Source organism: Diuraphis noxia, unplaced genomic scaffold (assembly GCF_037042655.1).
Source record: "Diuraphis noxia isolate RWA-SAM2 unplaced genomic scaffold, SU_Dnox_SAM2 contig0002, whole genome shotgun sequence".
In the NCBI taxonomy this organism is placed as follows: Eukaryota; Metazoa; Arthropoda; class Insecta; order Hemiptera; family Aphididae; genus Diuraphis; species Diuraphis noxia.
Genome location: NW_028301712.1, coordinates 141,276 through 213,364, shown reverse-complemented (window position 1 = coordinate 213,364; position 72,089 = coordinate 141,276). Strand labels below are relative to the sequence as shown.

The window sequence follows — 72,089 nt, the reverse complement described above, 5'->3', positions numbered from 1 at the left end:
TGAGCTTTATTCGGGCCGGCTCAACACCGACACCGGCCCGATCGTGAACTTTTTAGGTAAACAAACAGTTTTGCGTAACAGGCGGAAAAGTACAGTAAGGAAGGGAAATCACGATAACTCTGCAATAACTCAACCGATATCCGCGCGGTTTAGATACGTTGATACAGGAAGACGTAACGCATCGACTCGCACTCGCAGCGTAAAAAACGGCTTGGTGTTTTCGTTGAACAACGACAATTGCCCGGGAGCGACGCAGAAACACGACCACACGCCACAACAGCCACCGCTGAACTAACCTAACCTAACCTAACCTTACGGCTGGAAAGCCGCTACCGCCAAATCTGTGCAAGTACTGTGGAGGGCCTCACTGTAACAGTGACTGCTCCGGGTACACACCGGCTTCGGGAAACGGATACTGAGTCGGCGGACATTTGTCCGCTCCGCAGTCTCACATGCACATATACACACAACCACGCCACCAACGTTCGGCATTACGGAAGGGGATATAACTGTCAAACAGGCATCGACAAGCTCGGCGTCATCAGATATATCACCCACCCACACACACAAAATTTCATTAAGTAGTAGGTCGTGTCGTATACGCCACGCAAAGGCTTGATGTATATAACAGGTATATTATTACGGTTTCCGATTCCCAAACCGTCAAACGAGTAAATTATTGATACCTGCTGTATGAGCTAATGTAAGTTCTCCATTTGGTGACCACGATAACGAGTACTGCACAAAAAGATAATTAGACTAGGCCCAACAGGATTTATACTATACAACTCTAAGGTTACTTTACTCTCGAACAATTGACCACGATAACGAGTACTAGATGTTTTCGAGAGTGAGATCTCTTTAACCTAGACCAAAGTCTTACTCTTTCTCGACTGACCACGATGACGAGTACTGGACGAGAAAATGAAGTATTACAGTGTCTTGCTACCTGATCCTGATCGACAAGTGTCTTTCACCACAAAAGTCTACGCACGATAGTAAAATATTCTAAAATAGAATTAAAGAATAATAATAAACACTTGGTTAAAAATCAAACTGTTATAATAAAATATATCAAAAACAATAAAAATAAACACGTAATAATATTCGTAACTGCGAACGAAACCTTACTCGAAAAAATGCCCCGCTCCCGTCCCAGAGGTCGCCTTATGTAGTGTGTTTGGTGGTGTAATTCTGCTGACTTGACTCGATGGAATTCTGCATCGACCGATTTAATTTTATAATTTTTTCTATGTATATATACAACAGTCGTCACCACCACACACACACACACAGACCACTACTATGAAATTCACACGTGCACTGTTGGAACATACAGGTAGCACAGAGGCAACCGAAACGGACGCTCTGATAATGGCGGAGCAAACCTCTCACCAGAGCACCGGTAACGCGGTTCAGAACCAGTTGCCCCTCTACAGTAAACAAACAACGCTGAGTAACGAAAAACGAACATGCCCCGACAAAATTTTGACCCCTGCGATCGAGCTCGAATTTAGGTCAGGCTTCGTAACAGCGCTACTCGACTCACAAGCACAAAAATCATATGTAAGCCCGAACATTGCACACTCATTTGGCACACCACGCCACGGACAACCCACCCACGTACGAATAGCGGACGGACACAACACAAGGTTAGGTTAGGCACAAACAAGTGGTACCGCCACATTCAAAGCCAGGATAGGAGACTTGACGGTCACTTTCACCGTAGCCATTCTGGAAAACTTATACTGCGACATGCTCTTAAAGAACCAAACTCCGATAGCGCTCAAACCATATCCCTAACCGCAGGCAAAACAGACCATAATCGATACCATGGTACAGGATATGGAACAACAGGGACTTGTGGAGCAAAGCACATCACCATGGGCCGCACCCGTTGTCTTAGCAAAAAAGAAAGAAGGCTCGCCCCGACTGTGCATCGACTACAGACGACTCAATGACGTCACTGAGTCCGACGCTTACCCAATGCCGGATCTTAATACGTTGATAGGTCAAATGCGAGGTGCAAATATGTTCAGCATTTTGGACCTTAAGTCGGGATACTGCAAGTACTACTTAAACAAAACGCTCGAAAATACACGGCAGTAGTATAGATGTACCATTCCTGGCACAGTCCTTAAATCCATCAGTAAAAGATCACAAAGAAAACAATGTGCAAAAAGATCAGACAATTGAAATGCAATAATTATTAAAATATTTTTCGCAAAACTTATGATATTAATAATTGAAAATTTAAATGCAACATTTCAATATTAGAAAATATTGAAATGTGATATAAATAATAGAAATGGAAAATATTTTAATATATTATATTTTCAATCTTTTTTATTTTGATTTTTAATTAATGTATTGAGATGGCTTACAAAATCATTTCTATCTATATTTGTTTTATAATGTCCCCAAGCTAATGTATCAATACTATTTTCCAAAATAAATCTTTTATCATCATAAGCACTTAAAGCTTTTTTGTTTTGTTCTACAGTAAAAATATCATGCAGCTTAGTTCTGAATAAATTTTGTTTAACATATTTTGATTTTTTTGTTAGTAAACAATTTTCAAAATCATTAAAACATATTTTATTTTCCACAACATTTTTTTCATATGGATTGCAGCTAAATTCTCTGTAAAAATTGTTCTTTTATCAAAATTTGGTCTCGCAATTAATTTGTCTAGTTTTGAAACATTAGAACATAATTTTATATCATCATGATTTCTCACATTCATCATAGTACGTCCATAAACACTATTGTTCATTAATTTGAAATATTCTTTTTCAAACTCATTCTTAGCTTTTGATCTAAGGTTAGTATTGAAATCAATATACACTTTTAACCAAGGAGATTGACTAAATTCTAATACTCTATGCATTTTCTCTATCTTTAAACCTAGTTTAATATATAATTTTAGTGTGTCATAATGTATTATATATTTTTTCTTATCATACAAAGTTGTTAATAATTTCGGGAGTTGTTTGTCATCAAAATGTCTTTCTGGTGCTAAAGGGAAATCTGAATGTAGATCATGAAGTTCTTTAGGGTAAGATAAATCGACTTCTAAAATATAACCTTTACATGATTTATCAGAAATATTCATTACATAAAAATCATTCAGATTATCAACCCATTTGAAATCTCCAGTAGGTAAATATTTACTCATTGCCCAACCATAAAGATTATTTGCATCCAAGTATTGTAAAAATATTGATTCATTATTTTCTTTAAATTTATCTCCCATATATTTATTATTTGCTTTTGAATATCTTTGACTACATTGAGATAAGCCCCCTTTTATTCCGGATTCAAACATCAATATTTGATCGATATCTGTTAATAAATCTAGCTTTACTTTTGTCATTCTTAACATGCTATCCCACGCAAATCCTGGTGTAGTGTAATACCGCAGAGGATCTAATTTATAATTTTTTAAAGAAATGTCTCTAAAATTTTCCACTATATCTGTTAATAGTAAAACATCAATCTTATTATATAAACTGGTGAATTCACGAAGATTTTGTATATTAAATACTTTCCAAATTTTTTGTGAGTTTTCATATTCCTCTTTGGTTATATTTTTATCAGTGAGAGAACTATAGAATTTTTCTATAGGTGGTAAACATGTTTCATTAAATTTATCTTCAGAATCCATATACTCATAAGGATAAGCTAACTTTCTAGTAACTAAATCTAAATATTCTTCAGGAAAATATTTACTAAGTTCTTTAAATTGATGTTTTTCAAGATTATTTGCTAGTTTATCTAAAGAACTTGGTAAAAATTTAAATGAATCAATAAATCTTAATTCTGTTGTTAATATTGTTTCTTCATCTTTGATCACTTTTGTACGTTTTATAATTTTTGAAAACGAAATATATTTTTCCTCATTATTTGGAATTAATTTTATATCATTGTCATCATTCCCAAATTCTTTTATAAATAGATGAGCATCATAACCTGATAGATTATGACAAACGATTGGAATAAATTTAGGGTTTTGATAAGTAAGATTACATATAGCCCCTCTATATTTACCAGTCAAATGATCATGATCGCAAACTTTTCTCATATTAATGTTTTTATTTTTTATTTCTTTTTTCCTTAGATATTGATATTTTTTAATATTTTCATAATCATTATATTGTTTATAATATTCAATAGCATTATGAAAGATTTTTAATTTTTTCTCTAACCTTGGAGGTAATTCACTTAATAATCTTTCACATATATGACATTTGATAGAATTATTAAAATTATTTTTTTGGTCTGCAGTCATCAATTCCATTGGAACTATTTTATCATATATTTCTGAAATAGCTATTTCTTCATCATACATACATCTTAAAAATTCTTGAGCTACATTTGGACCAGAATATACTACAGGAGGTTTATAATCACCATTACTATATTTAATATAGTAACAAAAATTATTAGGTATATGTTTCTGATAACATTTTGTAAAAGACTCTTTATCATTTGGTTGACAAGTGTATATTGGTACGAGTGTACATTCATAGTCAAAAATAATCTCAAAAGGGATTCTTAAAGAATGATTATACTTCTCAAATTCTAAAGTTTTATTAAAAGGTTCTGGTAGAATCATTTTAGCAGCTTTATTATTACCACAATAATGTTTATGTTCATTTAACTTATTTTCTGTATCAAAACTATTTAAACACATTTTACATAAAAATCTTTTATGACCATCTTTTGTCATTTGACTTCCTACTAATTTCCATAAATCCTTAATCCAACAATAATGACCTTTATTCTCATTATCCTCTCTTAAATACAACAAATCTATATGATTAGTTTTTTCAATTTTAGTTATTTCTAGTGGTAAAATTATATGTGTATATTGTCCTTGTTCTTCTAGATAGTAAATATTAATAGAAATATCCTCTGTTTTTTTAACAAATTTTGGAACGTCTGTGATTTTTACTGGAAAATTAATACCTTTTAATTCTTCATCAAATTCATTTTCCCATTTTTATATTTTGTAACTCTTTGTGCATCTTTTTTAACATCTTTACTATGTAAAGTAGAGAGTATTGACCAAAGAAAACATTTATCATCTTCATTTTGAACATTTATAACAGCGTGTTTATTTTGAATATCTTCAGGTAATGGAATATATGAAGAACCTTTAAAAGGAACATATTTATTTATATTTATTCCCAAACTTAAAATTTGATCAAGTCTCCATTGAGATTCTTTCATTACAAAATCTTCTATTTCATTTACAATTTTAATTTTTACATTTGTATAAATTTCATTTAAGTTAGAATTTTTTGTTAAAATTTCATTTTGTGTTTTAAAATTACATTCTTTATATATCATATCTTCTTCAGATTTACCTTTCTTATATATAGCTAACATCATAATATTTACTTTTAAATCTTTCTTTTTTAATTCATGTTTAATGCTTCCTATTACTGGGTTATCTAAACGATTTAAAAACACTTGTGGATCTTTAATACCCATGTTATTTTTAATAACATAAGTTTGTAATCTACTTTTAAATGCAGTTTCTTCAATTTTTAGAATAGGTCGATTATCTTTCTTTTCAAACATTTTTACACTAAAATTAAAAACCTTATGTGGTTTTGGTATTCTTTCTTTTTTTAATCTTATTTGTTGTTGTGGTTTTGGTATTCTTTCTTTTTTTGTTCTTATTGGTTTTGTTGGAATTTTACTGTACATTTTATTAAATTTAGGTTTAATTGTTTGATCTACATCATTTGTTTGATGACGAATAGATTTCAAATGTCTAGACCAATTTTTGTAAGTAACTGTTAAGTTACATTTATCACAAGTTTTGTTAGGATATGTTTTTTTGTTATCCATTTTATTAATATTAATATTTCCTTTAACTAAGGAATCAATTTTATTTAAAGTTTCCATTATTTATTATAGAGGATATTATTTTTTTTTTACATTCAAATTTTTAATAGAAATTATTCTATTAAAAATATACTTTTAAAAACAGATTAAATCCCCTTCCTCGGAATTCCGAGGTCGGAGATTTAATTCATTAAATAATAATTTAGTTCTTTTTAATTCAAACCAATGACTATATTGTATTATAGATATCACTTCCTTTAACTCATGTCATTTAAAAACAATGTGAAACATATAGTCGATTTATTTAATTTAATATTATTTTAATATTAAGATCCCATAAAAAATTTACACATTTTAAGATTTCCTAAATCTTGAACAACCTTAACATCTTCTAGAAAACGATGTCTATAACTACCTATTGTAATTATCATATCATTGGCTATTCTACAAAGTTCTAACCAACTTGGTGAATGTAATAGTTTAGAAATATAAGGATTTCTAGTATTATCATCTTCTTGGTCAATAATGAAAATATTTCCATAAATTGGAATTTTATGTAGATTATATTTAATTATTTCAGTATTATCATGATATTCAAAAGCACAAAATTCAACATATAAATTATCTTTTTTTGAAAATTTTTTCATATATTTTTTTATATCATTTTTCATTAATTTCAAATAATTATATTTGTTTTGTTTTTCTTGATTAATTGGTAATCCTTTGTAAGTTTTATTATATCTAAAAGGTACAATTGTTTGATCTATATCATTTGATTGATGACGAATAGTTTTCAAATGAGCAGCCCAATTTTTGCTATCAACTGTTAAGTTACATTTATCACAAATTTTGGGGGGATATGTTTTTTTGTTATTCATTTTATTATTATTATCAATTTCTTTAACTAAGGGTTCAGTAATATTTAATATATTCATTTTATTATTGTTATTAATTTCTTTAACTAAGGGTTCAGTAATATTTAATATATTCATTATTTATTATAAAAAATATTATTATTTTTTAGATTCAATTTTTTAATAGAATAATTTCGATTAAAAATAACAATTCATAATATCTGGAGACAATAATATAGAAAATTTATTAGAATTTATGGAATTTTATAAAGATAAAAACATTGATCCTCTACGGGTTAATGTTAATAAATTACATAATTTTATAGAATTTTTAAATAACAATTAAAATTTTGTTTTTTGCATCTCTTCGTTATAAAAACTCCCTTCAACCTCTTCATTATTTAAATCTATAATTTTATAGGTTATAGGATTTGTGTTTAAAATTTTATTAACTATAAATATTTCTGTTGTCCAATTATTACTATATTTATTAGCAAATGTTTTTTTATATGCTTTTATTCTGACTCTATTACCCACGCTAAATTTTATTTTTAATTTAGGTTTGTTTTTTGTATAAAATAATTTGCGTAGAACAAGGTCTTCGTTAGATTTATTTACTTCACAAGGTTTCATACCAATAGATCTATGTATATCATCAAAATTATATTCATCTATTAAAGATTGTAAAATGTTAAACCATTTTTTAGATTTTTGCATTTCAAATTTTATTCTCATTTTTTTGTTTAATGTTCTATTAAATCGCTCAATAATTGCAGATTTTTCTTCGTTTTGAGTATGATACATATGAATATTATATTTTTCCAAAGTTTGTTTAAAATGTTTATTTACAAACTCCAAGCCTTTATCAACATGTAGTAATTTTGGTGGTTGATGTTTTTGTGATTTAGCTTGTTTTATTATTTTTTCAAATGTTTTTGAAACACTAATACCATCTTTATTTTTGAGTGGTAATGCCCATACAAATTTTGAAAAAGTATCTATAACAGTAATTATATAACAATAACCTTTATTTTCATTTGAATAATTTCTCATTATAACTAAATCAGCAGCCCATAGATCATCAATACCTTTAGTGATAATCCTTCTTTTAGGAAATCTTAATCTGACTGGTTTATGAAGTTCTTTAGCTAATAAAAATTTGTCTGTATTATTTGAAATATTTTGATTTATAGATTTATTGGTGACGGGTTGTTCAATTTCAGATGATGTTGTAAATTTACTTTTATTTGTTTTACAATCCAAACATTTTGTCGAAATTCTCCATCGACCATTAACTGTTTGCATTTTAATAGGATTTAAATTTTTTGTTCTTTTTTTACATTTAAGACAATGTATAGTTTGTAATAATTCATCGCGTTTATGAAGTTCTTTAGCTAATAAAAATTTGTCTGTATTATTTGAAATATTTTGATTTATAGATTTATTGGTGACGGGTTGTTCAATTTCAGATGATGTTGTAAATTTACTTTTATTTGTTTTACAATCCAAACATTTTGTCGAAATTCTCCATCGACCATTAACTGTTTGCATTTTAATAGGATTTAAATTTTTTGTTCTTTTTTTACATTTAAGACAATGTATAGTTTGTAATAATTCATCGCTCATTTTATATTGCAAAAATTTTTATTTGATTTTTCCAAAAATCTTTGGAAATAATTTTAGACTATCAGACTATGAGGGGGACTTAAAGAGAATTAAAATTAAAAATGTTTAAAGCAAAAATGAACTTTCTAACATAAATATTACCGGAGTTATACTTAAATCAAAAATATGAAGTGAGGGGTAAACTTTTAGTATATAGTGTAGATAAGTATATAAATAATATCTGTGCTGTTCCGACTTGATAATATCAATTATTAAATGAATTATCAGACTTTAAAATATTTAATAATAATAATAATAATAATAATAACAAATATTTTCAATTGAAAAAAAAAATCTGAAAAAAAATGCAAAAAATCGGTAAAATCATTCCCAGCTTTACAGATACCCGTTATGAAAAAAGGAGGCCGGAACTCTTTTACAGATATCTGTAAAGCTATCGTGGGAGGGAGAAATTATCCAAGTGTTGTTGATCGTCAACTACAGTTTTTCAGTAGAACTAGATAGGTGGGCGCCTACACCTATCCAATTTACTGTAAACGTCTTCAAAGCATGATTAAATTAGCAGGAGAATATGCGGCGCCACACATTCCCCACTAATTACGATCTTACTAAGAACACATTTAAAACAAACGCATTAACTGACCAGGCTACAACACTTGGACATGTATAAATGATATTTAAACACTATTTAAATAATTCGATAAATAAAAACCTCATAATATATATATATATATATGATAAGATATTCAATACCGGATGTTAAAAAAAAATAATCAGTCTAGCTACACAAACGTTGATATATTATATATTATTATTATTATACGTAAATATTATTATACGTAATTATTCATCTTATACTTATACAGTTACACGTAATTATTCAACGTAGTTATGTTGTTTTTTCATTACCTACTAATTTGATCATCGAATGTAAACATGAAAATAAACAATGTCTACGTGAAAATGGTAAATATGATAGTGATAGTGATTATAATGAATATAATATATTTAACCTGGTATTATCTCAAATCGAACTACGTAAAAAACAGTGTGAAGAATATGAACATGAAATCAAGAAACTTAAGAAACTTAAGAATATGCTTTATTTCCGCAATGTGACAATAAAGATAATAGAACAACGTGAACATGAACGTGAACGTGTACGTGAACGTGAACGTGAACGTGAACGTGAACGTGAAAATCAACAACGACAACGTGAACATAATTAATTGATTTACATAGTTATGTTGTTATGCTTAAATGTATGTTTTAATGTTTCGATGTTTAAAAATTTTTATTTTTATTATAATAAATAATAGAAATGGAAAATTTTAAAGCATCTTTAAATAAATGCGACAACACTCAATATGATTTTGTAAAATTAGATACATTAGAACAAGGAAAAAAATATGAGGTGACTTTTTTCGAATATTTTGATACAGAGCATGGTAAAACAATAACTGTTGTATTAGATAATAAAATTAGAGTATTTTTACCAAATAGATATTTAGATAATTATGAAATGACAGATGAAAATATATCGTTATATAAAAATTCGAAAACAAAATTTAATCTTATTTATAAAGGAATGAAAAAATTAAACAAAGGAAAATCAATGCATTTGATTGATTTTGAATAAATTAGAAAAAAAAATATATAAACTTTTATAAATGGTATTTATAAAAGTAAAAAAAAATGGTTATATTCATTTACCACAACCAGAATTCAATGATAATAATAAATTCAAAATAGGTCTCGAATCAATGTATTTAAAAAGTTTAAATTTGATTAATATTGAATCAGATTGTAAAATAGAAATTGAACATAGAGAAATATATATAAAAAAAGGTATATATAGCATTTCATATTTAAATAAATTAATTGAACCGGTATTCTTATCTTATAATAATAAAAAAATTCAAATTGAATCTCCTTGTTATTATAAATTAGATGAAAAATTTAAAAAAAATTTAGGATTTGAAAATACAGAATTTGATTTTTCATTAGTTGGTAATACTTTAATGTATTGTCCTACTTCTGAAGAAAAATATATAAATATAGATCAAGAATGTATAATTAGATTAGGTAGAAATGGTGAAATACCGAAGATTGAAATTCCAATAGGAATATACACAATAAATGAAATTGAAAATTTAATGAATTGTTATGATTTTCCTAAAATAAGTCTTGAATTAATTGATGATTTTTTAAATATTACAGCCTCAATCGGTCTAAGTTTTGATGAATATTTATCAAATTGTTTAGGTTTTGATTATATGGGATATTTAATCCCTATAAATAGGGTATGGCCTGATTCATGGAAACTAGGTCCTGATATTGAATATACAATAACAGGATCAAACAAACCAATTTTTTATACACAATGTTTTTTAAAAAATATAAACGGTGTTATATTTAGCCAAACAAAAAAATCTGATAAAATATATAAAACTAAAATTGAAGGTAACTATTCAATTGATCAATTGAATAGTATATTACCTTCAAATATCAAATTACTAAATGATAATAATTTTATTAAATTAACTTCAAAAAATACTTGTTTGATAGACGAAAATTTAAAATTAAGTTTAGGGATTGATAATAATTTTTTATATAAACATGTAGGAGATTCTGAAAAATTAGATAGTAATATAAATAAACAATTGTTAGAAGTACATTGCAACATAATTGAAAAGTCTGTTTCATCTATTGATGAAAAAGTTATCGAAGAGGAACTTTTGTTTGTTTTTTATTATGATTCAAATAATCCTTTTATAAGATGTAATCCAATAATGTACAGACAAGTAAATGTAAGAACAATTCAAATGATAAAAATATATATTCTTGATCAAAATGGTGATATTGTTAATTTTGGTGATGATTTTATTGTTTATCTTGATCTAATTGAAGAAAAACAAAATAAATATTAAAATTATTTTTCAATAGAAATATTTCTATTGAAAACACAAAAATTTATTCCAGAAAGAGGTGGAGTACTATTATTGTTGTCAGAAAGACATGAAAATAATTCTCTTAAAAGAAGTGTAAATCTATTATCTAATTTAATTAGTAAAAGATTCTTCAATTGTTCCTTTTTCAATATCAAATAAAAATTCATCATTTCTGATGAAAAATACATAACAAATTGTACTTTTAGGTAAATCTTCATTGAAATCCACATGTAAAATAATATTTTGTTTAGTTGCAGAAATATTTGTTGGTTGTCTAGTCATGTTTACAAGATATATTGTTCTAAATGTTTTAAAATCGTTTGGATCATTATACATCAAAGGAAGTTCTTGATGAGTTTTATGAAAAGTTTTTTTATAATCCATTAAACTATCATAAGCTTCACAATATTTTTCATTCTTAAAATCTAAATCTTGAGTTTCTTCAGGATAACGTCTTCCATTTATTTCAAACCTAAAATTTTTCACATTACAATGATCAAATTCACAAGGATCATGTTCTTGAGTATTTAACTTGTTTGTTTGAAATACCACACCCGCAAACAAAGGACTATTAAGACTTCGATATTGAGTTGTTAAATCGAGTTTTATGGTTTTTCCTGATATATTTCTTTCTTCAATACATTGCCATGATTTAAAATTAAAAATATATTTTTTTTCTTGAGAAATTGTTTTTAAATCATTTAACAATAAAACTTTATACATAGGATTGAATTCTAAAATTGGAATTTTAATTGTAAATTCATCAATAATAATTTTTCCATCTTCTGTACCTGTAACAACTTTTTTTATTAACGCATCATCATCTGTATTTCTCGTAAAACTTATTTCCATATCACCTTGGAAAACAGGATATATTTGGTCTTTAAACCATCCTAATCCGAATTGTGATAACTTACCCATTACATTAAAACGACCTCCACCTTTATATTTACTTGAAAATCCTGAGTTTATAATTGGTCCGTTTGGATCCACAGAAAAATCTAACACACCTTTAATTGTACTAGCAACTCCTGGATTTTCGATTTCATCCAAGACTTTACCATGTTTTTTAACTTCAATTCTAGTAAATAAAAATGCAGGAAAATTATCAATTAGTTGTATTTTTGAATCTTTAGGATAATCTTTTCCATCTTTTTGCAAATATCTACCATAAATATAAAACTTTGCATCTTTAATGCTCAGAAAATCATCCATATTATCTATTCTAAAAATTGTAGTTTTATTAGGTGTATTAAGTTGTGAATTTTTCAAAGGTAAAAAAGTTTTATATTGAGATCTTTCAATATATTGATCGTATTTTTTAAAAATATTATACATTATTATTTATAATAGCAAATATATATTTTTTTTTTTATATAAATGGATAAATTAATGGTAAAAAAATATATTGAAGATGATAGTAAAGAAAAATCTTTATTTGAAATACCTTCACGAGTTTTAGTGGTAGGAGCATCTGGCTGTGGTAAAACAACTTTGTTGTATAATATGATTATAAGTTATTGGATTCCATATAAAAATCTATATATTTTTACAAAAAATATTGATCAGCCAGTTTATAAAAAATTAAAAAAAATATTTGATGGAATATCTTCTATAAACATTCATTTTTCTGATGGTGATATAATATCTGTTGATGATTGTGAACCTAATAGTGTAGTGGTTATTGATGATTATCTTTTAGAAGATCAAAAGTTGATAATGGAATATTTTATAAGATCGAGATCAAAGAATATTAGTGTTATTTATTTAACACAAAGTTATACTTCAGTAGATATAAAAACAATAAGAAATAATTTAACTGTATTAATTGTTTTTAATCAATCAAATTATTATATTAAAAAAATATGGTCCGATTTTATTAGTAAAATTATACCATTAGACAAATTTAAAGACATTTTTAGAACTTATTGTAAAACATATGATACAAAAAATAAAATAAAAACATATGGTTTCATAACAATAGACATAATAAAAAATGTTATCTATGACAATAAAGGTAATGATATTTTAAGTATTGATGAACGATAAAAATTATTTTTTATTTAATAAATGGATATCAAACAAATTCAAAATGAATTTAAAAAAAAAAATTAAAAAAAATGTAACATTTGAAGATCAAAACAATTCCAAGGTAGGAAATAACTTAGAAAACGAAACAGACAAAATGAAACAATTAATTCATCTTAGACAAAATTTACAAAAAACTTTTAAAAAATCAGATTTAGAACAATCCGAAAAAAATTTAAATTTTATAAAAAAAGATGAAGATGAAGATGAAGGTGACAACAATAACGCGTCCCCTATTCTCGGGCACGTTGAATATACACCAAAAAATATCCAAAAAATAATTAATCTTAAAAAAAATTTACAAAATAACTATAGAAAAACAGTTTTAAACGATAAATATACATCAGAAGAAAAAGTAAAACATTATGAACCAATATTAAAAGCCTTATCAAATGTTGAATCATCTGTTAATGATGTTAAAGAGGTTGCTATTAAAACCGATAATGATATTCAAAAGATGATAATACCTACTCCTTATAAACCTCGTAATCCAGAATTATTACGATTAACAGAAGATCAAGATAATATGAAAACACCTAAAAGTTCTCCACTAATAACAACAAATAAATCTCCTATGCCTAAAAATATAATAATATTAGGTGAAAATGCGCAAAAATATTTACCAACTTTACCAAATGAAGCTAAAGGTGTTAATCCATTTGGAATATATTATATAAGTAAAACTGATGAATTCATGATCGGAAAATACCCTATAATATTTGACTTTGATGATATAATTTTAAATGGAAAAAAACATTACTAACCCCAGGTATGTGGAGATTATTAACTCATACAGATGTTACAAAATCAGAATTTTATACAAAAGAAGATTTTGAAAATTATGAAAAAATATTAATTGAAACAGATTCAATATACCAAAATAATGATATTAACACAGGAAAACCTAAATCAAGTGGAAGTGCTAAATATAATGAAATGATTAAACCTATTTGGGAAAAAATTAAACTAACATCAACAAAAACTAAAGAAAGTAAACCAAAAACATCAAAAAAAGATAAATCACCAACACTGAAAGAATCACAAAGTTTACCCAAAGGAGAAGGTTTAATAAAATATACAAATAATCCTATTGAATTTATTTATATCGATAATATAATAAAAATAATTGACAGACTATATTTTATATTAGCAGAAGAAATAGCGGGAAATTATGGTTTTCATAATGAAAAACTTGGTATTGTTCATTTGTTTAAACGAAACATGGAAACACTGATTGATACTCCCAAAAAAGGTGTTGAATATTTACTACAATCTTTGTTAAATTTACCAAAAGAAACAACAAATAAGTTAGAATATAATATTAAACAATTAATTGACAGACTACATGTTATATAATCTGCAGAAAGATCGGGAAAAAACACTTATCATGATGAAAAACTTGAAATTCTTAATTTTTGTATTAAAAAAATAGAAAAGATAATTGATATTCCCGTTAAAGGTGTAGAATACTTAATGTCGTATATTTCACATTTACCAAAGGATATTATAAAAGGTTCAGGGTTTTTTAATGATTTTTTAAATTGTTCAAAATTACCTCCGATACATTGGCCTGGATATAATTATCTAGGACCATTTACAAATTTAGATAAAAATATTCCCCCGATTAACAAGTTAGACGAATATGCAAGAGAACATGATTATTTTTATAAAGATCATAAAGATACTAAAACAAGACATATCGCTGATAAAAATTTACAACAAAAAGCAATGGAAAGATTTTATGCTTCTGATAGTTCTTTGAATGAAAAAATTGCTGCTTTGACAACTGCAAATGTAATGAAAACAAAAAGATATTTAGGAATGAATTTAATATTTGAATAAAATTTAATATTTTGTATAATAAAATGCATTTTAAATTAACTGAAAACCATAAAAAAAAATTGGCTGAAGCTCATAAAAAAAATTCTAATGCAACAATTCATATTGCTTGTGATAAAATATATAAAGGAGAAAATAAATATTATTTAGATCAAAATCAAATAGATAAATTAAAAAATGCCAAGAAAAAAAATTCTGGAGTAAGGTTGGAGATTACACCGAAGCAAATTAAAGGTGAATTTTTACCATTAATTTTACCTTTTCTAGAAGCTGCAGCAGTAGCTACTCCAGCTTTAATTGCATTGTATGATAGTTATAAAGATACTAAACATAAGAAAAAAATAGAAGAGGAAATAATTCGTCACAATAAAGAAATGGAAAAAAATAAAGGTTCTGGATTGAAGACAAATAAAAAAAAAAAATCGAAAAAATGATTAATTTCGATATATCAACATTTAGAAAAAACATTAAAAATTATCCAGGTTGTTATACAACTTTTTGGAGTAAAGTTAAAAATATAAATATCGAACCGTTAAGTAATTTTGATATAATAAAATTTGGAAATAATATAAAAAATTTTAGAGGTTGTTTCATGATAAATGAATTACCTGAAAAACCTTGGTTAAATGAATGTGGGATATTTAATTTAAATAATTCTACTCAAAATGGTTCTCATTGGGTTGCATGGAAAAAAATAAAAAATTATAAAATATATTTTGATTCATTTTCGAGTACTCCTCCTCCTGAAATTTTAAATTATTTAGGTGATGATAATCTGTGGTATAACAATGACAAGTTTCAAAACTATGATGATCCACCTATATGTGGACATTTATGTTTAGAATTTATTGACAATTATAAAAAATTTATTTAAATATAATTTATTAAGATATTTTTAATAGAAATATTTCTATTAAAAAATGATGATTATTTAGTTATATTCTAAGCAATTTGTGATCGGAATCTGTACCTCCCATGCCAAGACAACAAATTTTAATATTTCCTAAATCTTGAAAAACACAAATATCATGAAGATATTTGAATAAAAAAGTACCTGTTGTAATTATCATATCGTTGGCTATCTTACAAATTTCGAGCCAAGTTGGTGATTCTAGTATTTTAGAAGCATAAGGCTTTCCATTTCCAGAAATATTGTGTCCATTATCGACGATTATAATATTTCCTTTAATAGGGATTGCATTTAGATTATATTTCATGATTTTAATATTTTTATTATTAGTAATATAGTATTCATATTTACAAAACTTAACTAATATTTTATTATTTAATATTGATTTTTCTATTTCATTTTGCATTTCATTTTCTTGTAATTTATTAAAATCTTTGATAGTTGTATCCATTGTTTTATTATACATTTCAATTCCTTTAACTAAGGTATTCAATTTCTTTTTAATAATTATTATATTTCAATTTTAATTATTAATATCATAAGTTTTGTAAAAAAAAAAAAATATTTTAATAATTATTGCAATTCAATTTTTAATTATTAATTTCATATTTTTTGTGAAAAATATTTTTGGGGAAATATTGCATTTAAATTTTCAATTATTAATATCATAAGTTCTATGAAAAATATTTTAATAATTATTGCATTTCAATTTTCAATTATTAATATCATAAGTTCTATGAAAAATATTTTAATAATTATTGCATTTAAATTTTCAATTATTAATATCATAAGTTCTATGAAAAATATTTTAATAATTATTGCATTTCAATTGTCTGATCTTTTTACACATTGTTTTCTTTGTGATCTTTTACTGATAAAAATAAAAGTGCGCCAGGAATGGTACATCTATACTACTTACGACACTTTATATTATTTCGTAAATTCCATTTAATAATATTGTTTGAAAATAATATCATATGTTTCACCGAGTAACATACAATTCTTGATATGGCAGCCTCTATTCTTCTAAGGTTTCACCCAACAACCATTGTATACTTTAGATGCGTTATATATTTCAAATCACATGAATTTAATAACCGCTCGTGATATAATATAACGTCAACCATACGTATAGTGTTATTGAGAGATTAGTTTTACTATAGTATTTTACTAGAAAATTAAAAATGTGTCGTATTCATGAAAATAATCGTCTACCAACACAATATTATATAATCATGCAGCTAGTGTATGGTCTTCGAAGAATTGCGGTTACAGACTCTGAGCGCACCAGGGAAAACATGACGATAGATTGGACGTTGAATGCGTTAACGATATTAACATACATAGATTTTGATACAACTAGATTTATATTGTAAAGAATAAGAAACTTGGCTTAATATATATATATATATATATATTGTGTATAGTAATAATAAACTTTTCTTTATAACCATACGATAGTTTATATTATTTCAGAAATCCCATGTAGGTATTTATCAACACCCATGTCAATTTTTTATATATTACATTTAAAAATAATATACTAATAAATTTAAAAATATACTATTTTTTAGAGAATAAAATGAATTTTAGGGGGTATGGATGGAAGCTATATAAGTGCAAATATTTCAGGTTAGGTTAAAATATAGACATATTTCCATACCCCTAAAATTCATTTTATTTTTTAAATACCACTAAAATAATTTTTATATTAAATCACAATGCGTTCAACAGTCCTCATAAGTACATCTAATTTTTAATTAATTTTTATACTACATAATATTACTTAAAATCTTTTCACGTTTATTAATTTAAAAAACGAAGACAACGAGTCAATTATGGATACTGAATCATGTAAGAATATTTTTATATTATTTTATGTTAAGTTACATTGTTATTTTTTTATTCAGTTAACGAAGTATTAAACATTATTTTGAAAAAATCGTTCGAGGAAAGATTTGTAGCTTCGTGTGGTGTGGATTGATCGATTTCAATTTTATGCAATGATTGTCGAATAAAAAAAGGGGAGTTTTGTAAAAATTATCATTTAGTTAATAATTCAACTTGGTTTTCTATTGTAAGTAGGAAATTTTATAAAACTAAATTAGTATGGTTAATAGACGAGCTTGCGACATTTTCAGGATATGATTTCGAGGTATTGTTACGCGAGCTATTTGAAAGCGTATATCAGATAAAATGCGATAGAGGACATGACTTTTGGAAAAAAAAATTAGCCGAAAAAGTATCACTCGACGAACAAATCCGGTTAGCCCTAATTATTGGTGTAATTTAATTTTTAAGATATTAGAGTTAAAATGTAAAGACGTCGATTTAAATTTTATTATAAGTAAAAATAATATAATTATAAGCAATGAAATTAAAAACAAATGTAAAAAAAAAATTTTTTAGACTCTTTAGATATTATATACGATCATAAAAATATTTCTTCTGTTGAAGATTCACGTAATGCGTATTTCGGATCAAGTACATATGAAATTTGGTAGTACGCTTCATCAGTAATTATTATTTTAATACTAACGTATCTACTTATTGTATTTTAGTTAAATAATATCTCCTTTCAATAAATATATCTGTATAACCAAACAAGTTCTATAATTCTTTGAGTAGCATAATATCAATAATAGCGATTCTCAAAGCGGTATATGTCGGTATTATTATAGCAACTATTTTTAAGAAACTTCATAAGTTATATCTAAATAATATATTAAAAAATTATGATAATATTTGGATTTTATTGAAATAATATTATACAGCTAGCATAACGATACGTAGGATATTTACAGGTGTGTAAAAGAACATTTTTCTGCTGAAAAATTCAAACGATTGGTACATGAGAAATCCTGACGCCGTACACTATTGTTTGTATATTTTACTAGGTACTCGGTCAACCTAACGCACAAAGTATCGATTGCGGGAAGGTTATTGTAGACAATATAATATTATATATTTTTAGAGATCATCTCAAATCCTATTCATTACCCAACCCCAAGTCCCCAATCATAAAATATCGGGATTTCTGCCCAGTAACTCTGTCGTCTGCCGAGACACAGTCAGTCTGTCTGTTCTAGACACCCATATTTTTACGTACTCTCTGCGCTCCGTGTTTTCTCAGTCTTTACGCATTTATTAACTTTCTGTTTTATTTTTTCTCAAAATGATTTCAATAATGGAATTTTTATCTTTATTCGTATTTGCGTTACCTACATCGAGAGGTGGACGAAGAGTATTGAACCCGCTACTAAATACGAATGATTTAATAAATATATATGGTATAGAACTGTAAGTATGATCTTTATATTATTTTTAAAATGTATATTATTTAATCATTCGTAATATAGTGTTAGAACGCGTGCAGTAGAAGACTATGAAAATGCGGTTGAAGATTTAGAAAATGATAACATGAGTGAAGACGAGTCTGAGATCACCGGCAACGATGAAAATGACGCGCGCTCGGAGACATTTTCGCCCACTCTTACAACCAGTAATTATGAATTAGGGGAGACGTATAATTTTTTAAATACTATATTAGACGGATTCCTATGGGAATACGTGAATTATTATGATGATTGAAAGCTATGGTCAGGATTAATTAACAACAGTGGTTATTACATACACTTAGCACTTTATTATTTTAAAAGATAGAGACGTATAGGTTAACATAAGTATAACATGAATTATCGGCAGTCGTCGGCGACCGTACGTCGGTGGCATGCGTCGCGCACCGTGGGTCCCGTGTAACTGTTTAATGTTTAGCGCGGTCGAGTCGTGTGTCGGCACTCTCCAGTGTTGCCACTGGAGGGAGCTAACAACCGACCGTCCTGACCGCTGGACCATCCTCGGGCCAGCTACATCGTCATGTGGTGAAATCGTCGAGATACTTGGGAGCCCGTCTGGCTCCGGCGCCACGTTTTTGACCTGGATCGTCCCGGCTTGATTGAGTGGTCCCAGTTGGCTCGGTACTTCCTTCTACGTGGTTGTTTTCTCTAAGTTGGTCTTCTTCTCCATCCTCCGTTTCACTACCGTCTTCGTCTGGATCATCGTTCCCAGCTCTCAGAACCGACCATGACTTAAGTTGCGAAACGTGAGCTGTTGTCGCGTAAATCTCGTGCCCGTCCGTGTCGAGTTCGGCGACGCGGTATGTGTCGCTTGGCAAGACCTCCATCACCTGCAGCGGCTTAGTGCGATATTTCGGCTGTAATTTCTTCGACAAGTGTGGAGTCGATTGTTTCATCATCACCACAATTTCGCCTACTTCGTATCTTATTGCCCGGTGTCTTTTCTGGTCGTAAGCAATTTTCATTTTGTTTTGTGCGTTGACAATGTTTTCGCGCACCTCGGCTTGTACATCACACGGGTCACGCCAGTTGTCTCTAGTAAGACTGAGAGTAGGTAGAAGGCCTTTTTGGAAGCGGAGAAGGTACCCGTGTAGCGTTTCGTATGGCGTTTTCGTTGTCGATTTATTAGGTGCAGTGTTTAGCGCGTTTTCTACTTGCCGTAGTTGCGTGTCCCAGCTGGTGTGATCGTCTGCAGTGACACTTAGTAAGGCGATGACCGTACGGTTTGTCCTCTCCACCTGCCCATTGGCTTGTGGGTGCCGTGTGGAATTTAAGGTGTGTCGAATCCCTCGTTCATTGCAAAACGTCTCGAATGCGCGGGACGTAAAACACGTACCGCGGTCGGAAACAATTCGTTCGGAATGCCGCGTTCCGTACAAAATTTATTTAGAGCGCGTAGGACAGCGGCAGTGTTGGTTATTTTGCACGGAAATAGTAGCGTGTATTTGGTAAAATTATCAATCAGAACAAGTAAATATTTGTTTTTTGCTGCTGTCGTTTCAAATGGTCCGAGGTGATCAATATGGATCACCTGAAACGGCCGTCTTCCTGGCGGTATCGGATGCAAATATCCAGGTTTTGATCCAGCGGGCTTCTTGTTAACGAGACAATCTACACACATGGCAATGTGCTGCTTGACGTACCGTCTCATTCCGGAGAACCAATAGTCGGAGAGTATGCGCGCGACGGTGCGATCGACGGAAAAGTGCCCGGCGTAGTCGTGAGCCGCGATCACAATCCCTTTTCGCATAGCCTTAGGTATAACTAACAACGGGCGGTCTTGATAAATTTTGTAGAGCACACCCTCGACTACTTGATATCCATTTACATCTTCGATCACTCCGTCGGTTCGATCGCGAGTTCCGGTATACGTTTCTACCATGTTACGGATGTTTTCGTCCGTAGCTTGCATTAAACGTACTGCCTCGAATTTAGACATCGCTACGAATACGTTGACTCGGTCTGACAGTTCCGCCTCCACTGACCTGACAGTGTCTTCTTCGTCGTACGGCGCTCGACTAAGCGCGTCTACGTGAGGCATACGTACTCCTGGCCGATATTTGATCTCCAAGTCAAACTCTTGGAAAACCTCATACCAGCGGGCGATTTGAGGTTTAGTGGTCTTGTGTATGTTCAGGTATACAAGAGCTTGGCAATCAGTCACAACCGTAAATCGCATACCTAGTAGATATTGTCGTAGCCTATTCAAGGTCCAGATAATCGCAAAGAGCTCTAATCGACTGGAGTGGTACTTCGCCTCCGCCGACGTGGTTCGTTTACTTACAGCGTAGACCATTTTTAATTGAGCTGATGTCTGACCTTGTAATAATATTCCGGAAAGTGCCTTCGAGCTCGCGTCAGTGTGTACCTCGGTGATGTTGGCATCGGGATTATACATAGCAACGACCGGCTCCGAACACAACGCGTGTTTTAATTTTTTGAAAGCTAATTGCTGCTCTTCCTGCCACTTGTATGGTTCGTCCTTCGCGGTAAGTAGTGTGAGCGGCTCTGCTAGTTCGGCGTATTTTACAATGAAGCGCCGGAAGTATCCGGCAAGCCCTAAGAACCTCCGGACTTCATGCGCGTCGCGGGGTTGCGGAAAGTTGACGAGCGCCTCGACCTTGCGTCCCGGACGTATTACGCCCTCCGCGATCCGGAAACCCAAGTAGTCCAGAGTGCTCATTCCGAATGAACACTTGGAGGGTTTTAACGTAAGATTTGCTCTTACGAGGGCTCTCAATACTGCCTCCAGTACATCCAACATGTCTTCCACGGACTTAGATGGTATAATGATATCGTCAAGGTAGGTATGTACCTTGCCAGCCTCGCTCAGGTCCTTAAAGACGACAGCCATTAACCTCTGGAAGGTTGCGGGAGCACCCTTAAGGCCGAAAGGCATTCTTTCGAACCTTGCCGTGGTTTCTTCTGTCACAAAAGCTGTTTTCTCCTTAGCATCCTCCGACAAGGGAATTTGCAAGAATCCATTAGATAAATCTAAAGTCGTGAATATGCGTCCGTCCGCTAGCTTACTTAACTGGGAATCAACGTCAGGCATTGGGAATGGCTGCGTCACCGTCTGCTGATTCAGTCTCCGGTAGTCGACACATAGTCTTTTCTCGCCGTTCGCTTTGTTTACCAATAACACCGGACTTGCATAAGCGGAAGTAGAGTCTGCAATAATGCCAGCTTGTTTCCAGTCTTGTAGTATTTTTGATATGATCCGTCGATCGGTCGGTGAGGTCTTGTACGGCTTCATCCTAACAGGTGTTGAATTTTCGATCTCGGTAATGTTCATCGTAAGAACATTAGTACACCCTAGCTCACCAATCGATTTAGCAAACGCGTCGCGATAACGGTTGATGAGCGTCATCAGAGACCTACGGCTTGTCGGGTCCAACTCTGGGCCTAAGGTCACCTCGTCGTCGGTAATCGGTTCATTCGGGGTCAATCTCGCATTGCACTCAACCGTTAATACTTGAGGACCCTCGTTACTCACATCGTCAGTCAGTACTCTGCCTTCGAGATGACAGTTCGTTTCAAAAACAATTTCATTTTCCTGTTTATAATAATTGACGTGCGGGAGCTCCAGCCAGGTGCGTCCCACTAACACATCGACAGGAATAAGATCGTCGTTCACTATCTTTACATCATGACAGTCTGCAACAACACCATCGATCGTCACATTTGCGATCGCCTTCCCCACGGCGTTAGCGCTCGGTCGATCGACACTACCAACGGTGTAGAGCGGACACACCTGCGGTTCGACGTTAAGACGACATATCGTCGCAGCGGATTGACGTACCAATACTGAGGAGCATCCAGTGTCGATGAGACCTGTGAACGGTACTTGATTCAATAGTACCTCCTTTACGAACGGATTCGGTCTTTGGGCACTCGACAGCGTGTCGACTCGCAACGCCTGCTCGGGTTTAGTGTTCTCGGCCCGCGTAATCGTCGACGTAGGGCAATTATTCCGACGATGTTGATTCGACCCACATCCGGTACATTTCATCGGTTTCTGAGGTAGCGGGCAGTCCCGAGAAATGTGACCTCGCCCACGGCAGTTATAACAATTGATCTCCAAGGGGCGAGACCAGGTCGGTGTATCGATCCTCTTGAGTGGTCTGTCCAACGTAGGATTACTGATCGATTCACTCTTTGGCTTGACGAAATGTTTAGATGTCGACGCGACGTCGGCCCTTTGAGACAATGTAGTTGCGTTTGACTGTCTGGTTGCATACACCGAAGGTTTGTTTTGATTAGGTATCGTTGATGGAAACAATTGCTCCCTCTTCGAGCGCAAGCGTTCCCAGTCGCGTATGTAACCTAACCTAACCTAACCTAACCTAACCAACAATTCATCGCAGTCTGACTGCCTACGGCCCGAAACCCAATCCGACTGTTGTTGGGACCTCAGTCCTTCAAGAACGTAATCTCGCGTCTCGGCGAATGTCAAAGCGAGCGAACGACACAAACCAACCTTAGCGTAGAAATAGTCTATCGACGGCTCATTAGACATTTGGATGCGTGCCTCGAGATCTCGCCACAGGTCTGCCTTTCTGGGCGTGCGCACAAACGTCGTACGGAACCTCTGGACGAAAGTGTCCCAATCTGCAAACTGCTCGAGAAGAAACCAGCTGCGTGCTGCTTCAGTTACATGCGAACGTACATACAACAGGCGATATCGCAGTGGCCACTGGTTGATATTGGCTAACCCGTCCACTGAACTGATCCAATCCTCCGCCTGATAAGTTGTTTCATGTCCGGTAAAGGACCAAATCGACGTGCCTACATCCGGTAATATCCGATAGTCTACGGATGTGGTAGGGTTCGGCATTGTTGTTGGACTCTGCGTGACCGTCGAAGTCTCCAACAATCGTAACTTTTCCCGCATTTCGGTTACGGCTTCAAACAATTCGTTGTACGAAGGGGCACTAATTGAGCGTCCTGTGGTCTTTTCGTCAGCCATAACGATATTCGGTTTAACTATTTGGAATTTTCAGATTCGAATTATTCGTAATCATTAACGTCGATTGACGAACCGAGATAACGTATCAGCGTCGCGTATACGTACTGATAACTTCACGAGCACGGTATCGGTAATACCACAGAACAATAATAATGGTAATACGATTGTTAATCCACTGATAAACGTAGTGACCGCGTCTATAACCCAGTCACAGGTACAAGTCAGTCAGCTGCGACGTCAGTACACGACGCACTCGCACGATCGGCGGCAAACAACTACGTCGGTACACGCACTCGCACGATCGGCGGCAAACAACTACGTCGGTACACGCACTCGCACGATCGGCGGCAAACAACTACGTCGGTACACGCACTCGCACGATCCGCGGCAAACGCTACGTCGGTACACGCACTCGCACGATCGGCGGCAAACGCTACGGCGGTACACGGTACACGCACTCGCACACTCGACGGCGATAACAGCTACGCCGGTAAACAACACGCTGATTAACGGTTTTCCCCAGCGCACAAGGAGAAAAATAAACACAACACGAGATTTCGACTACGATTCGAGCACCGTATTTTAAGGTATCGGCTTATTCGGCTTTCGGTCTCGGCCAAGTTCAGCAAAACGACGCTGTATGGAGTAAAACTAAACGTTTGATTCGGACAGGAACCTCGAATTCGAGTTCGTTCGGCACTAATCGGGGAAGTGACGTATCCCACTTCTGAATTGAAAGCTATGGTCAGGATTAATTAACAACAGTGGTTATTACATACACTTAGCACTTTATTATTTTAAAAGATAGAGACGTATAGGTTAACATAAGTATAACATGAATTATCGGCAGTCGTCGGCGACCGTACGTCGGTGGCATGCGTCGCGCACCGTGGGTCCCGTGTAACTGTTTAATGTTTAGCGCGGTCGAGTCGTGTGTCGGCACTCTCCAGTGTTGCCACTGGAGGGAGCTAACATGATAAAATTATTTTTATACCTGACATTATGATGGGATTTAATATTTATACTTCTATTAACCTTGCGCAAGAAAAAATAAAATGGGGCGAGGGTACCGAATGTATGGATAATTATACTGTACGGTGTGGTATAATTATGAGAAAAATTAAATATAACCCTATTTTAATAGATTTAAGAATAGTTAATACGGTTTGTGAATTCGATGTAATAAGAGCCAATTATTTTTGTTATGAATATGTTGAGATGGTATACATATTAAATTTTGGATATATTATAACAAACATTCTGAATAAAGAGACTTCCGGCGTAGGGAAAGTGGCGTCCCCATCGCCCAGTGCACCTTAATAAGTGCACTGCAGTAGCCCTACCCTGATCTTAATTGGTTGGGGTAGTCTGGCCCTCCAGGTTGGGGGTTGAGCGTGGGGCTAACAACCCCACCTCATAAAACTTATTTGTTATGATACCATCAGAAAATCAGCCTCGGACATGGAGAAACGGTTATAAATTAGGACATGGAAATCGGAAAACTGGAATTAAGATCGCGACCTGGAACATGTTGAGCCTTTTTAGAACTGGAGCTTGCCAAAATCTTACAGATGTTCTAGAAACATATGGAATACATATAGCAGCCTTGCAAGAGATAAGATGGGCTGGGAATGGACAGATTAAAGTAGGGAAATATGTAATTTACTTCTCTGGGATGGAGGGAAGGCACATTTTTGGAAGCGGATTTGCAGTGCATGAAACCCTGGAACCATACATAAGAGAGTTCAACCCCGTCTCAGAAAGAATAGCAGTATTACGTGTGGACACAAAACCCCTAAATATAGTACTAGTGTGTACACATGCTCCAACAGATACAAGAGATGAGGATATCAAGGATGCGTTCTACGAGGAACTGGCACATACTTATGATAATATACCAGGGAACGTAATCAAATTAGTGTTAGGAGACCTAAATGCCAAGTGTGGAAGAGAGACACAATTTAGCCCCACCATAGGTAGTGAAAGTCTACATGAGACAAGCAACGGAAATGGACTAAGACTCATATTCTTTGCAGCGGCAAGTAGTACAACGTTTCCACACAAAGACATACACAAAGCCACATGGAGGTCACCGGATGGAATAACAGCTAACCAAATAGATCACATACTCATTCAAAAGAGATTTCGCTCTTGTATAAAAGACATACGAAGCTATAGAGGAGCTGACTGTGATACAGATCACTTCCTAGTAGTGGCAAAGTTCGAGATATAGCTACAAAGTCGAAAACAACTAGAAAAAGTAAATAGCATAAATATAGATCTAGAGATGCTAAAGGATGAAGAAATCCAACAAAAATACTCAAAAAGTATTGGTGAATATATAAAAGGCATCGAATTGAATGACATAGATGAAGACTGGGACAAAGTTAGCAAAGCCATTAAAGAAATCGCAGAAAAGGACATTGGAAAGACAAGAAACAAGAAGAAAAAATGGTATAATGAAAACTGTCGACAAGCAATAAGAAAAAGACAAACTGCCCGTGAAAACTATATTAAAGAGGATAGTACAGACAGAAAAAGAATATACATCTTAGAAAGGAAGATGTGTAAAAGAGTACTCCAAAGAGAGAAGAGAAAGTATCTAAGTGATATATTACAAGAAGCAGAAAGAAATTATTCGATGGGAAGTGTTAGAAATTTCTTTAAGACCATAAAACAATACAAAAAGTTCAACCCAAGTCTAAAAACTATTAAGAATCGTCATGGCGAAGTACTCATGGACCCTAAAGAAAAAGCCGAAAGATGGAAGGAATACTTCACTGAACTGTTGAACGCAGATATCCCAGATAACGCAACGAGAAGGGAAAACCTATGTGGAGCAGAGCCAATGGTAAGTGAAGTGACTAGGGGAGAAGTCAAGCTGAACTCATTAAATATGGTGGAAAAGAGATGCAAAACCTCCTCTTTATGTTTTGCCAGAAGATCTGGAAAGATGAGAGTATGCCAAGAAGCTGGAACGAAGCCATAATTATTCCGATTCACAAAAAAGGTGATAAGTCAATTTGTGAAAACTATAGAGGAATATCACTGCTTAACTCAGCTTACAAAGTGTTTGCCAGAATACTATTAAAACGGCTAACGCCGTACGTAGAAGAAAACTTAGGCAGATATCAGTGCGGATTCCGAAAAGGGAAATCAACAATAGAACAACTCACTATCATAGGCCAATTAATAGAAAAAAAGTATGAATTCCGCCAAAACATCTGGCAGCTATTTGTTGATTTCAAAAAGGCCTACGATAGTATACACCGACAAAGTCTCTACAATATAATGGAGGAGTTCGGGATCCCACAAAAATTAGTGACGCTAACAAAAATGTGCATGGAAAATACACAGTATAAAATAAGGGTTGAATCTACGATGTCAGAAGCCTTTGAAGTAAGAACTGGATTGAAACAGGGAGATTCGTTATCACCTTCCCTATTCAATATAGCTCTAGAAAAAGTTATAAGAGAATTGCAATCAGAAACAACTGGAGTGGAAGTCGGTCAGCAACACATACAAGTATTGGGATTTGCAGATGATTTAAATATACTAGGAAACTCCCTAGAGGAGACAATAAAAGCAGCCCAAGCCCTTGAACAAGCAGCTAGCAAGATAGGTTTGAAAATCAATGCAGAAAAAACCAAAGTAATGGAGTTGCTAAAAAATGGAGACAGCCCTGACACGGGGCCCCTAACCTTCGAAAAAGTAGATGAATTTCGATATTTAGGAGCTATGCTGAGCGCTAAAAATGATTGGTCGAAGGAAATAGGAGTGAGGATCGCCAAGGCGGAAAGAGCGGCATTTGCCTTAAATAAGTTCTTAAAATCAAAATTATTTTCAAAAAAGACGAAAACTAGACTATATACTGCAATAATAAGACCAACGCTCACCTATGGCTGTGAAGCTTGGACTACCACCAGCACAACTGAAAGAAGACTTAGGACCTTTGAAAACAGAATTTGGAGGACAATTTGTGGACCAATTTATGATAGCGTTAATTTAACTTGGAGAAGAAAATACAACAAAGAACTAAAAGACGAATTGGGAATTGCATCAGTTATCAGCTTTATAAGAGGGCAAAGGATCCAGTGGTTTGGACACGCGATGTGAAGAAGTGAAGAGGATATAAGTAGAACAATCCTAAACTGGAAACCAATGGGAAAAAGACCGCGAGGAAGACCCAGGAAAAGGTGGTTGGATGTTGTGGAAGAAGACCTTGAAAGATTGGGAGTACAAGAGTGGAGGGAAATAGTACAGGACCGTGAAAAATGGAGAGATATTGTGATGGCGGCCAAAACTCTTAGAGAGTACTAAGTGCCAGAGGAAGAAGAAGAAGAAGGAAGAATAAAGAGACAGATTATATTTTTTTCAACTATTTAAATGTAGAGTATATTGTGTCAGGAACTTCGATAAATGACAACCCCATTGTAAAATACTTCTGCATTAATAATTATTTCCGTTGTAAAACGACTTTCATTCGTGATAATTTAGATAAAATGCAAATGAGATCTCAAAATAAAAAAAGTCATATGGTTGTAAAAGATAAAGAAATGTTATTAGATTTATTAAAAAATGTGAAGTTTGTGGATCTCGTTTACAGGTATGGATAGGTGAACAGGAGTTACGTAAAATTTATGAGGAGATAGGTTCAGATATCAGTTTAATAGAGGTAAATGATCAAATATTTGATACAATGATACTATAAGTGTTTTCAGATGAACAGTAAAATAAACTGTGGCTGATGTAAAATATATTATGAATAAACTATCCTGTAAAAAGATAAGAATATGAATATGTTTTTTTTAATACCTATTATATTATTTTATCATCAAGTGTTTTTATTTTCGATAAGACTATGTGTATAATTTTTAATTGAATTTTATTAGATCTTAGATCTTCAATATTTTAAAAGCATCTTATTATTATTTAGGAATAAATTATTTATAACAATCTAAACAATACAATATAAAGAGTAATTTCATTATTATTTTCAGTCTAAAGAATAATATATATATAAATATATATATTTTATCAGATTAATGTAATATTTTCACCTTTATAGTGTATAAACACTCTGTATGTAGTCATGTTAGTTATTTAAGCTAGAGTAGGATAAAAAAGACAGTTCAGAAACCACCGCCACCGCCGCCACCGCCGCCACCGCCACCCGATCGTGTGCCTGCGCGATTTATAATCAACAAATATTTTATCATTTGTTATCAATTGTTATCATTTGTTATCAGATATCAGTTATCATTTGTTATATATTTATTTAACCCAGTGGATCACATGCGTGATTTTTATCATTGTTATACATTATTATTGAAATATGCCATAGCCGTTTCTACTAGCAAATTAAACACGTTGGGCGTTGTATTTACAATAAGAGACATTAAGTAGGTATATTTTAGCGCTGTTTCCGATTATTTACAATAATAGATATAATATCCGTATTCAATTAAATATTCACACACACCACCTGGACATTAGTGATTTTTCCTGCCAAATGGTAGTAATAATCACAAATAAATGTCTTCTTAATGTGCCCTACCGGTCGCTAGGATGTCGCGGACTCTTATATATTTATCTACATTTAATATTATAAATATTTTACACACACACACACACACACACACACACACACACACACACACACACACACACACACACACACACACACACACACACACACACACACACACACACACACACACACACACACACACACACACACACACACACAATATCGAAAAGGGAGAAAATTCACATGGCTATTATACTAATGTCTTGTACGTAAACCAAACTGTGCTGAAACAACTGACACTAACCGTTAGTCCGTCTACAGTCTTACACCGTTGTACACATATATTTGACGCTCGCTCTGTCTTTAAAAATATTTTGCAAAGTTTTTAATTCACTGTTTATATTTTTTGTTAAAAAACTGTGTGTTTTATATAATTTAAAAATGTTTAACTGTGAAAAATGTGCATCCACGTTTACACGCAAAGACACTTTTCTTAGACATATGAAAACTCATGATGGATATCAAGTAGCGTGTCTGCAATAAAAAATACTCTCGAAAAGATATTTTAACCAGACATATGAAAAACAATCATGGTATGTCATATTATTTATACAATATGATATAATATAATTATTATATTTAATAATATTATTTTTTTTAATTTGATATATATTTTACAAGCTATTGATCGTGTTCAACATAATATAGAAATCACTCTGAATAGATCTGATGATTCAAACGTATATTTCAATGATGGGTATGATGATATGTGCGTTGAAATTCTGAACAATGCTGAAGATGCAGGGCTATGTAATGTGATAAGTAAGATTTTAATTTTTAATTATTTAATTTTAATCATTGTTTAGGCAATGCTTGCGCTCCTGCTCATCACTGACCTAACGATATAGAAATAGCTCCTAAAATATATGTCCCCGACATGCCGGCTGAATCGTCTAACCGAAATACTATGACTTCAAATGAAAAAATTAATAAATTAGTACCTGAAGATGGTGATGATATCTGTATGAATGCCATGAATGAATTTGAAAATACACATGAGGGACAAGGTTAGTTTTTTTTTTTTTTTTTTTTTTATACGAATACGTTATTTCAACTAAAAAATAATCAGAGTTAATTTATACAAAATAATTTTGGTATAGTTATCTCATAAATTATAGGTTTTATATTCTTCGTATATTTTACTAGCACTTGAATTAAACAACATTCGTATTTTTAATTTTAGATTATTATACGACGATAGGTAGTAAACGCATACATGTAGAAAATACTCAAACTGCAGTGAAAGCAAAAAAAATTAGACTTCAGAAAGTAAATTCGTTAGGATTCGAAGAAATTCAATCAGCCCATAATCGTATGGTCGTATGGTATTTTTATAAGAATCTGAATAATATACAAAATTATTCAGAGTTCTATGAGTCCATCAAATCTGCATTGTTAGAGACCTTTAATACTCACAATCTACCAATTAAGTTTAATTTGAAAATTGAGAGCACATATAATAGACCTAACGTGGAAAATTCTTCCGAGAATAGAGCTTTTAAAACCTCCGCTTGTTTGCACCCGCTGATATGTCATTAGTTACTCGCAAAGGAGGTGTATATCCATATGAATATACGGATGGCTGGGATAAGTTGGAAGAGCCAAGTCTTCCACCACAAGAAGAATTTTAAAGCACGTAAAACGAGTCGGGCATAATGGAGAATGAATACACGCACGCAAAGGAGGTCTGGGAGCACTTTGGATGTAGGACGCTGGGCGAGTACAGCGATTTGTACCTCAAAATTGACGTTTTTGAAAATTTCCGAGATATGTGTATGAAAACTTATTGTATAGATCCAGCTTATTATTATACAGCTCCAGGCATGGCTTTTGATTGCATGTTGAAGAAAACTGCCGTAAAACTGGAGCTTTTGACGGACTATGATATGGTCTTAGCATTCGAAAAAGGTAATAGTAAAACGTATAAAAAATTAAAAAGAATTTTAATACTTATAATTATTTCAGGTATACGCGGCGGATTAGTACAAGCTAGTATGAGATACGCTAAGGCGAACCATGAAAAAGCACCTGATTTTGACTCGACCAAACCAAATGCATGGCTTGTGTATCAAGACTGTAAGAATAAATAAAAATAAATAAAAATAAATAAAAATAAATAAAAATAAATAAAATAAAATAAATGTATTAAATATTATATACTTTTAGGCAATAACTTATACGGTTGGGCGATGTCAGAATATATGCCATTTGGAGACTTTAAATGGGTCGAAGCTAAGCTCGAAGGTCTTAATGATTTAGATGAAACATCTCCTATTGGGCGAATTTATGAGGTGGATGTATCATATCCGCAAGAATTACATGATCATCATAATGATCTACCATTTTTGGCTGAAAACAGAATACCTACAGGTTCAAAAATAAAAAAACTGATGGCGACTTTCAAATCGAAAAAGAATTATATTGTGCATTACCGTAATCTACAGCAAGCCATTAAAAACGGTTTGATAGTTGAAAAAGTAAATATTTTATATATATGAGGGATAGAATATATTTTAATATTGTTATTGCGTAGGTACATAGAGTATTGCAATTCAAGCAATCATCGTGGTTGGCTGAATATATCTCTATGAACACTGAAATGCGGAAAAAGGCTACTAATGATTTTGAAAAAGAATTTTTCAAACTTATAAACAATGCAGTATTTGGTATATATATATATTTTTTTTTATATATATATTATATTATATTATTATTTTAGATAAGACGAAGGAATCTGTTCGTAAATGCATTAAAATGGAGCTGGTATCGTGCCCACGACGATTTCAAAAACTTGTTAATAAATCCACGTTTAAACATGCGACAACATATAATGAAAATTTATCGGCGGTTTCGTTGGAAAATAAAATCATTGATTTTCGTTAACCTATTTATATAGGTATATTTATATATAAATATATACTTAATTATTATCTAATATTTTTAATTTTTTCATAGGTTTTTCAGTTTTGGAAATCTCCAAGACTCTAATGTATGATTATCATTACAATGTCATGAAGAAGCATTACAAAGATAATATTAGTTTAAACAATTTATATTATTTTAGATTCGTTGATATATTACATCAAAACAGATGATTTTTACGCAGATTTGATAAAAAATCCAAATTTACATGACCGAATGGACACTGCCAATCTACCTCCAGATCACCAATGTTATATTGCCGATAGGAAGAAGGTACCGGGTCTGTTTTCAGATGAGACGGATGGGCAAACGATGACAGAGTTTTGTGCACTCCGTGCAAAGTCATATGCTTATAAAATCATTGGAAAAGACGAATGTGGAAACAATATAATCAATGAGAGAATTAAGGCAAAAGGTATCCGAAATCATGTTGTTAAGAACCATATGACTCTAGAAGATCATAAGAAATGTTTATTTGGCGAATCTGGCTTGGATGTTTATATTGAGAATGTATCTATTCGATCATTTAAACACCAAATCAAGACAATTAAATCAAATAAATTAACATATAACAATTTTGAAGATAAGAAGATAGTACTGGATGATAACATCCATACATTAGCTCACGGCCATTTTAGAATAGAGTAAGTTAATACAATTATGTTTATGATTTATACTTAAAATATTTTTAATTTTATAGGGAAGATGAACGTTGACGTTGATATCTTGAACGTTGACGATGAATAATGACGTTTGGTCGGAACTCGACTCCGAGGTGGATGCTGAAGGAGTGAAATGGAGTGAACAAGATAAAGATTTGATGAGAGCGCTTCTTCATCATACATCTACCCTAACTTAACCTGTACATATTTGTGTAACATATAAACTTGTAAATACTCTAACCTTTTTGTAACCATGTAAAAATAAAAAACACAATGTTAAAATATAATTACGTTTATTAAATATAATGTTTACAATTTTTAAGAATTATTTACAAACCACTTTCTTATAGCAAAAACTTTATAAAATGTACATTGTTTTGGATTAAATTCCATATGAAAAATACAACAAGGTAGAGTTTCATCATCACATATTTGATCCAAACGAGGGCAGCCCAAGTCTTCAATGTTGACGAGTGCGACGTGTGGTATATACTCCATAAGAACTTGTTTTTTCTGTTCGCCTTTGACGTAAATGCATCTGAATTTTAATGAATTCAATATTCTACCGTCTTCTTCATACTCTATGTCACCGTATTCTATAGATAGTTGATGATAATTACGTTCAAGCCACTTGTTAGTTTTACGACTTTTGTTATCCTCCATGGATTTTGAATGTTTAAAAATCCAGTGTTGGGTCGCCCAAGTTTCTGTGTCTACTATAGAAATTTCTTTAATCATCTATTTATTGTTCAAGCCAAGAACGCATTGCATGTCCAAGATGGCTGAAGACATTATGGCTTGTCTTTATAATAAGTTTCTATAGTGTTAAGACGGCTCAGTATAGCTGGTATTATTTTTTTAATATCATCTATACTTTCTTTGATATATTGTTGTAATGATACTTCGCCTCTTGTCATATGCTCTGTAATCTCTATGCACGTTAATTCTAACTTTTCTGTTTGTTCATCTTGAAATAGAATAGATTTATGATTTTCTTCAAGTAAATGCTCAATTTTATCGAGTTTATTCGAATAAGATTTAACAACTTGTTCGAGATTTACTAAAAATTTATTAGTTTCACTAGACTGAGAACTACCAAACACGTTCATGTCTACACTATTTTCTAATGTCACTTGTATTTATCCAACTATTGTGTGTATTATCGAACCCGAGCCATTTGACGAAAATTTTGTCCCCCTTCTTACGTATAATTTTCTCTACTAAATAATCGTTAGGATAGTTTGTTTTCAATATTTCTTCTGAATAAAAGCAGCCAGCAATTGGTTTTCCAGTATAATCTTGTAGCTGATAAGTAGTAGGTAATGTTTCATTAATTTTAACGATTTTAAATATTTCTGTCGACCAGCTCGGTAAATAGCCTTTTGCAAACACACCTTTATATGTGCTTACACGAACGTTATCACCTACGTTAAATTTAATTTTTCCATTTATAATTTTTCGTTGTTTAATTTTGACTGACGTAGGATTAGCATCAGCTTGTACAGGCGTCATTCCTTTAGTTCTATGTTTTGAGTCGTTGTACTCGTTAATTAGTTTCGGTAAAATAGAAATCCATTCGTGTGAACCTCGTGCCGTAAACTCTCTAAACATTTTTTCTTTCAATGTGCGGTTAAAACGTTCTACAATACACGCTTTCATAGTACTATACGTAGAATACTTGTGTATTTTGTGCTTCCCCATCAACGCGTCAAATGTTGAATTGTAAAATTCTTTACCATCATCGAGCTGTAATAGTTTTGGTGAGCGTTTGAGCAGTATTTTAGACATTGCACTGGAAACTTCTTTAGCAGTTTTGGATTTTAACGCTATTGCCCAAGCATATTTCGTAAAACAGTCTATCACACATAAAATATACTTGTACCCTTTATTTTTTTTCGAATATGGTATCATTTCGACCAAGTCGGCTTGCCATAGATCGTTTTTGCCATAACCATTAACCCTACGCCTTGTATAATTTTTTCTAGCTGGTTTGTGTAATTCGACTGAGATTTCACGTTTAGACATTTGAAATATGTTTTATTATCCCTGCTTCACGCAATTCTTCGAAAATCGAGATTATTTCATTTGAAACTCCTGTATTACCAGCTGCTTTTGACGCTAATAGTAACTTCAACCTTTCGACTAGCTCGTTAGGATCATTCCAGTATACTAAATTATGTTTTTGTAATTTGACTGACAGTCCAGCGCCCGATGGAAATAGATTTTGGATTAAATCCGTGTATTTATTCCCACCTCTTTTAATTTTTGTTCCGTCTGCTGTCAAATGAGCCGACGTTTGAGTTAATATTGATTTATATGTTTTTAAATCGTTTTTGCTATACAGCTTAGGGTTTTTTGAAAATATTAAATTACCAAGTCCTTGTGTTAGTGGATATGCCGTATCTTCAATAGTTAGCGTATTGTCAACGAGTTTAATTTCTTTTTTACCCAAGTGTACACTTCCATTTGATTGTATTTTAGGCCCATACGTTTTGTCTATATCGTAAGACTTATACCAGTCGTTTATTTTGAATGAATCCCCAACACTATGTTCTATGCTGTCTTCATTAACGGATGGAGCTTGAAATGTTGATGGATCGAAACGTTGTTTCAATGGTTCGATAATCGGACTTAATGTTTCCGATACTAATGAATGAATTTCTGCTTTTCCTTGTTTTAATGCCGTATACTTGCGTTTAATATTTTCTTTGGCTTTAACCAGTTCTCCGAGTACATCACCAATGGCAGCCATGACTGTGAATGAATCATTTCCACAATAACAACACTTTATATAACGACGAATGTGTCGAATCCATGACGATATCGACCGTTGTCACGTTCACAGTCTTTGTTTATGACGATAAACTCAAATCTTCCCAGACGCCAACACGAAGTGCAAAAGTCTTTAAACTACGAGTATGACATGTCACCAGAGCAATGCTCATTGTATACATGCTTTAAATTAGTCTCATCTTGTTTGAATAATACAATAAAATTAGCATTATCGCGCAAAAGTTGTTTTGGCACTTTTGAATAACTCTGAGCCAGATAGAAAACATCGACTAAATTATGACGACCTCTGGAGAAGTAAGTTCTCGCAATCTTTTGGTTTTCAGTAATAATATCGTCGAAAACAGAGTTTGGTAAAGCTTTCTCAGGTTCAATAACTTGTTCGTTTTCATAGAATGTAAATAATTTTATACCATCAATATCTGATAATATATCACTTAGCATTTTATATTTAGATTGATCCAATGTTTTTGAATATATGTATACATTGTGAAATCTTATTCCATTTATATGCGTTAATAACGTAAATATTAAATTAGTTTTCCCACAGCCAGAAGGATCCACGATAAGCGCACGTATCGTATTAGGTAGAAGCGATCCATGTCTCTGTTTCTTAAACGATGTAGGAGGATCCACGTTTTCAACTGTGAGTTTTATTCCTTGTTTGATGAACTTCATTATAAATAACTGAGCAACGACGAGAATGTAATCAGTACACAATGTCACTCGCTCGAAGAAGCACCAAGAATAAGGGTGTTGGGCTTATCAACACGCTTATAAATAAATTACCAATCGAGCTGCACGTGCCTGGTAAGTCTAGTATAATAAATCCAAAATAATAATAATAATAATAATAATAATTCTTTGTAGGTTATCAATACTGTGGGCCTGGTACAAATTTAAAAAAACGATTAGCTCGAGGCGATAAAGGTATAAACTCACTGGACTTGGGGCGTAACTACCGCCATGAAAGCAAAACGTAAAGTAGGTGGTGGTTGTGGTTTTAAAGCAGCACTTAAAGCCACTAAAAATGTTATCAAGAAAAATGTCGGTGAAAAAAACTTGATGAAATTAAGTAAAAAATGTGTAGCCGTCGCGCGAAAAACATTCAAAATTAAGAAGACCAAAGTTCCACGAACAATAAATATTCCGAAAAAAGGCGGTGTGCTACCACTCATACCGATTTTCGCAGGGTTGTCAGCTCTGGGAGCCCTGACTGGTGGTGTGGCCAACGTTGTGAAAGTGGCTAATGAATTTAATAGAAACACACCATCTCATTTGGGAAAAGGACTATATCTCACACCATATAAAGGCAACTCGTATAAAATAGAAACACCGCATAAAAGTGGTGGTGGGGGTGCAAATACGAAAAAATATAGAAAGTCAAAAAACTAATAACCACGTTACCCAGAAGAGCGTTGTACGATTTCAAACTTATAAAAATCGCTCGATTAATGAAAATACTTCATTTCATCGGAGTGTTTACCAGAGATAAGTTGTCTAAACGTCCTAAACGTCAAGAATCGGCGATTGTTAACTTGGACGCTGAAAGCGGTACAGGAACGCATTGGGTAGCGTATAAAAAAATCGGAAAAAAAGTCGAATACTTTGATAGCTTTGGGAATTTACCTCCTCCAATTGAATTACAACAATATTTTCACAGATGCGACATACATTTCAATTACAGCAGAGAACAGAAATATAATACTACAAACTTCGGACACTTGTGTTTAAAGTTTTTATCATGTTCACATTAACGTTAAACGGAAACTCGAGCGAGTTGTCGTGCGAGATCTTTCCACCGTTGGAAGTAGAAAATACTGCCCAGATATGTCTTTTGAGTTTACAGACAAATAATTCTATACCAAACATAGAACCTGGTTGAAATACTATCGGATTTCGTAATATAATCAATAATAACGATAACGTTATTATACCTACAGGCACTTATGAGTTGGATCAGCTAGAGTCTATTATACAAAACATGATGCCTGACTATGTCAGATTTTTTGAGTTAAAAGAAAACAGCAGAACATTAAAGTGTAGTATATCGTGTAGTCATGAAGTCGATTTAGGGATCGAGAATAGCATAGCGAAATTGCTAGGTTTTAGAAATGTGCTATACACTACTGGCGCTACTCACGAATCTGAAAATATTGTCAACATAATGAAAATAAACTGTATAAAAGTAGAGTGTAATTTAATCACCGGCTCATTCTGTGACGGAGAACCGAGCCAGATCATACACGAGCTTTTTCCTACTGTACCTGCGGGATATAAAATCGTTGAGGTACCTAGGCATCCAGTTTTTTACGGTCTCAATACGACTTCAATAACTAAAGTGAATATCGCGCTAAAAGATCAGAACGATTGTCTGATTAATCTACGCGGTGAGCCAATAACAGTTCGTTTACAAATAACCCGTGGATATGGCGCTCAAATTTAATATAAAAAGAGCTACAATCAAAAAACCTGTCAGTATACCGCCCGCCATTAAGAAATCAACACCTAAGCCGAAAAATATCAAGCTCACGAAAAATAATTTAAATTTTCTCCGTTCGTTGCAATGATGGATGACTCATATTTAGACGTGACGGCCGACTATGTCGACGATTGTAAAATAACTCAAAAGAGTTACCATTCGTTCACACCGTATTCAAGCACCGCTCTGTCATACAATAAAGAAATTAGAATTAATGTTCAAAACATGGATTCTTACACTTTGCCGTGCGAGAGTTATATTTTCATCGAGGGTAAAGTAAACAAACCTGCCGATGCAGTGGGAGAAGTTCGGTTTTCAAATAACGGATTGGTATTTTTACTCTCAGAGTTGCGATATGAAATAAACGGAATAGAAATACAAAAATTGAAATCACCCGGAGTGTCATCATGTTTGAAAGCATACTGCTCGTACACTCCAAACGATTTGAATGCATTAGAGAATGCGGCTTGGGACTCGGAAATGGATAGTGAAGATAACAAAAATTTTATGACCAATAATATATTTTCCGGATGTATTCCATTAAAACATGTATTCGGATTTTGTGAAGATTACAAAAAAATATTACTCAATTGCAATCAGCAACTGATTTTAAATCGCGCATCTACCGACCTCGATGCGATACATGTTGTGGGCGAAGGCGCAACAGCCGCCGTCGATAAAAAAAAAAAAATTACAATTGAACTGACTAAGGTGACTTGGAAGATACCTATTATCAAAGTCAATGATAAAGAAAAATTAAAATTATTGAAAGTATTAGATTCTCGTAAAACACTGTCGTGTGCGTTCAGGACCTGGGATCTATGCGAATATCCAGTGCTCCCTAGAAACACTTCTCATTCGTGGACTGTAAAGTCTAGCAGTTTGCTCGAAAAACCAAGATTTGTGTTGTTTGGATTACAAACAAGTAGAAAAAACAATATTGAAACCGACGCTGGGCGGTTTGATCACTGTCAACTAAAAAATCTTAAGGTACACTTGAACTCCGAATTGTATCCATATGAAGACTTTCGAGCCGATTTTAAAAATAATACCATCAGCATACTCTACCAAGCTTATACAGACTTTCAAAAATCGTATTACGGAAGAGATTATTGTGAACCGTTGTTATCAAAACATATTTTTCAAAACTATGTTCCAATCGTCGTTGTCGATTTGTCGCATCAGAATGATAACGTTAAATCATCAACCGTAGACCTACGAATAGACTTTGAAACGGACACAGTTATTCCAGAAAAGACTGCAGCTTATTGTTTAATACTACATGATCAGATCATAACTTACAATCCGTTTAGTGGAGATGTTAGAAAATTATAAACCTTGTAAATATCTTATAATTATTTTTATACCTTGGAAAAATTGTATACCTAGTTTTTAAATATAAATTGTAAAAACTTAATCTAATAAATAAAAAAACTTGTTTAAGTATCACGCTTGTTATTATTTTACACAAAAATCATTTAAACAATAATTATTCGAACAGCTTGCGTTTCGCGCTCCGCTTGGTTGATTTTTTTGTCAACTTTTGACCCGTGAAGCCGAGAAGAGATGGCGAGTGGTTGAAAGACGTCGGACCGTCGTTCTCATCAACTGCGAGGCTCGTCGTCGGAGATTTTATATGGTTATTGTACCATAGGGGGTGCTGCGTAAAATTGTCCGAATCATGTTCTTTAGAATGATCATCTATGATCACCGGTGGTAAGCTGCCAGGATCATCAATAGGCTACAGAAATAATAATTTTGTTAGTAAATATATAGGTATTTATTTTGAAAATTAAATGTTACCAATGACTTGGTTGGTGCCCATGTCGCCTGTGTAAGGTTGATTTGCCTTAAAAAATCATCTATACCACGATCCTCGTCAGCTGCCTATAAAATGAAAACACTTAAATTATTTCAATATATATTTATATAAGTTATAAATTACCTGTGCCTGCGAAGGGTCGAAATCATTGTCATCATACATTGGAGACATACTCGAGTATTGAGGCGGCGACAATGGTGACATGAGCCTCATTTCGGATTCGGTGAATAACTATAAAATAATAATAATTATACATTAAATATTTTTAAAAGTGATATAATATATAGATTTACCTCTGGCGACATTTCTCCGCTCCATCGTTGCGTCCAATGTTCGGCTAATTGAGACGAAGCATACATCTTAAGTTGAATGATGAAATTTACACCATTTTTTGGAAGTTTTGAAATTACACTTTCATCGCGTAGATTTTTGATAAATGTGACCATTTCTTCATGATTTTTCGGCGGTGAATCAACTTTGGCGAATTCAACATTGATATAGTTTAAAAACATTTCGAATTGTTTTAAGACAGCTGGTTGTGTCATAATTGATTTTCATGTAATCGTTTCAAATATGCACTATTCCAAATACTGAAGTTGTATAAGGTCCTTCCGATTCAACAGTACTCTGCATCCGTCCTGAGTTTTTGATTCTATCACTATCACATTTTCTCCGCCATACACCATACTGGATATTTTATAAAGTTCGGCTTCCAAAAATAACGTGCGCTTATATGTTAGTGTCTGCTCCAATACGAATGACAGCATATTACCCATCAGTGAAAATATACGTTTTAGAAAATCCGGTGTTATTTTGACATGCCGCGATGGGGTTAAAAAATGTACAACGACCTGGAATTTTTCGCTCGGGTCAATACCGATATGCACAAACTTACGGGCTACGAAGTCTAGTGTGTAATATGTAGATTCGATAAGTTCGGTCGGTGGTGAAGGAGGTACATAAGTAAAATTGTTCTTCTTGTTGTATAGCGCAGCGTTGTTGGTGATAGAACCGGCCATGTTAAAAATTATTTTTGATATTAAAAACACACTTTTTAAACTCACTAAAATTTATAAAGACGGAGCGTATACATGTACACCAGTTTAAGGCAGCGGACGGACTAAACGGCGACCGACTCTTTTAGTCAGGAGTCTCTATAATAGGTGGGGACAATATATATTAGCGGCTATTAAGAGTCCGCGACATCCAGAAGACCGATAGGGCACATTAAGAAGACATTTATTTGTGATTATTACTGCCATTTGGAAGGAAAAAATCACTAATGTCCAGGTGGTGATTGTTGCCCGTTTTCTATCAATACTAGCCGGTAGTGATAAATATGATGAACCCGACATTGGTGAAAATTTATATATTCCTAATAACATTCCATCGATATATTGCAATGAAAACCCAGATCCTTTGCTAGTGTATTCTTCTTCTTCGCATTTTAGTTTATTAAAACTTTCCTCCAAAATTAAAGGATAAATCACTATCAGTGAAAATCTCCCTGGCGGAGGTTTTAAAAGCTCTATTCTCGGAAGAATTTTCCACGTTAGGTCTATTATATGTGCTCTCAATTTTCAAATTAAACTTAATTGGTAGATTGTGAGTATTAAAGGTCTCTAACAATGCAGATTTGATGGACTCATAGAACTCTGAATAATTTTGTATATTATTCAGATTCTTATAAAAATACCATACGACCATACGATTATGGGCTGATTGAATTTCTTCGAATCCTAACGAATTTACTTTCTGAAGTCTAATTTTTTTTGCTTTCACTGCAGTTTGAGTATTTTCTACATGTATGCGTTTACTACCTATCGTCGTATAATAATCTAAAATTAAAAATACGAATGTCGTTTAATTCAAGTGCTAGTAAAATATACGAAGAATATAAAACCTATAATTTATGAGATAACTATACCAAAATTATTTTGTATAAATTAACTCTGATTATTTTTTAGTTGAAATAACGTATTCGTATAAAAAAAAAAAAAAACAAAAAAAACTAACCTTGTCCCTCATGTGTATTTTCAAATTCATTCATGGCATTCATACAGATATCATCACCATCTTCAGGTACTAATTTATTAATTTTTTCATTTGAAGTCATAGTATTTCGGTTAGACGATTCAGCCGGCATGTCGGGGACATATATTTTAGGAGCTATTTCTATATCGTTAGGTCAGTGATGAGCAGGAGCGCAAGCATTGCCTAAACAATGATTAAAATTAAATAATTAAAAATTAAAATCTTACTTATCACATTACATAGCCCTGCATCTTCAGCATTGTTCAGAATTTCAACGCACATATCATCATACCCATCATTGAAATATACGTTTGAATCATCAGATCTATTCAGAGTGATTTCTATATTATGTTGAACACGATCAATAGCTTGTAAAATATATATCAAATTAAAAAAAATAATATTATTAAATATAATAATTATATTATATCATATTGTATAAATAATATGACATACCATGATTGTTTTTCATATGTCTGGTTAAAATATCTTTTCGAGAGTATTTTTTATTGCAGACACGCTACTTGATATCCATCATGAGTTTTCATATGTCTAAGAAAAGTGTCTTTGCGTGTAAACGTGGATGCACATTTTTCACAGTTAAACATTTTTAAATTATATAAAACACACAGTTTTTTAACAAAAAATATAAACAGTGAATTAAAAACTTTGCAAAATATTTTTAAAGACAGAGCGAGCGTCAAATATATGTGTACAACGGTGTAAGACTGTAGACGGACTAACGGTTAGTGTCAGTTGTTTCAGCACAGTTTGGTTTACGTACAAGACATTAGTATAATAGCCATGTGAATTTTCTCCCTTTTCGATATTGTGTGTGTGTGTGTGTGTGTGTGTGTGTGTGTGTGTGTGTGTGTGTGTGTGTGTGTGTGTGTGTGTGTGTGTACAATATTTATAATATTAAATGTAGATAAATATATAAGAGTCCGCGACATCCTAGCGACCGGTAGGGCACATTAAGAAGACATTTATTTGTGATTATTACTACCATTTGGCAGTTAAAAATCACTAATGTCCAGGTGGTGTGTGTGAATATTTAATTGAATATTTATCCTTTAATAATTATCCTTTAAGTGATGACAGGTAATGACAATACGGTGGCGATCCAGGCGACCGATAGGGCACATTAAGAAGACATTTATTTGTGATTATTACTACCATTTGGCAGGAAAAATCACTAATGTCCAGGTGGTGTGTGTGAATATTTAATTGAATACGGATAATATATCTATTATTGTAAATAATCGGAAACAGCGCTAAAATATACCTACTTAATGTCTCTTATTGTAAATACAACGCCCAACGTGTTTAATTTGCTAGTAGAAACGGCTATGGCATATTTCAATAATAATGTATAACAATGATAAAAATCACGCATGTGATCCACTGGGTTAAATAAATATATAACAAATGATAACTGATATCTGATAACAAATGATAACAATTGATAACAAATGATAAAATATTTGTTGATTATAAATCGCGCACGCACACGATCGGGTGGCGGTGGCGGCGGTGGCGGCGGTGGCGGTGGTTTCTGAACTGTCTTTTTTATCCTACTCTAGCTTAAATAACTAACATGACTACATACAGAGTGTTTATACACTATAAAGGTGAAAATATTACATTAATCTGATAAAATATATATATTTATATATATATTATTCTTTAGACTGAAAATAATAATGAAATTACTCTTTATATTGTATTGTTTAGATTGTTATAAATAATTTATTCCTAAATAATAATAAGATGCTTTTAAAATATTGAAGATCTAAGATCTAATAAAATTCAATTAAAAATTATACACATAGTCTTATCGAAAATAAAAACACTTGATGATAAAATAATATAATAGGTATTAAAAAAAACATATTCATATTCTTATCTTTTTACAGGATAGTTTATTCATAATATATTTTACATCAGCCACAGTTTATTTTACAGTTCATTTGAAAACACTTATAGTATCATTGTATCAAATATTTGATCATTTACCTCTATTAAACTGATATCTGAACCTATCTCCTCATAAATTTTACGTAACTCCTGTTCACCTATCCATACCTGTAAACGAGATCCACAAACTTCACATTTTTTAATAAATCTAATAACATTTCTTTATCTTTTACAACCATATGACTTTTTTTATTTTGAGATCTCATTTGCATTTTATCTAAATTATCACGAATGAAAGTCGTTTTACAACGGAAATAATTATTAATGCAGAAGTATTTTACAATGGGGTTGTCATTTATCGAAGTTCCTCACACAATATACTCTACATTTAAATAGTTGAAAAAAATATAATCTGTCTCTTTATTCAGAATGTTTGTTATATTATATCCAAAATTTAATATGTATACCATCTCAACATATTCATAACAAAAATAATTGGCTCTTATTACATCGAATTCACAAACCGTATTAACTATTCTTAAATCTATTAAAATAGGGTTATATTAAATTTTTCTCATAATTATACCACACCGTACAGTATAATTATCCATACATTCGGTACCCTCGCCCCATTTTATTTTTTCTTGCGCAAGGTTAATAGAAGTATAAATATTAAATCCCATCATAATGTCAGGTATAAAAATAATTTTATCATCATAATAATTCACGTATTCCCATAGGAATCCGTCTAATATAGTATTTAAAAAATTATACGTCTCCCCTAATTCATAATTACTGGTTGTAAGAGTGGGCGAAAATGTCTCCGAGCGCGCGTCATTTTCATCGTTGCCGGTGATCTCAGACTCGTCTTCACTCATGTTATCATTTTCTAAATCTTCAACCGCATTTTCATAGTCTTCTACTGCACGCGTTCTAACACTATATTACGAATGATTAAATAATATACATTTTAAAAATAATATAAAGATCATACTTACAGTTCTATACCATATATATTTATTAAATCATTCGTATTTAGTAGCGGGTTCAATACTCTTCGTCCACCTCTCGATGTAGGTAACGCAAATACGAATAAAGATAAAAATTCCATTATTGAAATCATTTTGAGAAAAAATAAAACAGAAAGTTAATAAATGCGTAAAGACTGAGAAAACACGGAGCGCAGAGAGTACGTAAAAATATGGGTGTCTAGAACAGACAGACTGACTGTGTCTCGGCAGACGACAGAGTTACTGGGCAGAAATCCCGATATTTTATGATTGGGGACTTGGGGTTGGGTAATGAATAGGATTTGAGATGATCTCTAAAAATATATAATATTATATTGTCTACAATAACCTTCCCGCAATCGATACTTTGTGCGTTAGGTTGACCGAGTACCTAGTAAAATATACAAACAATAGTGTACGGCGTCAGGATTTCTCATGTACCAATCGTTTGAATTTTTCAGCAGAAAAATGTTCTTTTACACACCTGTAAATATCCTACGTATCGTTATGCTAGCTGTATAATATTATTTCAATAAAATCCAAATATTATCATAATTTTTTAATATATTATTTAGATATAACTTATGAAATTTCTTAAAAATAGTTGCTATAATAATACCGACATATACCGCTTTGAGAATCGCTATTATTGATATTATGCTACTCAAAGAATTATAGAACTTGTTTGGTTATACAGATATATTTATTGAAAGGAGATATTATTTAACTAAAATACAATAAGTAGATACGTTAGTATTAAAATAATAATTACTGATGAAGCGTACTACCAAATTTCATATGTACTTGATCCGAAATACGCATTACGTGAATCTTCAACAGAAGAAATACTTTTATGATCGTATATAATATCTAAAGAGTCTAAAAAATTTTTTTTTTACATTTGTTTTTAATTTCATTGCTTATAATTATATTATTTTTACTTATAATAAAATTTAAATCGACGTCTTTACATTTTAACTCTAATATCTTAAAAATTAAATTACACCAATAATTAGGGCTAACCGGATTTGTTCGTCGAGTGATACTTTTTCGGCTAATTTTTTTTTCCAAAAGTCATGTCCTCTATCGCATTTTATCTGATATACGCTTTCAAATAGCTCGCGTAACAATACCTCGAAATCATATCCTGAAAATGTCGCAAGCTCGTCTATTAACCATACTAATTTAGTTTTATAAAATTTCCTACTTACAATAGAAAACCAAGTTGAATTATTAACTAAATGATAATTTTTACAAAACTCCCCTTTTTTTATTCGACAATCATTGCATAAAATTGAAATCGATCAATCCACACCACACGAAGCTACAAATCTTTCCTCGAACGATTTTTTCAAAATAATGTTTAATACTTCGTTAACTGAATAAAAAAATAACAATGTAACTTAACATAAAATAATATAAAAATATTCTTACATGATTCAGTATCCATAATTGACTCGTTGTCTTCGTTTTTTAAATTAATAAACGTGAAAAGATTTTAAGTAATATTATGTAGTATAAAAATTAATTAAAAATTAGATGTACTTATGAGGACTGTTGAACGCATTGTGATTTAATATAAAAATTATTTTAGTGGTATTTAAAAAATAAAATGAATTTTAGGGGTATGGAAATATGTCTATATTTTAACCTAACCTGAAATATTTGCACTTATATAGCTTCCATCCATACCCCCTAAAATTCATTTTATTCTCTAAAAAATAGTATATTTTTAAATTTATTAGTATATTATTTTTAAATGTAATATATAAAAAATTGACATGGGTGTTGATAAATACCTACATGGGATTTCTGAAATAATATAAACTATCGTATGGTTATAAAGAAAAGTTTATTATTACTATACACAATATATATATATATATATATATATATTAAGCCAAGTTTCTTATTCTTTACAATATAAATCTATTTGTATCAAAATCTATGTATGTTAATATCGTTAACGCATTCAACGTCCAATCTATCGTCATGTTTTCCCTGGTGCGCTCAGAGTCTGTAACCGCAATTCTTCGAAGACCATACACTAGCTGCATGATTATATAATATTGTGTTGGTAGACGATTATTTTCATGAATACGACACATTTTTAATTTTCTAGTAAAATACTATAGTAAAACTAATCTCTCAATAACACTATACGTATGGTTGACGTTATATTATATCATGAGCGGTTATTAAATTCATGTGATTTGAAATATATAACGCACCTAAAGTATACAATGGTTGTTGGGTGAAACCTTAGAAGAATAGAGGCTGCCATATCAAGAATTGTATGTTACTCGGTGAAACATATGATATTATTTTCAAACAATATTATTAAATGGAATTTACGAAATAATATAAAGTGTCGTATGTTATAAAGAAAAATTTATTATTACTATATACATTTTTTAAAATTATTTTACAAATGTTTTTTTAAATCTTCGTATACATCCATATGACGACTCATCTCTTCATCATTGACGTCTTCGCCCCAATTATTCCCGTACACATCCATAAGTTGATTCAACTGCATGTCGTATCCGCCATCGGCTCCATTTGGCGTGGGACTCATCGCTGGTTGTTGTATACCCAGAATTAAGTTATTGTGTTCCCGAAGTGGTCTGGGCAATGGCAGGTCTAACATGCTGGGTGAAATAGTAGATTGTGTTTCAAATTCCGTTAAAAAATCGTTTCTCACTCTGAGCACAAGCGGTCTAGGCGTTGTATCCTCAAACATGTCGGGTGACGACGGATCAGACTGAATCGGCGACAAAGATCGGAAACAATTCTGAGATAACCGCGGTAGTGATGGTGTTGTAGGTGGATGAATTGGTGAAAACACGCGATACCAAATACCCATCTGTGACTCTTGGTGAGTGGAGTACCCGCTATCTTCGGATGGATTCTAAATAATAGAGAATAATATTAACTTTATTTATGTATTTTATTAGGTATTTTAAAATTATAAACTTACTATAGCTCCATATCCGTAATCGTCCACTCTTTGTGCGAAAAGGTTAACTTCTAGAGGTATCCTCTCTAGGATCCTCCTATATTCTTCACCGTCAAAACTTGGTGTTGAATTATTAGACATCTAAAAAAATCAGATACGTAATTTATTAAATAATTTTTGAATGATACGAAACAAAATATACTTACATTTTGCAGATTGTAGATATACGAACGAAATAATGAATATAAAAATCTTATATGTCAACAAAATACTTGTTTGGTTATATACACCAGTAGGTAGTATGCAGGAGTAGAGTCGAAATGGAGACTAGTTAGCCGGTTCGATTCTAACACCAGATTATTATATTTTTTGAAATGAAAAACGTTATTAAAGACGGTGATAATGTGTACAATAATATGTGTGTACAATAATATGGTGTCTACAATAATATGCTGTACAATAATTTTGGTGTGTACGATAATTATGGTATGTGTATGATAATAATATTGATAACTCGGTGGCTGTTGTTCCCATACGCTGATAAAGAATGTTGATAACGATAAGTGTTGTTGCATGCTCGCTTTGTGTTGGTTACGAGTCGGGCGAACTCGGTGATGGTCAGCGGGGGAGGGGTAGCGTTGCATACGTTATGAGTTGGCGGCGGGGTGAGCAGGATGAGCATGGGCGAGGAGGGGATCAAATATACGTCACAGACGTGACGAGTTGGGTGGCGGGGTGAGTAGGATCTGGGAGGGTGATCAATTGTGATGGTCGGCAGGTGGGGTGGGGTAAAATATACGTCACACACGTGACGAGTCGGGCGGCGGGTGAGGAGGTCGAGGAAGGTGGTGGAGGTCGAGGAGGTCGTGGGGATGTGGAGGTTGAGGAGGTCGAGGGGATGAGGTTTCAGAACATACCTTTATATCCTACTGTCCTAGTTAATTTTGGATTTATCATCTGATCATTCCAGAAGAAGAGAAATTACAAATAAGACAATAAACAAACAATATACTTACTAACAAAATCTGTAGAAAATATACATTATATACAATTAATCATTAATAAATAAATAATATTAAATTTGAAATGTTAGTGATGTTTGTCCTTGGTTTTATCTACCTATACTGATAGTGAAACAGTATAAAATATTAATTACGTACGATATGTGAACATTCATAATATTAGATTAAGCGTAAAACACTCATTATCTCAAAAAGTATTTACATTTTTCCAATTTTTTTCAAAATTTTAGATCCACGCTGTTCTAGAATTATATAATTATTTAATATTGTTCACCCTTATATTTATTAGGTAAACTACCATGAACTTTTGATTTTTAAAGGAAACCCATATTAAAAATTTTATAATTTAGTAAGGCTTTTTTTTCTTATGAATTATCACGTTTAAATTTTCATTTTTCGTTAATCCGTTGACGAGATATAGCTCCTCAAAGTTGGGGTGTTTTGTGAGGTGTTTGTGTGTAAATGTGTTATACCTACCGCGAAAATTAGAATTTTTATGCCCTAGGGTAAAAAGTATTACATTTTTCAGATCAATTCAATAAGTACCTACTGTAAACGTAAGTTAGGCCCCTAAATGTATTTTATAATGCCAATTTAGCAGGGTTCGCATATGTAGATCACCCCATTGAAGGTGTTTGCGGCACTGGTCATAATAATACTTATCAGTTACAAAGACCAGAAGCTATAAGTAATAAATTCGATATCGTTCAACTACAAGGTATATCGGTGATAAATGATAATCTTTGTACCTAATCACTACAATGACGTATTTTATATCATATTATAAGACCATTAATAACAGCCGTATTACGTATTTTCACATCAGCTGTTATTTGTATTATTCTGTGCACGATTACAGATATCATAGTTCATGGTTACATGATATGAAGTATACCCAATACTTGGTTATTGTGAAGCACATGGCAATACGGTTATGTTATAAACTTATAAGATTATAAGATTGAATAATTATTGAATTGGCTCGAATCGAGTCGTTAATGTTAATAAAGTTTTACTTTTTAATATTTATCATTTTTAAGTGTTTAAATTTTAATAATGCACTTATTAGGTTATAATAAAGTTCAAGTTTAATACATACATTATACAAAGTTCTTGAATATATTTTTTCTTATCTACCACATATTGTATTTTATTTAATAATTTAATCAAATAAGAATGTACCTAAATTGGTTAATCACATGACAATTGGATACTTGGCGAGTAGGTACATAATATAAATAATATAATGTACAATTTGTTGGTAAGTTTTACTAGTTATATAGTTTCTAATATTAAATAAACAATACAATACATACATCATTAAGTTAAAACATTTTGATTTCAGTTTAATCATTTTTACATCTACAATTGTTGTTTAAATGTATTTGATACACATAATATATTATGATTCCAAATCGGAATTTGAATATGCCATGGTGAAATTTACTATCACATACAATTTGGAATATTCTCCATGTTAAAATGATATTCATACTGCTATTTCTAATTACATTTTAAAAATACCAATATTTTGGTTACAGTGAAAAAAAAATATTGCCTCACATATTGGATTTAAATATAACTACAAAATAAATTAAGTAAGTATAAATTTGTTTAACTGTAATATTATTTAATTATTATAAACTAGCTGAATTATTACCCGTCGTTGCCGGGTTTAAGTATATAAATGTATGTAACCTGGCAAGATTAAATTTTGTTTAATCTATTGAAATTTAAATTAATTCAGATTGTCGAAATAATATCTCTATATATATAAAACAGTAAGCTGACTGATTATGATAATAATAAAATTGTAACTAATAAGTAACTAAATAATAAAAAAATAATAACTAAATAAACTAATACACTAATAAATAACTAATAATTATCAAACTAATAACTAAATAAGTTACAAATTAATATGTATAAAATATTATATTTCAACAATCGGCTAGTTTTATACATATTCATTTAGTTTTTAAGATAATATATATTATCATAACCTATTCTATAATTTATAGCTTTTGGCGGCCGTAGCTTTGTTCACGATAAATTTTAGCAGTAAAGGTTCAAAATAAAATATGTTTTACTAATAGTTTTTCAAAATGTAGTCCACAAAACTTCTTTGTAGACAATGTTCTTCGCTGATCTATTAGTAGGTGACAAAATCACCAAGCTATTGGGTGAGCTTATGCGTGAGCAAGCTACGTAGAACTGCCCATGTGAAAAACAATTTTCTCGCAAATCTATTCCTGCAAATTTGAGAGTATGGCCTTGAGAATTGTTTATAGTCATTGCAAAACAGACTTCGAGGGGAAACTGTAATCGTTTAAATTCGAACGGAAGATCATTCGGAATTAAAGGTATTCGTGGTACAAACACAGTTTCCACTTTCGCACATCCAGTTAAAATTATTGCTTCTACTGTTCTACTATATTGCGATGTAAGTCTTTGACTTTAAGCCTGGTCCCGTTGCACAGTTTAGGTGGTTTCAAATTTCACAACAACATAATAGGTGTGCCCACACGCAGAATAAGCTTATAGGATATGGCATACCCGGTGGTTTCAATGAATTTAAAAATTCAACCGAATAATTAGTTGCATCGTCTATGTTGACCACCGAATCTATTGAAGTATATACTTTTTCTTCCCCTTCAAAAGACATCAGCAGTGATAGCTGCCGCTTGGTCCTTTTTTGAAGTGAGTATAGCACGTTCACATAACCATTCCATAGGCTTATCATGAATATGAGCAATATCTGGATAAATTTTTGATATTAAATCCTGTAGTTACAACTGTGCACAAACTTTCTGGGATAGTTATCATTTCTTCAAACGATGGATAATCACCATTGCCAATTTCAAGTAAAAGATCTGCAAATCTACCAGCAAACTTTTCCTCTCCCAAGTATACCCTCATATTTTTTGACAGTTTGAGTATATTAAACTGAGGCCATAAAGTAGATCTTTTAAGACATGACTTGACTTAATCAGTTCTGGTCCCTTTTGGTACTACTGGTAGAGTCTGCCTAAAGTCTCCAGCCAGTAAAACCGTTACACTACCCACGAACCTATTATTTTCCCTTAGGTTAGGTTAGGTTAGGTTAGGCTATTTAAAGCCTCAACACCACCCTTATGTGCCATTATGATTTCGTCCCACACTATTATTTTTGTATTTTTTTAAACTTCCGCAAAATTACTTTGTTTTAATATATTACAAAACGGAGTGACCGAAGTTGTTAGATTGAGGGGGATGGTCGGCGATGGGTTTATTACGACTAAAGTATTATATTTTCCGTACTTTGATCATGAAAACGACAACTCCAACATCGCGGCTCGTAGATTTGTCAACCGACGACGCGATATTAAAATACGCAATAATAACTCCACGGGTTCTACGTGTAAATAGCTAAAAAACCGGCTTATAATAATCTTATAATATAAAACGTGAATCCCTATATATATCGCTCTAAGCAACCCATGGAAGAATTACGTTTTTCTTCCATGGGTTTCTTAAGACCGGCCAATCGCGTTACTTCCTCGCGGCGGCGGCCGAGCTATCACGATTTTTCAGTTATCGTATCACTCATCAGTCACAGATATCGTGTTTTAGATTTTTCGAAACGTTTTACGCTTATTTTTTTTCGACTTTTTACTCGATTTTTCTGCTTTTACGCCCTTTTCCGTCGCCTTTTTTTTACGTTTAATTTAAGCGCGTTTCTTTTAAAATCGAAAACGCGGCCGACTTTCGTTTTTATCGTTTTTTTTTTTCGTCTTTAAGACCGCCGACTGCTCTTTTTTCGCGTAGTATACTCATTTTCGAACCCGTAGACGTGCGGTACCTACCTATTGTACTGATAATAATAAATATTATACTGTTTTGTTTGATTCAATAAATATTGTTTTAAATACGTTTAATTCTGTCTTTTGTCTGTTCGAAATCCTTATTTTAAGCTCATGTCGACGGTGTTTGAGTGTTCCTACTTTTTATAAATTATTACAAAAACGGCTACTCGGTTAGTAGCCAAATATTTAACACAGCACATAAAAGGTGCGACTACATGTGATATAATAATATGTAATATTTATTTACACTTTTGTTCGTCGACGGCTCAAAGAACGTAATCATATGATGCTACGGATAAGGTGTTTAATATTAATTGCTGTCGATAGGTGAGATAGGTGTAATGAGTAGTCTACGACGGTGGTTAATTATTTAATCGAGCACACAAATTGTACAACAACGTAATGTACTGTAGGTACACTACGGTTAATCTGTAGTAAAACTATGTTATCTCTTTAGGGTTTTTATGTTTAAATTGATTAAATAACTACTCGGTTATACCATGAAAAGAATATTTTGGTGGTAATGTTAATAATTTAGTTCATTGACGGTGTTATAAAAGTGAGTATGTACTGCTACGGATGCATTATTAAATATCATTACTTATAGGCAATGTAGTTTTTATTCATTTGTGGTAATTAAATAGTTACTAAATTACACCAGTAGTAGAATATTTTTTGGTAATAATATGGACAGTTTTATTTATTAATGAATGTCATTCATGGTACGGATAAAACATTAAATATTATTGTTGATAAATAATTTAGGTTCTATGAGTAGTCTATATTTTTGCACATTTGTGATAATCAAATACGTACCCAAATTTACCAGAAAAAGCATATTTTGGTAATTATATTAACGCTTTGGTTCATCGCCGGCTCTATTATTGTCAGCGTGTTATTCAATATTACTGTTTATAGGTAAGTTAGCTACTGTGAAAAGCCTATTGTTTTTAAATATTTGATAGATTTAAATAACACTTTAGTTCATTGACGGTGTTAGTTATGAAAGTCTATATGTACTGAAACGGATACAGTATTAAATTATGCTTTTGATGGGTAAGGTAGATTCTGTAAGTAGGTTATCTATATTGGTTAGGTTAATTATTTAACCAAGCCCACAAATGTACATTAATGTAATATAATAGTATAGTCACAAAACATAGTGTTGACAACATGAAATGGTATTTTTATTAAATAGTATACATACATGCATATGTTAAATTTCCTTATTTTGACAAATTGTGTAAAAATCATTAGAATTAGAATAAATTAATAAGCAAATTTAGTTAAACCAACTTCAATAGTTTTATAATAAAATTATTCAAACATAGACTATCAAAATAAATAAAAAATAATATATTGATATTACACTACATTGAGAAGTAACGACTAATTGTAAATTATTTAACATTTACCTAGAACTTAATTATTTAGCTGTGTATATATATTTTTAAAATATACACAATGATTTTGTATATATTACAATATATGTTTTTATTTTATTTTACACCTAACAAAAAAGAAATTGCTGTGTATTCACATGACTTCTTGAATCTTGATTAATTTTGTTAATTACAATATGCAATAAAATAATGGTAGGTTTACTAAATATTATGACTAAGCAGTGAATAGAAACATAACTTAGTACAATATGAACAGAATCATAGATGGACAAATAGTATGAACACATCAATTAAAAACAAACATACCTACTATATTATAAGGTTAACTGACACATAATTCACACGTTTAAACGTTTTTAGTTTTAATATTTTAATCGCCGCTACATAAAAACGGTTTAAATGCTGAAGTTTTTCCATTAGCCAGTACCTCGGTAGTATGTCCCAGTAGGTTAGGCGTTAGGCATTTATTTTATTTATTGATATCGATAAAAGTGTTTTTAAAAAACTGTGGTCTCTGGATATCGCTTAGTACCGTTAATCACTCCGCATCTTATATCTATGTGTACATCATATTATTAATTAATTATTATTAATAATAAAATTGTTAGTTGTAGGACTAGCTAAGTTATTACGGTGGCTCATTTAAATAACATAGCCACCTGAGATCTTTTGCATTTTTTTCGAATTTTATTTTATTATTTTTTGTAATATTATTACTTAGTTCTTTTTTTAGTGAAGGTTGCTCCACCATCACTGAACACCAATTAGAGCTATATGCCTTTAGGTATTTGGCAGTGGCGGTTTTGGGGGTGAGGCAAGTGAGGCGGTGCCTCACTTAAAAATTTAGTAAGAGGAATATGTTTTTTAAACAAATTAGACATAGTATATATTTTTTTCATTTGTATAATATATTATTAATGTTCTGAATTTTGTCATAGAAAAATGTCAAAACAGAATATTAGATTTTAATACAAACATCATTCTGTAGTTAATAGTAATTAATAATATGGTATCAATTTATACGGGTGTAAGGACTACGCGGAGCACGGGGCACAGGTTGTTTCAGGCTAAAATTATACGCGATTTTGTTGCCCGGTGTCGATTGTGGTCTCGTAATCTTCCAACCGTACCCGTAAGAGCGACCGCTGACGGTGCCTCTCACGTGTAGTTGTATTTAATATTACTGAATAATACGATCCCGCACGCACACGAGCCGTACGCATAGCACATGCACTTCATAGGCGACGATTGAGGCGGCATGTAAACATTGGCTCGGCCGAAAAAGTACACAATAATTATTGAATTATCATCAGTGTTGGTGACACTGCGTAAAAATCAGCTAAACGACGTACAATTACAACACTGCAGTTATCTTCTATTCGTATCGAATTGTTTAATCATAGTCTGTGCTTGTATTGTCGTCTATCTGCTATCTCTACTACCTATTCTACTAATCACTTTCTAATCTTTTCAACATGTCAATTTGTTTAATGTATTATAAGTTTGTGTTTTTATTATATATATATATATATAAATGTATATAATTGTTGTATATATGTATGTTAATATTTAGTCGCCTCAGTCAAAATTGAATCCCAAAACCGCCACTGGTATTTGGATATCCCATAACGACGACAAATGATAATTGATGGGTACCTAACCATTTACGATCTTTTACCGTCTTCCATAATAAACCGTTTTCAAGAAAAAAAAAACCATTTAATTAATCTATGTGTGTGTATGCTGTATAGTATACAAAATAGTATATTATAATATAAAATAAGCCATTGGTTACACTAAATAAATTCCAATTCCTTAAAACATACAATATGTTGTCTTCAGTATTATTCAATAACCTATAGGCTACACAACTACCAGCAGTAATTTGTTCGAACTTATGATGACTTATGAATTTTAATATAAGTTAGGTTCGATTATATAGGTATATAAAAAAAATTTACTATATAGGAACACCTTGAAGAAAAACACATATATAAAAGGAATATCTTTTATATTACTCATTTCATCAATGCAAATGTAACAGAAACACAATAAAATAAATCATCATTGTATTAATACTTATTACTAATTTGTGACTAAACCATACTCAGTTAATCATAAGAATTTCTACACGGCATGCACACCATTTTATTTGTGATATTCATTAATTTCTTAATTCACTTAATACTTTATTATTATTCATCGTGAATTTCTAACTGATGTCACACACATGCATATACATATATATATAAATTCAAATTGATTAAATAACTAATTTTTGTTGTCTTAAAATATAGTAAGTTTCATACACAAATTATTATAATTTCAAAAGCACATACCTACTATGGTCAATGTAACTGATTTTCAAATTCATTGTATATGTCTAATATTATGATTGATTTCTATGTATTGCTGTCAATGCACAAATTGGTTAATTAATTAGAATCATTATTTATTTTTTTAATATAACTAATGAGTATAAGAATTGCAACGTTAAGTACAGCGTTTAATTTATGTATTTTAATATTGTTCAAAATGTCTATCAAATCATCAATGATCATATTTATCATTATTATTATTGTTATTCTATTAGGTAGTAGGTACTACTTATTAAAACTAAAATTGTAAAAGATTGTGATTGACATTTAATATTATATAATATATAATAGCAATAGGATACATTACATTTAATTGATGTTTTATAGGCTACACATATTATATGCATCTAACAACTATGTACTTAATTATCTATAAACAATAATAATGTTGTGATACACCAAACCAGGTGTCTATATAAATAATGTATAGCATTTATTATCAAGTTTATGGAACATTTTAATTTCACTTACTACGAACACGTCGTTCGCAACCAGACACCTACATACCTACCTGGTTGCCTTAACCTTTTTATTCACTTGAGATTCGGCTTTAACATTTTCTCCTACAATAATACAATATCAGACTATATCGACGTTAGGAGGTATGCCCAGCACACGTATACATTTTTACCATAGCGACCAGAGCCGGCAGGCGAAGCGAGTCACTATACTTGAAAACTTTGTTATTTAACTGTTAATAATTTAAAAAAAAAATCAAGAAATAGTTTTTTGATGTTTTTTTCGTAGATATCACGTATTTTTGAAAAAATTAATGTTTTATAGTTTTTTTGGTATAACTTCCAAAATAATGATTTGCGAGAGTTTTGGAATCAGACTTTTGTGTTCAGTGCTTTAAAACACACATTTTTGGGGGAAAATAAATCGAAAAAATCGTGTGGCTACTAAACTGCATTTGTTCCCTATAATCCTTACCACAAAAGACTTGCACCGTGCACCGAAATCGGTACCCACTCAAAGCCACAGGCCCCCGATTTTCACTTACATCTTGCATGCGACGGGACATGCATGCAATCCACCATACGTGGATGCTATATCCCTCAAAGATTTGCATACAGTGATGATTGATAGCTAGACATTCGAATACAACTATTCGCAGTTCCTAATTGCTTATACAGTCAAAACAGAACAGGGCATGCGACAGGACACGGTATTAGTGTATTACACAAGAAGAGGAAAGACCGCTAGATACTCAAAGTCACAGATTTCGGTTTGGCTTAATTTCTTTTTGAATTTCCGGTCAAACGATTTCCGCTTGACCACCTCGAAGGTGCCGGAGGCGGCTTCCACAATGCCCGGAATCGAGTTACACAGGCAGTTATTATACCATAAAACTTTACTATCTACACGACTATATACACGTATAACATGATTTTTGAATTTCTATGAAATCCGCCTTGCACTGATAACCGAGTGACCGTACACGATCCATATTACTGTTGATGTAATATGGCTATAACATTTATACTAAAATACCTATTCACTAAGTATTAATTCCACTTATCGTCGTGTCTGCATACTTGAATTGATCTAGCAAATTGTCCAACTTGAGTAGCTTACTTGAAAATTAATCGATGTTCATCTGTGTTGACTGACTTGCTAGACACTTCAAAATGAATTTTAAAATATTACTTTTTTTTTAACATACGAAAAAGCACCGGACATGAGACGTGGAACCGTATTATTCAATTGCCGACTTCCGTGGGCAATGTGACATATCTAGACACTCAAACTCGAAATTCAAACTTCCCGCCTTCGAAACGCGATCACCAACACCGAGTTTTATCAAAACTCCTTATCACATAGACAATTTTTGTTTATCAACCAACAATTCATTTTTTTTGTTAAAAAATAAACTACGACATTATCGTTTCCAGCCAACACCAACCACTCACAGCGAGTCTCACGGACCCCCGAGTTTTAGGACAGCGAGTTTCCGATGGCAGCTATATTATAATAAAAAAATACATAAACGATTTCATAGGCGTCCGCCGCCGATCTGCGCAATCGGTGCAGTGCCATAAAAATAACATTGCCGCCCGAATTGTTTGCATTTTTCCGATTTTTTTTTCGTAATTTTTCAAAGTCCATACGAATTTTCTTAAGGCCTTTTATTTTGTGAATTGTAATTTGAAGTATGGTAAATTAGTTTATCTATTATTATTTTAATATGATTTTGTTTATTAAATGATCCCACAAAATCTATGTGCACATATAATATAAAAATTGCGTGTTATTTATAAAATTGACTGTCTATATGATCAAATGCTATTGGTTTATCAGATTAAATACGTTTATATGCGTTTTGTTATTCATATATTTTTCGTGAACAAAATAGATATATATCTACTACCAAAGTAGCGCAGTTTTATTTATTGCCGTGGAACAGAGGGTCTGCAATCCACCGCAGGTGGATTGCCTACCTGATAAGCTGCTGCACATATGTTAATCGATATTCACTTGGGGAGATTAACTTGCTAGACACCAAAACATGGATTTCAAATTGAAGATTTTTTACATACGAAAAAGCATCGGACATGCGACGAGAGGCCGTATAATTCAATGGCTGGTATATAATATATATATATATATGTGTGTGTGTATGGTTTACGTTACTTCTCTGTGTATGATAAAATTTGCTTAGGGTTTATCATGGCGAATACAATCATGTGTGCTCTAAAATGTTTATAATAATATATTATGCGTGTACAGAATAGGTTTATACTACTAAAGTAGCCGAATTTCATGTATTGCCGCGGAACAGAGGGTCTGCAATCCACCGCAGGTGGATTGCCTACCTGACAAGCTGCTGCACATATGTTAATCGATATTCACTTGAGGAGATTAACTTGCTAGACACTGAAACATTGATTTCAAATTGACGATTTTTTACATACGAAAAAGCATCGGACATGCGACGGGAGGCCGTATTATTCAACGGCCGATTTGCATAGGCCATAGGTGATGTGAGAATATATCTAGACACTCAAACTCGAAATTCAAACATTCCCGCCTTTGTAACGAGTTCGCCAAGCATTATCAGAAATCACCTCCTCAAATTTTTGTTTTTAAACAGGAACAATTTTTATATGTAAAACTACGACGACATTGTCGTCACTAGCCTCCACCGCCCACTTCAGCGAGTCTCACCTATCCCCCGAGTTTTAGGACAGCGAGTTTCCGACAGCAGCTAGTAATAATAATAAAATAATATCCCGAAATCTCTGTAAAGTAAGATTACACAATTTATATAATTGAGCTAGTCTGTGTTTTCTATACAACTCATAAATAATAATATAGCCACGGAACACACAAAAGAAAGGTCAGAGTACAGGTAGATGGAAACCCTCTGGTCGCCGTGCCGTACCGTATTTCCCGTAATCGGTCAAATGCTATTTTTATTATTATATGAATATAGATATACAAACATTTTTTTTACTGATTTAAACCCTTTAAATTCAAAATTTTGAAAAATCCTTTCTTAGCGGATGCCTACGCCATAATATCTATTTGTATGCCAAATTTCAGTCCAATCCGCCCAATGGTTAGAGCTGCGCGTTGATAGTAGTCAATCAGATTACTGTTTTATATATACAGAAGAAGATGACAAACCAATTTTTTAGGTAATCAAGTTAATAATTGCAAAGAAGTGGAAAAAAATCTATTAGGACTAACTGCACATTATATCTTACTCATAATATATTATGATTCCAAATCGGAATTTGAGTGTGGCATAGTGAAATTTACTATCACATACAAGTTGGAATATCCTCCATGTTAAAATTACATTCATACTGCTATTTCTAATTACATTATAAAAATACCAATATTTTGGTTAAAGTGGAAAAAAAATATTGCCTCACATATTGGATTTAAATATGACTACAAAATAAATTAAGTAAATATAAATTTGTTTAACTGTAATATTATTTAGTTATTATAAATGACAAACCAATTTTTTAGGTAATCAAGTTAATAATTGCAAGAAGTGGAAAAAAAACTATTTAAATACAAATTACCAATGATATTTATTGAAAACTAAAAATTTTGCTAGTGTTAATGTTTTATAATTTGTATGTTATTTTATAATTAATTTAAGTGAGGTAATAACATCAATCATTACAACTTAAAAGATAAATGTATGTTGTGTTTAACACACATACCTACACATATTGTGTAAATTGCGTAAAGCAAATAAAAAATAAAAAAAATAGTAAGTAGGTATATGTAATTAATTATTATTTTACATATATAAATTACTACTAAGTAATTGCTCAATATAAATTCTTTCTGTCAATGATTGGTGTTATCATTAAATAGTAATTTGTACTTAATTCGAGTTAAAATATTATTAACAGCATTTTAAAAATTTTACTTTTGTTTTAAGTCTGGGGATATTGGAAAGTTGGTTTCAATTTTTTGAATACATGTTATATCTTTACTCATATTTTGCAAAACTGCAAAACGACAATTTTGATTTAACTTGTAACGTCACAGAATTTTGAGGCTCTTTTATTAGAATATTACATAATATCATTAGTATAATCTTATAATATGTCCAAGTCCTTTTATTATATAACACAGAGGTTCCCAAAATTTTTATTGTACGACCCATTTTGAACATTTTTTTTAAATATGGCGACCCACAATATCAATGAATGATCTTTTTTTTTTTTTTACCTTACAACAAAAAATTAAACTATTTTATTAAATTTTATGTTATTACGAAAAAAAAGTATAATAAGTATAATATATTAGTAATTTAATAAGTATATAATTTTAATGCGAAGGATGTAATTGTTTCCTATTTTTTTTCATTACATCATCGATATCCACTTCAACATTAGGAAGCTTGAGACGCAGTGAGTTTGAAAGTTTCAATTTGCTCCGTAATTTGGTTTTAATAGCAACCATTGTCGAAAAACCAACCTCACAATTATATGATGATATGAATCTCTAGTAGCATCTTTACACCTTCATTGGAAACAGTTGGATAATTTTCTTGAACTGATAACCAGAAACTTATTAATTTTTTTCGATTGAAATTCATTTTAAGCACACTATCTTCAAATAGTTCGATTAATTCTTCTTTAGCTCTTATTGATAATCTACTTGTCATGTCATATTCTTGAAAAGGATTTGAAATACATTTAATTTTTTGATAATTCTCCATTTCACTCAGAAAATATGAATCGAAATTATCTTTTAGTGTTTGTAAATGATCAGAAATATATGTAATAATGCTATCATCAACTTCTATTTGATTTTCAATTATGAAATTAGAAAATGATTCTAAACAGTCAAACATTTTGTTTTCAATATTATTTTTCCACAACAAAAGTTTTTTCATAAATGCTCGAATTTTGTCGTGAACTGAAAATATATCTCCACCTATACCTTGAAAATATAAATTAAGTTCATTTAATTTAGAAAATATATCTGCTAAGTATGTAAGCTTTAAAATAAACTTCACATCACGTAAGAATTTTATGTAATCAATTTTTCGTCCAAATAATAATTGACTTCTTCGCGAAGTTCGACAAGTCTTGTAAGAACTTTCCCCCTCGATAGCCGACGTACCTCAGTGTGAAAGAGAAGTGATTTGTGAATACTGCCCATTTCTTCGCAAAGCTTCTCAAATAAACGGGACTAAACGGCCTTGCCTTAATAAAATTTACTATTTTTACAGACGTGTTTAATACACTTTTAAAATCATCTGACAAAAATTTTGATACTAATGCCTCCCTATGGATATTGCGGTGCATCCATGGCAAATTAGGGTTAATTTCACGAATTTTAGTAATAACACTACTGTTCTTACCACACAATGCTCGGGCGTCGTCCGTACATAACCCGACACATTTCGTCCATTCAATTCCTTTCGCTGTTATATAGGTATTAAGAGTATTAAAAATGTCATCACTTGTACCTTGAATAATCGGTTCACAGCACAAATAATCCCCGTGAGATTCATTCATCCATATGTAACGTACGAAAACAATCATCTGAGATAAGCCTTGGATATCTGTGGACTCGTCTAGCTATAATGAGAACCATCTACTCAATTTAACTCTTTCAATCAGTTTATTTCTACCCATTCAGAAATTTCATCGATTCTACGCGACACTGTATTATTTGAAAGCGATAACTTTTCAACTTCTTTTAAACATTTTTATCAAACAAGATTTCGACTGCGTCTTTGATTGCTGTTAAAATTAAAGACTCACCAATTGTGTGAGCCTTACCAGTTTGAGCAATTCGTAAACATATTTTATATGAAGCGTACGTAGCTTTTTGGTTAGTTTGTTTTAATTCCGAAGAACTTGTTGAAGGCTCATCATAATTTAATTTTCTTTTTTTAACTGTTGACACAGATATTGTCTCTATTTCTTCTTGACTTTGACTCATTGACTTTTTGTTTAACCAATTATCCATAGTTGTACAAAAGTACAAAAAAATGTATTTATTTAAAACAAAAAGTACTATTTAATATAAGACTGCGTACGTGTATCGTATTCGATGTGCCGCGTGTTGCTGAAAATAATCAAAAGTTTTGGACGTCATACGATATTCACGTATCTATTAATTTGTTTCGGATAGGTAAATCATTATATTTTCAATAACTATTCTTTATTAATCTGTTGTGTCCACATGACACGGCCGCTGGTAAACTCGTAATTTTCACACTCACAGATAAGGATTGACGATAAAACTGAATTTGAACTTTGAACATCAACGAAAAGTAATAGATGATTATATTTTTGTATTATTTAAAAATATAGCGCGACCCACCAAAAGTATAATAAGTATAATAAGTACTATAAGTATGGGTCGCGACCTATAGTTTGGGAACCTCTGATATAACACATAATATTTCCATAATCTCTATTATTATGCATGCGCTCATTATATATTATAATGACAAAAATACTGTTCGTAATACTAGTCCGCTGACCTCCCCCACATGCTGTGTTAATCGCGTCAATGTCGCAGCTTGCGCCCCGCCGTCGCTGTCGGGCGTCGCGGTCGCAGCCACTGTCGCATACGGATAGGGCAACCTGTTCCCCCACTATATACATTGTACGAAAGTTCCCGACGCGACGACTCTAACCTACCGCTCTACCCAAGAATATCAAGACGCCGCAACGGCCTACGACCATCCACCGTCGTCTACTGCCGGGTTGTCTGTTATTCGCCACCATCGATGTCCGATCTATTGTGTTCGTTTTTCTGGTATCAACGCCATTGACTCTCGCAACACGCCTCCCGGAATTGAAATTTTTATTATTTGTTTTCACCATCGGCGGAATACCACCATGATGGGCTGAAGCGACGTCATAGGCCCGTGGTGGATGAAGCCATCTCCAACATCATCAGCTCAGTACAAATAGTCGTCGTCAAGTATTATTTTCCCCCAACATTTCCCCTTTTTCATTTTGATTATGCATCTCCATCATTTCTTTTTTATGTACACTTCGATTTTTCCAAGAGGTGCCCCGGTAACTGTCATGCGGATCCGTGGGTTGTTTCCTTTAATACGTATAAATGTATAATATGTTATATGTATGTCATACCGACATATTATGATGATCATTATGTGCTCGGTAACCGCTCGCCGGAGCCGTAGCATTATTATTTTTATTTTTATCCATTACATTTCCTTGCACATGCCATGTGACCAACTATATTCATTTTTTATTACATTTCCTATGCACTTGCCATGTGCCGAAATATTATCCCTTTTATATTTATTGTGTACTTGTCATGTGCCGAAATATTAATCATTTTTTATTATATCTATTTGATTATATTTCTTATACACTTGCCATGCGCCAAACTATATTATATTGTGCCCGACATTGCCATACACCAAACTTATATTTTAAATAATTTGTAAAGAAAGGCAACAATGCCATTATTATGACTTATTTAATATATTTTTGAATATTGTGTAAAATACACCCGCGTATGATTACCCTAAACTTAATAGTCTCATTATTTATTTATTAATGAACTTATTTCCTTTCCCCACATAAATCTTGGAACTTCATTGCTCCATGCGTGTATCAAAGCCTGTGAGTTCCACCGACTTGACCCTCGGGTCTCACGCGGTGCGGCTCGCAGGTCACGAGGAAAGTGTTCCCCTTTCCTCGTGGGTAGTTTTTGTGACATGAAAAAACCACAAATTCTCACAAACTGTATCATCATTTTGGAATAGATTTTTTATAGTCCTGGGCTTATAAATGAAAGTAAAATTTTTTAATGGTTCATAACATTAACAGTGACGCTGAATTCATAAAATTTAGTTAAGCGAAAAATATAAGTGGAGGAGTATAATTTACTATTATTACATTACAAAACAAAATATTGATGTTTAATTTTATGTAATTTTGAATTTTAACTACACATTTTATGTACTCTTCATACAAACCAAGACATACAAAATACGAGTTGTTCTCAATTATTAATACAGAAACTTATCTTTTTTGAGGCAGGATTAAGATCATTAATACGCACAAAATATAAATCATTATTTTTACGCACTAACCAGTCACCCATTTAAGTTAAAATAGCTAGTTGAATATTTAATATATGTAGGGTTCGGCATCACTGAAAATTGTTATAAAATATGGGACAATTAGTCATGAATAAAATTAGTTCAGAGCCAATTTATTTATTATATGTAATGTAATATTTACCTGTTCAAAATCTTATTTAAATTTGTTAGTATAGCTTATTCAGAATTGTAAATTGAGTGGACAACGATTAAATAAATATGAACTAACTAGTATTTTTATAGTATTAGTATTTTATTTAAAATGATTGATGTTTGATCATTAAGTTTATGAATGTTAGTGTTGTTAGATGGGGGGAAAAACAGCAGGTACAGTCTGTATATATCAAATATTATTAATTTCTTTTGTACAGCTTGTTCATAACATCTTGTAAATTATTATTTATTATTTCATATGCATACACTGTAAATTTATTATATTGTTAGGTATTCGTATGCACAGCCATATAAGTGTTACTTAAAATCAATTTAAGTGTCGCCTAAGCACAGTTTTCTATACTTTTCTATACTTTTCTATATATATATATAAATCAGCTTGATTATAGTATTTAATATTTATAAGTATCAAACAAATAACACCGATAATATTATCGTAAACATTATTGATAAGCATAGAATAATAAATTAATTTTGAAGAAAAATTAAAATTAAAATAATTAAATAAGAAACCAACATGATGTTAGATCCTTGTTTACCCGTACTAGAAAATCGTGTTAACAGCTGAGTTCATTTCACAAGGTTGTTATCATTAGAACTGAACCATAGAGTAATATAGTAATATAGTAATTATTCTATGAACTGAACATTAAACATAACAGTTGATCAAAATAAGAATGTGTAATCTTGAACTAAGCGCCTTGAAGGACGATAGGTAGTGAGGATTACATGCGACAAGACGTGATAGTTCAATAATCCAATGTTAAGGACCCATAACTACGACAAAGTTGATTTTGATACATCTATATGTTAATGCATATATAGAGGTATTTCTTTATAATCAAAATGCAGAGTGTGTGTGTCGTCCGACGCTGCCACCGTGGGAACCGCTGAATAAGGGTTTTTGATGTGACACGGGGCACCGTCTCGACAACACACAGGGAGTCAGTCAGTAGTAGTTAGAACCGAGCCTTATACACAACGTATATTTAACCAGAGCATTTTACATATGTTGTACGATTAGTCGTAATATAACTAGTGTTTGATTTAAAATTTATAGTTATACTTAAATCTTTTTTACTAATAATTTGATAAATATATTCATTATTTAATATTAAATTAGTGTGTACGTTTATTTTGTGTTGTGCGAAAAAACCATAACATTTTTGGTGGCAGCGGTGGGATCCGAGGATTCCGGTGTTACGCTTAAAGTAAAATCTGATTTAAGTACTTTAACTAGCTAAGTTGATCACGCACTGTGTCCGTGTAAACGGAATACGATTTACAGAAAATTCACACGCTCCAGATCAACTCAGAAACTTCAGATATTCTACCGAAAATTCCAGAAAATCACGTAAATAATATATTTTTTCCGGCGTCAGCGAATTCTCGGGCGCGGCATTGGAGCGCCGCCCGAATCCGACATCAGTCGAACCAGTTCAAGCAACGGTAAGATATCAAAATCGAAATCGATAGTCAAAATTGAAATTGATTATGGCAATCAACATTGTTATCAATATCGATAAGGGTTAACAAAACTGATAAGAATATTGATAACATTGTTTACAATAACAATTAACAATAACGGAGCAATATTTGAAATCCACTACCAGTAGTGGTCCCCGCGCCAGCTGTTTCGGGGCATGCGAACGTCCATTCAACAAGAGCTGTCGAAGAGGAATTACGTCATTTACGGTTCAGTTCACCGACAACACTCAGAGTCAACCAGATTTTTCCAGACAATTTCACGACAACACTCATGGCAGCATCAGTACAGTTTGCGGTGTTGTGAGTACAACATATACTAACATACTAACCATTTAAATTAGTTATCGAAAATTCCTTATTATTCTTATTCTTATTATTATATCATCGTCAGGGCTAGTAGTGATAACAGTAGTAGTTTTCTGCATAGATCGTTATTGTGTAATACTTAGTTGATGAGTGATACAGGAGATAACAGTAGTAGGACCCCTACTCCTGAATTGGAAGATAGTAGCGAAACATTTGAGGACCCTGTCCCAGCTCCACGTCTTAGTCTTCCTGTTAGATTTGCAAATCCACAAATTCCTGAATCTGAACGACTCGATGCGGAGATATCAGTTGGTAATCATTTTATAGACCAGAACATTGAGATCTTAGACTGTAACGAGACGTTATTGCAAAACGTTAACCAAACATTAGCCGCCGTAGATAGAGTGCTTGTTCATACGAACCATACCTTGCGTACAAATATTTTAGATCAGACCATCGTAATGGACAATAACGGAACCTTACTACAACCAACAAATCTCGGGACAGAGGACGCCCAACAGTCCGAAAATTTAGCGACGGACACCTTATCACGGAACAACCCACCAGAACTTTTATCGCAATCAGGGAAATGTGTAGACACGATCGGATTAGAAGCAGCCTTAAAGTTTTTACCAGCGAAATTCAGTGGGGCAAATCAAGAAGACCTCGAGTTGTTCCTAGAACAATGCGAGTTAGCAATTATGTGCGCTAATGAGAAAGCAAAGCAGCGACTACTACAAGGCATTATTATTCGGCTTACGGGAAAAGCCCGGGTCGCAGTAAAATTCCGTTCGATTCAATCATGGATCGACTTAAAAGAAACTTTAAAAACTTCATTAGAACCTCAACGAACAACTACTCGTCTCTATCTGGAACTCTATTCCAGTAAACAAAAACCAGAAGAAGACGTTATGGCGTATTCCACTCGTATAGAGTCCTTGCAGACCCTTATCTTAGAACAGGAAACTTGCGGAAAATCAGCAGAGGTAGCTACGGCGTTGGAAAACAGTTTGAAGGCACAGACGATACAGGTTTTCATCGGAGGCCTCGGAAAATTGAAGGACTTTATCAAAGCTCGAAACCCTCCGACGTTGGAGAAGGCAATTCAAGCGGCGCGAGAAGAAGAGAGGGTAAGAAGGTCACTCGCAGAGTCAAAGCGATTCTATGAAGGAAATGGCAAATCCGGTACAAAAAACCCAAGCACGCCCTGCATTCATTGTAATAAAATGGGACATTGGTCCCGAGACTGTCAGACTCAAATTCATACAACCAGATCATCAAACGGAGCATCAACGAGCACTATACCTAGAGCATCTGTGAGCACAATTACTTGCAGATATTGTATAAAACCAGGTCATACAAAAGAGGAATGCAGAAAATTAAAATATGTGAATTCAAAAGTGAACCTACCAACGCATCAGCCCAAAGTTCAAAAAACTCTTCACAGTCGGGAGCCGACGGCGGGTGACCGGCAGGAAGCCTCAAAACAGCCGCAATCTCATTCGCAGAAATATTCTAAATAATACAGCTCGCCAGAAAATTGAACAGGACCATGTACAATGTTACAGTCATCAGACCATCCCAGCGGACATTAAATTTTTAATCAATTCTGGCAGTGACTTAAATTTAATTAAACTTTCATCATTGCGCGATGAAGTAATAGTATACGACCACCTCGTGTACGAACTCGAAGGAATAACAGAGAATTTTGTGACGACTCTAGGATCCGTTACAATTGAACTTCAAATTGGAGGCGAAGGAAGGAATGTTGAATTTCAGGTCGTTAATTCAAATTTCCCAGTACCAAATGAAGGAATTTTAGGCAAACCATTTATTATTGGACAAGAAACGATAATTAACTACCAATCCAAAGAATTAATCTTCCCCCCTCTGTCAAACTTAACAATACAACCACGAACAGAAACTCTCTTTGCCATTCCAGCTCCAATTAAAACAGAGGATTCAAACATTCTAATTTCTAGCCAATACATTACTAAGGCCATCACTTGTGGAAATTGTGTTACCACAGCAATAAATCATCTCATATACGTTCCTTTCATTAATCCAACAGACAATCAAGTTCAATTACAAATCCCTCAATTAGAACAAATTGAACACGAAGGTTTCAACGAAGCGAATATGCACCTATCACAAGTCTCAGAAAATACGGAACCTTGTGCTGACGGGAATAGAATACCCAGCTTACACTCAGCCCTTCGAACAGATCATTTAAACTCAGAAGAAAAATCTTCATTGCTTACTATTTGCGAGCAATACTCAGACATGTTTCAATTAGAAGGGGATAAAATCACTGAAACAACCACCGTGACTCACGAAATCAAAACTTCTGAAGCAGTTCGCCCAATTCACGAAAAACCTTACCGCCTACCCCAGTGACATCGGCAAGAAATAACCGAACAAATGGAGGTGTAAACGATCCTCCCTGGAACGCTTCTCTTTTGGTAGTTCCAAAGAAACCAGACTTAACGGAGTGGTAAAATATCGAGTATGCGTCGACTTTCGAAGACTCATCCAAGTTACAGTAGGCGACGCTTTCCAACTTCCCAATATCACAGACATCCTAGATCAGTTAGGAAAGTCTAAGTATTATAGTACACTCGATTTATTCCAAGGATATCATCAGGTGCCCATGAACCCTGCAGATCGCGAGAAGACAGCCTTTTCTACGGATAAAGGCCATTTCAAATTTTTGCGGATGCCGTTTGGTCTAAAAGGGGCCCCTGGAACATTCCAGAGGATGATGAACAAGGTACTTTCAGGCCTGAATGGGTTAAAGGCATTCGTATACCTTGATGACATCATTATTTACGCTAAGGACCTCCCAGATCATTCACAGAAACTCACAGAAATTTTAGAACGACTCAGACAATTCAATCTAAAGCTACAGCCCTTTAAATGTGAATTTTCGAGGAAAGAGGTCACTTATTTAGGACATCAGATTACTGACGAAGGCGTTGAGCCAGACCCAAAATTAGTGGAATGTGTGCAAAATTTTCCTGTACCTCAAAGTGTAAAAGGTGTCAAATCATTCTTAGGACTCTCTGGGTATTACAGAAGTTTCATACAAAATTATGGACAGATAGCTAAACAACTAACTTCGTTACTCAAGAAGGATGTACCTTTCAAGTGGAGCGATCTATGTCAACAGTCATTCGAAAAATTGAAAAACCTCTTGATAAACTACCCAATCCTTCAGTATCCAGACTTCACCAGACCCTTCAACCTTACTTGTGATGCCAGCAATTACGCAATCGGTTGCGTACTATCCCAAGAATCCATTGGAAAGGACCTACCAATTGCTTATGTGTCCAGGACATTGAGTAAAGCGGAAATAAACTACAATACTAGCGAAAAGGAATTAGCAAGCATAGTATGGCGAGTTAAAGTTTTTCGTCCGTACCTTTTCAGTCAACATTTTAATATTATAACAGACCATCGGGCATTGGTGTGGCTGTTCAACCTAAAGAATCCTGGTTCACGCCTAACGCGATGGCGTTTAAAATTGGAAGAACACCAGTACACCATTCATTATAAACCTGGCACTAACAACACAAATGCAGATGCTTTAAGCTGAATAAATCAAGTCGTCACCAGATCATCAAAAGCTACCGAGAAGCCAAAACATCCAGACAGTGCAGAACCATCATAAACTTCCGAAAATCTCGATCTTCAAACCTTCCATCAAGTTAGTTTTTTGGGAGAAATACAAATCACCGACAACTATCAGGAATTTCTGAACGCAGATTCCAGTCTAAAGGGACCAGCTAAAAATGTTAGCGAAGAATCGGGGAATATATTTGAAATAGATCCTAACATTTCCCTTGCACATTGCGTCTCAGCTGATTTCGAAATGACACACGGAGTAGCTGTACAAATGAGAAGAAAATTCGGCAACCTGACACAGCTACATAGTCTACAGAAAAAGGTCACCGACTTGGCGTCATTAGAAATAGCAGGTAGATACATATTCTACCTCATTACTAAAGAAAAGTTTTGGAAGAAACCGACATGCGCAGATATTTTTCAAAGCCTTCAGAATCTCAATAAAATTTGCCAAGAGCGGAAAATAACGCGACTAGCGTGTCCGCGCCTAGTGATTGATCGGGACGGAATCAAATGGGAAACCATACAGACCATGCAATACTGCATATTTCGAAATTTGGAAATAGAGATGAAAATTATAACACCAGAACAGTTATCGAAAGATGACCAGTTACAGATAATTCGAGAATTCCAC

General features: G+C 32.5%; 5 protein-coding genes across 5 annotated transcripts; 3 read left to right on the top strand and 2 right to left on the bottom strand.

The window, feature by feature from the left end:
* Positions 1 to 26,127: 26,127 nt before the first annotated feature.
* On the top strand, positions 26,128 to 26,685 carry LOC149057896 (protein CFDP2-like). Its single transcript, XM_089221115.1, has one exon. The coding sequence runs from the start codon at positions 26,128 to 26,130 to the stop codon at positions 26,683 to 26,685; it is 558 nt and encodes a 185-aa protein (XP_089077241.1).
* A 6,495-nt stretch (positions 26,686 to 33,180) lies between these two features.
* Positions 33,181 to 33,612, top strand: LOC149057895 (uncharacterized). Its single transcript, XM_089219294.1, has one exon. The coding sequence runs from the start codon at positions 33,181 to 33,183 to the stop codon at positions 33,610 to 33,612; it is 432 nt and encodes a 143-aa protein (XP_089075420.1).
* Positions 33,613 to 38,985: 5,373 nt separating this feature from the next.
* Positions 38,986 to 40,233, top strand: LOC149057894 (uncharacterized). Its single transcript, XM_089221040.1, has one exon. It carries the CDS (start codon positions 38,986 to 38,988, stop codon positions 40,231 to 40,233), a length of 1,248 nt encoding a protein of 415 aa, XP_089077166.1.
* A 106-nt stretch (positions 40,234 to 40,339) lies between these two features.
* On the bottom strand, positions 40,340 to 42,071 carry LOC149057893 (uncharacterized). Its single transcript, XM_089219666.1, has 4 exons — positions 41,014 to 42,071; positions 40,844 to 40,951; positions 40,702 to 40,785; positions 40,340 to 40,639 (listed from the first exon to the last, which is right to left on the bottom strand). Exons 1-4 carry the CDS (start codon positions 41,263 to 41,265, stop codon positions 40,388 to 40,390), a joined length of 696 nt encoding a protein of 231 aa, XP_089075792.1. The 5' UTR covers positions 41,266 to 42,071; the 3' UTR covers positions 40,340 to 40,387.
* A 5,986-nt stretch (positions 42,072 to 48,057) lies between these two features.
* LOC149057892 (uncharacterized) lies at positions 48,058 to 48,961 on the bottom strand. The gene is made up of 3 exons (XM_089220657.1): positions 48,847 to 48,961; positions 48,662 to 48,781; positions 48,058 to 48,592 (listed from the first exon to the last, which is right to left on the bottom strand). Exons 2-3 carry the CDS (start codon positions 48,779 to 48,781, stop codon positions 48,107 to 48,109), a joined length of 606 nt encoding a protein of 201 aa, XP_089076783.1. The 5' UTR covers positions 48,847 to 48,961; the 3' UTR covers positions 48,058 to 48,106.
* Between the last annotated feature and the right edge of the window lie 23,128 nt (positions 48,962 to 72,089).

Excerpts from the sequence above, each read along its gene's own strand:
- LOC149057896 (XM_089221115.1), top strand. The coding sequence starts at position 26,128 with ATGGAGGGAAGGCACATTTTTGGAAGCGGATTTGCAGTGCATGAAACC.
- LOC149057895 (XM_089219294.1), top strand. The coding sequence starts at position 33,181 with ATGGACACTGCCAATCTACCTCCAGATCACCAATGTTATATTGCCGAT.
- LOC149057894 (XM_089221040.1), top strand. The coding sequence starts at position 38,986 with ATGGATGACTCATATTTAGACGTGACGGCCGACTATGTCGACGATTGT.
- LOC149057893 (XM_089219666.1), bottom strand. The coding sequence starts at position 41,265 with ATGACACAACCAGCTGTCTTAAAACAATTCGAAATGTTTTTAAACTAT. Across the intron at positions 40,952-41,013 it reads GCGGAGAAATGTCGCCAGAG|TTATTCACCGAATCCGAAAT; the intron begins GTAAATCTATAT and ends ATTATTTTATAG. Across the intron at positions 40,786-40,843 it reads TCGACCCTTCGCAGGCACAG|GCAGCTGACGAGGATCGTGG; the intron begins GTAATTTATAAC and ends TTCATTTTATAG.
- LOC149057892 (XM_089220657.1), bottom strand. The coding sequence starts at position 48,781 with ATGTCTAATAATTCAACACCAAGTTTTGACGGTGAAGAATATAGGAGG. Across the intron at positions 48,593-48,661 it reads ATTACGGATATGGAGCTATA|AATCCATCCGAAGATAGCGG; the intron begins GTAAGTTTATAA and ends TCTATTATTTAG.